Raw genomic sequence first — 72,089 nt, 5'->3', positions numbered from 1 at the left:
ATGCTGAGTATCTCATTAAAGAACTCTCAATTATGGTTGGCTTTCTGCCTGTAATTTGCCTGTGAGAGGTGATTGCTAGCTTCAAGGAACTACTTTTTTCTTTTACCTTGAAAAATGACAGTCTGAAGAGAGAACTTTGCAAACTGTCCACGCTTATAGTAGGCCAAACTCTTCTCTTAAGTGTTCAATTTTAATATTTAGAGGAGTACTTATAGCCAGAGGATGAGGAGAAGGGAATGTAGGAGAAAGTAATTCCAATGCCCATAGGGCTGAAAATGGATCATTGCAATCATTGTTACCAACTTGGCCCCAGGCTTATTCTCCAGCAAAGGAAAGCAAAATTCACCAGAACCCTTCCAAACTGCAAAAAACCATGAGCCACCTCACAGCAAAGTGTTATAATTTCTTTGGCTCAGCAGGCCCAAACTGTACTCACTGTTCTTACAAACAACACTGTGCTTCTGCTGAGCACAGAATGGGATCTGTCAACTCCTGTTGGCAAACATGAGTGGGATGCAGGGAGTCTGCAGTACTCATGTCAGCATGCCCACTGATTTCACTGGTACCCCTTACAGGAGGAAGGTGACCATTGATTCAGACCACAATTTTCCCTGTATTTTTCACATTCCTCTTTTGTGGAAGAACAAAATAGTTTAATTTCAAAATTTTCTTCATCTTTTTCTTTCATTATATTACATAAACACATTTGATATGAGCACAATCTCATGTGAGGGGGCAAATAGTAACAGACTACAGTTACTATTCCTCTTAGTAAAAAGAAATTGCTAGTGTCAGATCTCTTTCTAGTAAAATAACTGCACCAGTGCATCTGGCAGGAGAATATGGAGAGAATGTCAATGGGTGTAGTTTTTTCCTCTGCTTATGCACAAGAATGATGTTAATTCATTGTAAAATGGATAAAACACATAGTCTTGAAAATTCACAGTGTTTTAATGGAAAACAAAATGGACTGAACATTATTTAATTTTAGTACTACATTAATGTTGCATTGGCACTAAACAGTGTAAAAGTTATACAACATCAAAGGAGAAGTAAGGAATTGTATTTTTTTATTTGCTTTTACCAGCACCTTTTCTACTGTAAATACTAAAATTTAAATCACATACATGAATCGCAATGAGAATGTAAAACTAGATTTGCAGATACTACAGCTGCATTAAGCATTAAAATAAAACTGGTTTACTACCAGTAGAAGTATTTTTAACATTGAAAATAATTTTAATTTCAAGATTACTTGTACTTTAAAGTTCAGTGAATTAAAGCTGAGACATCTACATGAAAACTGAATTCTGTTTCACATATTTTTGACTTAAAATATACTATATTTGTCACAAAAGTATGTGTAACAAGACATTGGAGTACTTTAAATATTTATTAGATATATTATGACTTTGTCCAATATAAACTGTGTCTATTTTGTCTCTGGCAATATAAATGTTTTTTCTTCTTTCCCTTCAATAAATAAAAATATCCCTTTTCGAGGGAATTGAATTGAGCTCTTTTGAATGTAACTGAGCATTTAAAAGGATATATTTAACAGTTTTCATACACTACAAACCACAAACTGGATTAAGGACAAAACAGTCCATTTGGTGCATTTGCTATGTACCCATCTTTCCAGTAATTTCAAAATAAATTTATGAGAGGAGTTTGGTACTGGGGTTTTGTCATTTTTTTTTGTTGTCTTATTTTTACTCTGAAGTAGTTTAAAACACAGCGTATTTGAATGTTAAAGAGATTTTGAGAAGATTAATAATGTGGAGAAGATGCTTCTTCCTTCGATTTGCAGAAAAAATCTATTCCATAAAAACTGATTGCTTTTCTTTTGGAATGCCCTTGACTTTTTTTGTTTTTTTAATGGCTTCTGATAATAATCTGTAAGACATTGTTAGGAAAAAAATCCACCTCATCAGATATTCTGTGCAGAATGCAAAACCCTCCTTCTGATAAATCAGCTCTATTCTTAAAGTGACAATTCTTACTTTGAGTTACAGGTTGAACTGCAGCTTAATATATTTGGGGAACAAAAGAAAAAGCAGGAAAACACTCCAGAATGCAATCTTTAGGAAAAAGAAAAAAGTGATATATATTCTCTATGTTGTTTAAGGATGAAGAGTTTTGTTCTAACATTTAGTTTCTTCTACTTCAGTTTTTGCCTGTGTTCTTGCTTCTTCAAGTCCTTAGTAGCTATGTTATTGAGTTTAATGAAACTGGTCAGAATGAAATGAAAAACACAGAAACATCTCCTCCTGCTGAGCTCAACCCAGCCAGCAAGCAGCCTATGCCTTTAGCAGATAGTTCTGCTTTAAACTTAAGACAGTTAAGACTTTAGGTATCTGTTTTAAGTACTGCTCTGGGTGCAAACATCAACACAGAACAACATAAGAATTTGTTACCTGATACCCACAACAAACTACTGACTTTCGTGGCAATATCACAACAGGAATTTTGGACTGCAGACAACCAAACAGGTTTATAAAGGCATGGTGTTAGTGTCTGACCACTGCACAAAGAAGGGTCTCTGTCAGGCCAACCCTGAGAGCTGCCACATGCCTTTTTGGTCCATGTGGACCACCGAGAGCAGGGGCACTCCCCATGCACATTGCTTGAGCAACTCGGATATTTACAGGGATCCAGCACAGCATCGTGGTCTGGGATGGTCTGTGCTTCTGCCCCTGCCTCTGATGCTGACTTGTCAGAGTATCATCTTCAGCAGTTAATTTTATTCCACACGTTGACCATCATTAGGTGCTTTGGATCAGCGTTTATCAAATGGAGTTGGGTGGCTAAATGCCACTGAGGACCTTGGGCTTCATCTCCCTGTGTCTGTGTTTCACCTGTATAATTGGAAAAAATACTTTTTGAGGAAAAACAGTTGCTGTTGACTAAGAGACACAAGATAAGAACAATGAACTACCATGGCACAATCAAGCTCAAACAGCTGATTTTCCCCTCTTACCAATAACAGAAGCTCTTCCCTTTTCTTTCTCATAAAGTTTCACAATGTGAGAAGCACTTCCCTCCCCCGCCCTTTATTTAAGATACAGTTCTTTTGGTTTCACCATTAACATGAGTATGTATGTACCATTTGCCCTGTTCAGCTCAGTAACACAGCAAGACAACACTTGGCCATTTTTTATTAGAAATAAATCATTGATCTATTTGTTTCTATGATCTCTGAGGGCATAGAGGAATTTTCATTTGTTATTTCACATAAGGAGCAGAGATTTGTCTCTAATGATTTCGTTGGGAGAGACAAGACAAAAGAAGTAAGGTTTGTGTCTGACAAAGAGCTTACAGAATTGTTTAATTTTAGTGGGATTCTTTTAAAAATCAAAAATATTAATGATGACTTTTCTGTATTGGGTCTGTATTTTATTTTTTAGGAAGTGAAAGAAAAGAGGATCCAATGGGCAGAGCACCCTGTATAAAAGATACTGGGTTAAATGCCTAGATTTTTGGTCACCTTGTTTTAAAATTCTGTCTTGAGTTAACACCAACAGGCGTGTTTTAGGAAAGGTCCCTCATTCCTTTCCTCTTGTCATTTGGTCTTCAGTAGATAACAAATCCTTTTGGATCACAGCGAGTTCTTGGGCATCATTTAAAACAGTTAAAAACAGGAAGAATTTTATTATGAAACCTACCAGCACCTGAATGACATACAAAATGCAGAAACTATGTAGTAAATAAAGTTTGGATATTTCCTTAGTGAAAAGTAAGGGTAGCAAAGCTCCCAACACATGATAACTGCTTATCGTATAATTATCACAACAGGTAAATTTTTGCCTAGTGAAGCATCCATTTATTTGGCTTTAGATTTTATGCCATGCTTTCATGTCCTGTTTCTAACCAGGTATGTTTCTTTCCTCCATTCTTCTCCCACTGCCTTGTAATTCAGTGAAAAATTTCATTAAATTGTGCTACAAATACAAAAATACCTTTAAAGAGTCTTGAAAGAGCAGTTCTTTTTAACAGCAGTAACATTCCCCCAATAAAAAAAGATGCGTAGGTTAGAGAAAGGGGTCAACCTGAAAGTATGGTTTACAGTCTATTTTCATTCTTTATCACAGCATGATTGTACAACAACAACATAGTCATTTTATCTTTCATAAAAGAGCACCATATGTTAATTCTGGGCTAATTATTTCTTGTTAATCCTTTTTTTTTTTTTTTAATCGTTATTAAAAAAGGAAGTGGATTTTCCTGTCTTTTGTTTCTCAGAGGATTGTTTAGTAGACAGGACCTGGCTGAGAAAGACACTAATTGGGTCATAATATTAGACACAACCTTAATCCAGTTCCTATCAAGCCAAGGAACTGATATGCATTTAAATACAACTGAAAATGAATGTGTCTTTAGGTGAGTTTAGGGATACAATTATTCATATCCTTAGAGTTAGATACATACTCAGTGTTTTCCTGAGTTAAGACATACAAGTCACAAAAATTTGTGAACAGTATTTTTCAATGCACTAATACTTTTTACTGTTTTATTCTGTGTAGAGCTTGCTTGCTATTTCCTTCACAGCTGTGAATAATCCAAGCAGCAGTAGCAGCGGCAGCAGCAGCAGCACACAAACAAAGCAGCATCTTGGTAATTCTGTCGGTTCTTAATTGCTGATGGGGAAATGCAACAAGAAGTAGCTAACAGACTTTTCTATCTGACTCACACAGGGCAAATATTTCTTGCCACAGTAGTTGCTCAAGGGCTGAATAGGTAATGAAATACTTAGGACACTACTTTTTACTGATTATTTTAATATAGTGTTAGTTTGAAAGCTTATGCATAGCAACAAGTAAAACACAACAATATTCTCTTATTTAGAGCTTTGACAGCACAATGTAATCACATCACTTACATACCAAATTCCAAGCAGTTAAAATGATCTGCAGCTTTGTTAGAGACAGGATGGAATATGCCAAATAAGGCAATATTTACATTTAAGCATTTTAAAAGGATGCTGAATTTTCTAAACTATTCACCAAATCAGTTGCATGAAATACCAAGGCTAACCTCACATCTTGGATTCAGATCTCAAATTCATCAAGCTATCATGGGCGTAAGTCATATGTAAAATTTTGTGGTAAGTTACAGATAAGAAAAAAATCTTTTTTCTTTCACCACTGTTGAGATTATGGAGTATGTGTGTGTATAGTTGCGAGTGTTTTAAGAGAATTTTTCAGATCTCATTCACGTATTATTTTAGTACCACTGTGGGATCCTTCTGTTCCTCCCCCCCCCCCCACCGCCACCCCCCCTTCCCTCTATGAAGAACTGGAAAGAAAATTTCAGTTATTCCTTTAAATCATCTGAGTACTAAGTATTTCCCTAGATGATTAGAAGTTACACAAAAATAGAAACAAAGCAAAAGTGTATGGGAGGTGGAGTAAATGAAGAAGTTATTACCATAAAAGAACATAGCAGCTTTCATACAAAGTTTGAATCTTCATTTTTTTCAGTTGTTTTAGGATATAATCACTGGAAACATTTTTGCCATATGCACTTTGTCATACTTTAAATGTTGAAAACAATTCCTTTGTATTAAACTCATTTTAAGGCACTGCCAAAGGCCTCATTCTGGATTTAAACAGTATTGTCAAGCACAGATCTGTGTCTTTCCCATGGTTTTCTAGTAACTCTAACAGTTTTAACATGAATAGTGAAATTAAAAAGAATCTAAAAATTTGTGGAAGTAGTATTCAATGGGTGGATATACTACAGAATAATAGTCTATGGGGATGGAATGATAATATAGTACAGAATAGTACAGAATAGTACAGAAAGCATGGAATGACAGCTCATAGTACTAAACCTGCTCCCCCCCCCCCCCCCAAATACCTTTCAAATAAAGATTATGTGTCTGTTAATAGTTCAGTTTAATACAGAATTTTTAAAATTAAGAAAAAAACCAAACCTCTTTTGTCCATGTCCATTAATTGTAACAGTAGTATCACAGCATTTTGTTTGCTTTCACTCTAAGCACTTCTGCAATCGTCCCATGAACTGGAAGCAAATTTAATTATACAGTAGAAGGAGCTACAGTTGCACTTAAAAGTGTTGTTCTGAATGGTGGGTAGCCCCACCTGTAAGGTTGGTCTAAATCTTCTTTCCCCAAAATGAGCCAGACATTGCTTATGCCCTTTTTTCATAAAGTTAGACTCTGAGTTATTTTCACTCAGACTAACACATTTTTTCTTCTAATACATCAAAATCAGTGGGAATAGAAAAAACAGCTGGCTGATCAGGCAAGGACTTATCCCCAGTCTGCCCTGTCCTACATTTGAAACTCACAGGTGCCTCTCGGGACCAGCAGCTTTTCTAGTCTGAAATATTTGAAGGGCTTGTTGGTCCTTAGAAGGTAGTACTGAATTTTCTTTTTCTCTTGGCAGTTGCTTCACTACTGGCGGCTTTACAGCTATGTAGACACAATCTTCGAGGGGTGCAGAAGAGCCTAAAATTAAGCAAGAATTACGCTTATCCCTGCTTCTAAATTCACACAACTTTTTTCTTTTCTTTTCTTTTTTACCCTGTTGGGCAACCCCTTCCTAACTTAAATAACTGCAACCTTTGGCTTTCTGTCTTGCTTTGATGCCATGGCATGTTTATACAGCTAACCCCTTGAAGAAAGCCCCCAGATGGGTATCCCAATAAATTTTTTACTCCCTAACAATAGTATAGATGTGAAGATAGATAGGGCTTGAAAGGCTGTAGTAGACATCTTAGATCTGCCAAAAAGTAAATACTGCAGTTACTGCAAAATAGGTCCTTTGATCAGGAGAGGAAATTTCAGTTCAAAGAATAAGAGCTTCATATCTAGTTTAAGTGTGTGTGAACAGCTACCTGGCACTATTAGTTAGAATCAATGGATCTCCTTTACTTTTTCTTTTTTCCTGTAAAGTGCAACCAGTTTTCTTTGATAGCTCCACCTTCCAGATGAGGAAAAAAATGTATTTTTTTTTCTGTAAAACTTTTTTTTTTAAACAAGTAACAGGCTTCCACTCTATTCTCTGTTTTTATTGCCCAGAAAGCACATGGATTATTCTGCATATAGTTATCAGTGTAATCAGATTTATCCTAAACACAGCCTGGGTTACCCCCCAGACCTATCATGCGAAAATAATTTCCTACAGAAATGTTTCTAGACCATTAAATCCACTTCTTTGACACTTTGTCATAGAAGGGCTCAGAAATCAGGCTGTTTGTTCTGTTTGGGTGTTGGGGTTTTTTGTTTGTTTGTTTGTTTTCTAAGGACAAAGGAAAAAAATATCTAGTCACATTCCAACAGGTTAGTAATACCAGTGGAAAAATGTTACTTTTCCTATCTATCTCCTGCACCAAGTTAATTACTTGTAACTGTCTTTATTTTATTTTATTTTATTTTATTTTATTTTATTTTATTTTATTTTATTTTATTTTATTTGGGGGTTTTTTTGCTTGTTTTATTTTTATGTGACATATATAACTTGCCTAAACTGCTGTTCTGTTCTCATAGGGCTTAGAATCATGTGTGAAAGAGTCTTAGGTATATAATATCAGCTTTATACCTGACAAACAGCACCAACCACGGGGATGAAAGCAAAAAGAAATTGCATGAACCTATTACTTCTGAAACTATTCTATTGTATCAGAAATAAAAATAGTAAGAATCTCCTCCAAACACTGTGACTTTTAGTCACAGGAGTAGGAATGCATTTTTAACCTATTGTTTAACCTTTATGTTCTCTTTATTTAATGCACGAAGACTTTTTTTATTACATGTCCTTACCTAAGTGCATTTATGAAAGAAGACATATTGGGTCCTCAGTCTTGTTCTGTAATTTGAACTCATACATTTCAATCATCAGCTTTGTACCCTAAAGCAAAATTTAAACCCCTGGTTATACTCAGCTATAAATATATCTTTCTGTCCTCTGAAGCTGGAATGCCTTCTGTGGGTCACAAGGCTTGGGTTTGAAGTTTAAAGAGTTCAGTTCGGGCTGAAAGCTCCAGACAGGTTTTCTGGAGGGCTCAGGGAGGTGGGACTCTTGGAAACCTGCAGTACCTTTCCTAAGAGTTGCCCCGTAAAAGCCCAGTAAAATGCAAAACTTTTATCTGCTTTCCAACACCCTCCTGGGGAGGACTGGAGGATCTCAGTAAGATTCTAGAAACTAAATTAAGACTGTAAAATAGTTCACAATTATTGATGACATAACCTGTTGCCCTCTGTATATTATTTTTTCCTCTAAAATTTAATCACTGAGCCTGTCTGTTTAATTTCCTAACATATTTTTAGGCCTTCTGTGTTTCCAGATTTCTTTCCTAAAGTGTGTGAATGCTGCTGTAAGCTCACCTGCTTGCAGAAATGTCTGAAGAGGCAAAACCTTTTCACTATTCTCAATCATCTGTTCTAGCCTGCCTTCAAAAGGTAATCTTTCTCCCTTTTCTTTTATCAGATTACTGTCTTCTTTTTTTCATTTTCCAAATCCCAAAGAAGTTTTCCTTTAGAGGTACTTCCATCTGAAATTCATTTTTTTAAACTGTCAATCTCATCAGCTGTCATTTGTTATCTCAATCCAAGGCACATTGCTCCTATACTCATGCAGCCTAGTACTTCTTTTCCTTAGTTACTGGTTTTGATCTCAAATTTTGCATGCACTAACATTGTCACTCTATTGTTTGAATGATGCCATTGATTAGCTTTGCAGATTTGTATCATACGTGCGGTGAAAAAATATTTGCTTTGTGAAGACTGTAATCATGAATGAAACTCTCACTAAACCCCAGGAAGTTTATTTTACAATATATTAATTTACATAACATAGGGTTTTAGAATGCTTTATTGGAATACTGAAATGGAATAATTTTATCTTCCAGTTTTGATGTAGCTTTCTTACACATGAAGATTTACTATGTCTGTAACACAGAGACAGTAGCTAGAAACATTTAGAGTTGCTAAATGGGGATTAGAGAAATGGACTGAGGTAGAGTAGAACTACCCTGCACTGCCAGTGGTGCTACTACTCAGTAGGAAATAGATCATTAGTTGGTGTAAATCAGCATAGCTCCAGAAGCCACTGGAGCTGCACGAATTTTTGCAAACTGAAGTTGCAGTCCTGGAAAACAACAAGCTAGTAAAGATAGAAATAATGGAAAGTGAAATTAACATCTTTAAAAAAACAAAACAAAACAAAACAGATTGCCTTTTGCTATTTATTATTCTTGTTTCAGTGAAGTGAAACAGTAGTAGCAGGCAGCTGGACTGAAAAGACAGAAGGCAATTCTGACCAGCAGGAAAAAGTGTCCTGGATCACAGACCCAGAGTAAAACCACAGCCTGACTCTGCTGGTGAAAGAGGTTTTATTTCTTCTATTCATGAGAACATATACAGTGAATAGTCATAATAACCAGACACAGCAAAGTTAATCCATCTTCTGTAGCAGAAACAGGTATACTGGATCAAGCTATAGCTGTAGTAGGTGTAATTCAGTGTGTCTTTGAATCTGGCTGTTACTGTATATTATGAAATAGAATATAAGAAGATCATGCTTTCTCTGATTTTTGGGACTTCTTGGCACAAAAGTTGCATTTACATCTTCAGAAGCCCTGCTAGACATTTCTTCCATTAATTCTTCTGATTATTGTTGGCATTGTACTAGACATAATAGCAATAACTTCTGTGGCTGCATTGGTCATTCAGTTTTAAAAATCATTCTTTGAAAGATTAAACTAAGCAAAACCCTGTATCTGATCATAATAATTTTGACTGAATTCTATGCCATAAAATATACTAAAAAAAGCATGCATGATCAGTATTTTAAAGAAAATAACAGTCATCTCTCAAATAAGGAAGTTTAGCCAATCATCTCCATCTGCTTCAGTCTAGGAAATCAGTCTTGGGAAATTAGTAGCACTGAGGAATAGCTACCTTGATATGTACATGTTTATAAACTGTTGTTTCTGTGCTCTGGCTATTTGTCTACTTCTGTACATTTATGGAGATGTAGTAACCCAAACTCACCAATAACAGACTTGTTCAAGAGTAAATGTTACTGCCACAAAATGCAACAGGCTGGGATAATCTCCTAAACCAGTCAGTTAACAATAGTTATTGCTGCTGTTGGCAACAGCTTTCAACTTCTTTTTCTTCCTGATTCTAACTATAATAGTTATCCACACTGCACAAATCCTTGGCTGAAACTCTATCTCAGTACTGGCATAGCAACTGAAAATTGGTATTTTCTGCATCTCAGGGTCATCTTCACGTTATTTAAAACAATATACTGCATTGCACTGTCAATCTCTTTCCTTATTAATTTCATATATTTTCATACTATTTAAAATGAATGTATCCGTTAATAGCATTCTGGATAGATCTGAGTTATGCAGAGCCTTATTTTTCAGCACTGTTTCTAGGGAAAGTGCACTCAGAGGTCCACAGTTCTAGCATTAGAATTACTGGTGGACACTCAAAAGTCACTTTCACAGAAGGTGAAAACTACCTAGAAAAAAAAGTCAAGCTCTTTAAAACAGATGTGAACATAGTTTCTTACTTTACTTATCACAAACAGCCAATTCTTTGTGTGATATTTGAAAAAAATATTTATTTAAATTGATGAGTATTATGCAAGCTAGAAGATATAATTGGTCCCTGTTCACCAAATTCAGCTACTAGTAATGTACAACATTTATTTCTGTAAATTTGTCTATCATGACTTTGTGAATCAGAATTATTCAAATATAGACCAAGAGGTATATATAATGCATGAATTTGGCTCCCCAACTGTCTCCTAAAATCTGTTCTGTCCAACATATTCGCATCTGGCATTCTGGCTTCATCTTCTGTCTGTATTGAGCTTGTTCTCAAACAATGATGTCCTTAAGGCTAAGCAATGTTAAAATCTGGGCTTTAAACTCAGGATAGTCTTTGCTTATATTGTGAAACTATTGTGAATGCTGTCATACATAAGACATGTATTCTATGTCAAACCTGAAATATACCAGGCCAAAAATACTAAAAACCTAAAATACTTGTTTTCCCTAAGACACACTGGAATGGATAAGGAACATTACTTTCTGTTTCTCTGTGCTTCTGGTTCCAGGTTATTAGCTCAGGTTTGCAGAAGGAGTTTATTCTACATTATAACTGCAATAGCTCTGTTATGTATTACTGTATAGTGGAAAAATACCTGAAATTTCTGGTGGAAAATACCACATGACTCATCTTTCTAGTGCTTAGAAATTGAATTATTCACTGGAAAATAATCACACTGCTATCTCTTTTAAAACACATATTTTTCTGTTCTTCCCTACTTTTTTATGGACATTCTGCATAGTCTCTTTTGTATATATTTGATGAGCAGTTGAAAGTCATGCTGCTAAATACTCTTTCATCCCAATGAACCTTGCATTGCTCAGTAAAGCTTTTTATTTTAAGTTTCAGAATTTGTTCTTATAGGTAACTTGCTACCTTTAGTATAGTCAAGCTATTACCAGGCTTCTGTCCTCTGTTTTTCTTTAGAAGGATTTTCTTCATGGTACTTTTCTGGTCTTACATCCCATACTTTGGACTGTGGTTCAGAAATAAAAGCAAAATTAATTACCATCAAGCCTTCTTTTAGCCAGGCTTCCAAAATTAAACTGGTATTAGAATCAGGGCTATTCACCTATTTTAATTTCAAAACCCTGATCAGTGGTATGCACAGCTTTTTGAATCCGGCTCCTGGCTTCTCTCTGAGGAGCCTCCCTCAAACCCTGATTGTCAGCACTGGTAATGGAGAAGATCCTGGTGCTCTGTATTGGTGGTATATAAATACATATATATATTTATAACATATTATAAATATGAAATAACATATATAGAATATATCATATCATAGATGTTATAGATAATACATACCATTCTTTTCTTTTCCTTTTCTTTTCCTTTTCTTTCTTCCCACGGGTCCCCCCCTCCCCCCATATTGAAATTCTCCTGTTTGGTGTCTGCTCCCAAGGCTTTTTTTTTTGGTATGTCTTCTGCCTGTGCCTTAAGACCTGCCTTTGAACAGACACAATACCATCCTGCTGTTAAAATATTGCTTAGTCAAACTATGTAAGATCATGACATACATGATCCCATAAAAACAGTGGAGAAGTTGAATGCACCCTGCTGCCCCTGGGTGAAGGCTAGAGGCTTCTCTCTCCAGTCAGGGGACAGATGGCACTCTGCCCTGCGTGAAAGTGTGAAACGCCCTTTGAAATTAATCAGGAAAAGTGTTTAACATCCAATTAACAAATTGCTAAAAAAGGCAAGAGAGATAGAATTAAGGTTGTGGATAGAACTGACTGTCTTATTTTTTCTAGGTTTCATTTAGCTTAATGGGGGCTAAGCAGAAGCAGCAGATGTAGGCATTGCAGAGGTAAGTTTGTGCAACTGCAAAGGCAGTTGTGTAATATCTGTCAGGCGGATGAGAAACAAAAAAGAACATACCTATAAAACAAAAAGAATGTGAAGTTAGAGGCTTGCTGTGCTAAAGACTCCACAAACAGCTCACACACACTGCTGCCAGGTTTAATATATAAGTAAAGCACATTGGATATGATGTTGCAGTATTGCAACATGTTGCATCTCATCTTAATAATAGAGTCAATACATGCAATGCTGAGCTGAAAAAGTGCCAGTGCCCTAGTAGCTCTCCAGTTTTTCCTGCTACCCAACATTTGAAAACACCATGAGCATCAGTATTAGCAGTGTCAGCTTTTTTTTTTTTTTTTTAAAAAGGCAGCATCATGATTCAGTTTGTTTCCTAAGTCTTAGAGGAATTAGAATCCACTGAGTGGAACCTAAGGCTTTACCAGCCCTGTGTTTTTGTTGATTTAGTTGCAACCATGGTATCCTGAAGCTTTGCTATGCTAGACCATGACCTGCACTAGCTTAGGTCAGTGTGTCTAAGGTTACTTAGGAGAAAGGGAGAGCTGTAGTTGGCAGTAACTGTTGAATAGACAGTTTTTATTTAGACAATAAAGACTGTTTTTATTTAGAAGAACTGAAATTATACCAGTACAGGGGTTTAAGCAGTTATGTCTGTGGCAGAAGTAACTCTTCTACTTTTGAAAACTGGAATAGCATTTTAAATGTGCAAGTGTTACAAAAGGAAAAGCCTGGATGTTAACTCCTAAGAAGATTAAAAAAGTGAAGAGCAAGTTCTCAGAATCAGAGGAAATCTCTATATGAGACTGTGAGATAGTAGCACAGAGTGACTAATTCATGGACTGAGTTACATTTGACAAAGAGTCTAGTGCTGTTGTGTAATAGAAAGTACATAGCAGTCCTTCCTTGTTGTATTGGGTCTGGCTGAGATGGAGTTAATACTCCCCATAGCAGCCCTCATAGCGCTGTGCTCTGCATCAGTAGCTAGAAAGGTGTTGATAACACACCAGTGTTTTGGCTACTGCTGAGCAGTGCTGGCACAGCATCAAGGCTGTCTCTCCAACATTTTTGCCCTCCCCCCAATAACGTGTGATGAACTGACAGTAAACCCCATTCCCTGTCCCCCTGCACCGCTGGGCGGGGGTTGGTAGAGAATCTGGGAGTGAAGTTGTGCCTGGGAAGAAGGGAGGGGTGGGGGGAAGGTGTTCTGAGATTTGGTTTTATTTCTCATTGCCCTACTCTGGTTGATTGGTAATAAATTGAGTTAATTTTCCCCAAGCTGAGTCTGTTTTGCCCGTGATGGTAATTGATGAGTGATCTCTCCTGTCCTTATCTCGACCCACAAGCTCTTTGTTGTATTTTCTCTCCCCTGTCCAGCTGAGGAGGGGAGTGATAGAACGGCTTTGGTGGGCACCTGGTGTTCAGCCAGGGTCAACCCACCACACTTGTACAACAAAGTTCTTACTTATGGGATAGCTCATCTTGTGCCGTACAGGCCTGTGAAATCGGAGTCTGAAAGCATAACCATTAGGTACTACCCATGCTGCACCACAGATGACTTGCTAGATTGCTGTGAAGGGTATTTACCGGTGGTATTAATGCATTCAAAGGTACTGGATCCCAGATTTCAGAAATTTGAGTGTCAGATCACTTCTAATGTAAGACCACTTACTTCCATGGAATTATAGCGGGAATGGCATTGTTTCATTGTAACTTTACAGAATTAGAGAATAACCACATTTTCTAGAGTAGATAAAAAGTTTATCTTCAGCTGCTTTGTCATGTGTAGCTCATGCACAGGACTAGGGGGTCTAACACTGTAATGCTCTATGAGAATACACACAGCACAAGAGCAAGAGAACACTCTCCCTCAGCCTGATGCAATATTTCAAGTATGTTGTAAAAAGGTATAAAATTACACTGAATTGAGTTCACGTTTTATTAAGATTAGCATATGAAATTTCATTTTTCAGACAAGTAAGAACATAGACATGCTTACATTTACATACACAGAGACTGCTTTGTGCAGCTGATTCCTCACAGTAACTCCAAATGCAAAAGGTAAAAGACATGGGAAACAGTCCTGCTATCACAAAAGCCTGCATCCTGGTAAGCAGATATTTACTGATTTTCACTGAGCTATGTACCTGAGCTTTAGTGGAAGATGCCACTAACTCTTCTGACATGATATTCCAGTTTTACCTGTGTGAATATGCATTCTGAATAAGAATCTACATGGCAAAAGGTTTTCACAAGAGTATAACCTGGCTGAAACAACAGTTTCCCCATTCAGCTAGCTTCACAACTGGCTTCTTATATTCTAAGATGTTACTCAAAAAGTCAGCAATTACTTCCGGTAGCAGATATGCCTTTTAAAAGAACTGGAGAGAGTCTGTTGCCAAATGCTAACTCCAAAACTGCAACTTAGTGTGCCTGAGCAAGACACACAATATTTGTCTTCTTAACAATGCAATGGTATGCTACAGGGAAATTGAGGTGCTTGTTTTTGTTTGCCAACCAGTGAAATTATAGAATAGAACAGAAGAGCTTGGCATGGCTTCAAATATGATCTGATGGCATTATTTCTTTCAATACGTACCTTCGACTAACTTTTTGTGTTTGATGACCCTTCATTCACTTTTATCTACATCCTTGTTCTCTCTTTTTGTTAAAAGGTGAAAAGTCCTTTTGAAAATCAGTCTTCTGTAGTGAGTGAGAAGTAATTGGTTTCTTTTATGTCAACCTTTTAACCAAAAAAAATGGTATAGGGCACTGTGAAATTATCAAGGCAATTGAACCTTCCTGTTTCACACAGAGAATTAACATTGTTAGGTGAAGCTGTGAAGATAAAATCTCTAGCCCTGAGAAATTTTTATTGTGAAATGGTTTTCTTATCAGTGAGGTTAATGAAGATGTCAGCAAATGGGATGAAGTTTTGCCAAATGGAATTGCTTTCACCTCCAAGCCAACTTGGAAAAAGTGTTAATCAGTACATTAATCTTATCAGCAGCTGTGAAGACAGCTTTGAAACTGGCCATTTCTGTTTTTCATTAAGAAAAACTGAAAAGATAATTATTCTCAAAATCCATATTACCAATATTATTCTTCTTTCTCACTCTACTTCAAGTGCACACTTTTGCAAAGATACGACAAGGATGGATGTGTCGGCAGTGGAAGGGTAGGTAAAAGATTACTTGCAAATGGAACTGAACTTTCTCTGGAGATTTCAAGACATGCTTGAACAGTCTTTTTCATGAACAGCTATGAAAATACTTGGGTAATCTTTGCATGTATAGCCATCCCTAAAACATCAACATCTCTTGTAGTATATAGTATGACTTCTTAAAATTATAATGATAGCATGACATGAAACAAGATTTACAGGATCACACATGCCAACTAGTATATTGATTGATTAGCAAGGGAAACAGAATTATGTTAATTGATGCCGTGTTTGTGTGATTCTGTTATCCTTGTGAAAGACCTTTGTCACGCAAAGTGCTTATTTCTAAGTATTTAGGAAAAACTTTGCAGAGAGCACTGGCATATATTGTGCTTGGATTATGTGATACTTTCAGATAACCTTGCTACAGAAATAAGATATTGCCATTTACATCTGTGCATCTCCTTCATCTCTTACTCTGTGCTATGAATGTTTTTTGATAGTGAGATGATATGAATTTACTAGTGCTAATCAAATCTTGCTGCAGCTGAAGGAGGTATAAGAATCATTTAAATCATAGAGCACAAGAAGTATGATATTATATTTATTTTGTTTATTTTCATAAACCTTTTTTTTTTAATTAGAACATGTGAATAAATTATCAGTTTTAAAATGTTTGTTTGGTTTGTTTTGTCATAAATAAAATACAGGGAGAAAAAAAAGAAAACTATTTGAAGATCTTAGTGTGAGGGCCAATAAATCAGGGTCAAACCTCTACCTCTGTCACTAGTTTTCTGGCCCTGAACAAAAGAGAAAATGTTTTTAAAGTCTTTGAAATGGCTGGCAGTAGAGTGGGAAAGGGTTGTTCTAAGGCTTCTGCTTGAAAGAGACTTTGGCATATAAAGGAGGACTCAGTAGGAAACAAACTCCTAAATAATGCAGCTTGAAACTCTGACCTTAATCTCCACCTCAGTTCCTTATCTGAATAAAAGATAACAACAGATCTCACCCAGACAGGTATCCTTCACGGTCAAATTTCTTCAGGATTGTAAGGTACATAGGCATGTTGATCTAAGTGAAAAGAGAATTTTCCATCTCAGAGGAAAGATGAAATTCAAACTGCTTAGTATTATTTATGATTTCTAGAAATAGTTATACTCCTTTACTCAAGGGCCAAAATAGAGCAGTTACATATGGATGTTCTTTTCTGTGCTTCCAGATTTTTAAAAAAAAAAAAATGATTGAAATTCCTAGTTAAAAACAGTGGTCTTGGCAAGAAATGACGTTATGTTTTGTCCTCTTTGAAATACCAAAACTCCCAATTACCAAGATTATTCTGCAGTTGGGGAAAAGAAACAACAAGAGTCAGAGAAAAGAAGAATATTATTATTCATTACTAATGGCTCCTCAGTGGAAAAGGAGACAATTTAATCTCATTTCTTCTTGCACAGCACAGGCATTGCTATTACTAAATTATCTGCTTTTCAATCTTGTACAGAATTTATTCTAAGTTGCCACCAAGATGACATTCAGTTTTGGCGATTCATGCAGAAAGACTCCAACTCCTCAAAATAATGTTTACCTTTCATTAGGGATATCAGAGCTCTGAGGCTTTAATAACAATCTACAGTATCAGTGTGGTGGGTTGACCCTGTCTGGTTCCCACTAAAGCCACTCTGTCACTCCCCTCCTCAGATGGACACGGGAGAGAAAATATAATGAAAGGCTCGTGGGTCAAGATAAGGACAGGGAGAGATCACTCATCAATTACTGTCACGGATGAAACAGACTCGACTTGGCAAAAATTAACTTAATTTATTGCCAATCAAACCAGAGTAGGGTAATGACAAATAAAACCAAATCTTACAAACACCTTCCCCCCCCCCCTCCCTACTTCCCAGGCACAACTCCACTCCTGATTTCTCTACCTGTTCTGCACCCGCAGTGGCACAGGGAATGGGGGTTGGGGTCAGTTCATCACACGTTATGTCTGCCACTTCATCCTCTTCAGGGGGAGGACTCATCACACTCTTGCCCTGCTCCAGCATTGGGTCGCTCCCACAGGAGACAGTTCTCCATGAACTTCTCCAACATAGGTCCTTCCTACAGGTTGCAGTTCTTCACGAACTGCTCCAGAGTGGGTCCTTTCCATGGGCTGCAGTCCTTCAGGAGCACACTGCTCCAGTGTGGGTCCCCTGTGGGGTCACAAGTCCTGCCAGAAAACCTGCTCCAGCATGGGATCCTCTCTCCACAGGGCCGCACGTCCATTTTATATGCAATATTTCTTGTATTAGAGGAGGAGGTAGATAATACATTTCTGTTTATTCTTCTTGTTACTCATGATTTTAAAGACCTCTACACTATCCTTCTTCCTGCACACATAAGCACAACTGGAATCACAAGGTTTCATCATTCCACCTCTGGAATCTGTTCCACACAATTAAACATCCTTTACCTTTTCACCTTCTTTATATGCTTTTGAAATAGATACCAGAACTGACCTGATCTTAGAGATGCAGGTACTGTGTGTGGTGCTATGGTTGGATTCTTTTGCTAAAAATACTTAGTATTCTATTTTCTTTAACTGCTACTAAATATTTTCGTAAAACTGTATGTCATCACTCAAAGATTTTAACCCTACATATAATAGTCAATTCTGAACTCATCACCATCCAGGAAAGGTAGGGTTGTGTTTGCTTGGATGTGAGTGACATCACGCTTCTCTACATTGAGTGTCATCCCTTACTTTGTCACATAGCCATTTGGTAATAACCTTCTTCTGTAACTCCTCACAGTTAGCCCATATGCTTGCACTCCTAAATAGCTAAGCAAATTCTGTCTGCTTATTATTTATTCTTCTTACATTCTTGAACTAAGGATCTTAAACATATTTTAATTCTGCAAAATTTCTCTTTAATTAATTCCTTTCAGTTTCCAGCATCCACCTCTTGCCACTTGTAACAAACCACTTTAAATCAGAATATCTCAACAGAAATGAACTGCCTAGGAACCCAGCCGATACTCTGTCTTTGCCAATGAGTTGGTTTGCAGCTGTGTTAATTCACCTTAATCTTGGAAGTGACGGATTCTTGATATTTTTTGAAAACCAGACCCTAACTAATTTCAATTTCAACACTCATCACTTAAACCTGAAAATTAAAATGTGCAGAATTAAATTAATTTTTAAAAGTTTCCATAATTATTTGCCTGAGATATCAAAGCAAATCAGTAATAAAGTCAGGAACAAAGCATGGGCCTCCTGAAGTCAGGAGCATTGGCATAATGCGGTAGTTGCCAACGCTCCTGACTTGAGCTTCTACTCAGCAGGGCAAAACTTGTCCAATAAAGCAAGTCCTTCCACTAGGCAGTGAAATTCCTCCTACTTCAAAGCAGGTACTCTTGACAACCCCATCTCACACAAACTTCACGGTTATCATCCATGTATGCAAGTCCATAGCATGGAAAGGAATGGAAAGGAAGCATTTAGCTGCCTGCCTGACACAGGACTTGTAGAGGACATGTGATCTTTGGGCCCAGACTCTGTTCCAGGACTGAAGAACAGACAAAAAGCATTAGGGACCCTATGGGCTGTGAGTGCCTGTAGGTCCTGCTTACAATCTTACTGACATTCAGAGAAAAAAGAACATTTGCTGGCTTCACTGAATCATGAGGTGGCTTGCAAAAGTACAGAGAGTTACAAGCAAAATTCTGGTCCTGTAAATGCATTATGAAAAATTACTGAAAACTAGGATTAAATTTATTTTTAAAAATAATACAATTAAAACATTTTTACAGAAATTAAGGCAGATTTTATTTCATTGGTATAATTTTAAATTGAGCAGGTGGAATAACGAAAATGTAACACTGTAGGAGCTGTCAGTTACACAATGATATAATGGACACTATGCAGAAAAATTAGAGAGTTGGGACTGTTCTAGCCATGGAATGATTTGATTTCTTAACATAATTAGAGTGCTCTATAATTAGATTTTGGATACTCTCACCTAAATTCTATTCTAATTTTTTGTACCACTTGTGTCAAACAAGTCATCCTGGTGTAATCTGGGGCAGAATCAGACCCTGTTCCTTACTATTCCATTTTCATTGGAACAATGCTTTCACCTTCCATACTATTCTGTCTTCGTTGGGCAATATTAGCTAACAGTGTAATAGCGTTTTTCTAAAATGAAAGCTGCCTTCGTGATATGTACAACTCAGGCAGATAAATGTGGAGATATTCTTACTCGGTATCAACAGGGACTGCAAAATTTGTGAACATAAGACACCTACTTATGATATTCACAAAAATGTAGAGTTTTGCAGTAATGGCCCATAAATACAGTTGGCATGAGACAGTGAAACTATCACTTTTTTTTCTTTCTGTGTTTTGGTGGACTTTTCAGAATAATGAGATGAAGGGAAAAGAGGGCCTTCACAATCTCTGATTCTTATGGTCAATTCAGGAACTATGTTGTTCAAGTCCAAAGGAGTTCTGTCAGGTTCCTTGCACCAAGATAAGTAGCTGGGGGAAATCTCCTAGGACATGTATCTGCAGTGTGATAAAGTAGAGGCTTTCTGAGGGCTTTGATAGTAGACTAGAAGAGGCCAGGAAAAAAAAATACTTGAAGAAGAAATTTGATTTTCATTGTCTGAAACATGGGGAGCAATTTTGATCCAAGTATGCAGTAATAATAATTATTTCTAATGAAAGCATCAAGTGCTTAAGACTTTTTTCTTCAGTAATTAAAAAATATCATCCTAAAAAAACAATTTAGGAAAAGATCAATCTGTAATATTCACATTACAGGCTAGTCACTTTGGTCATTATGTTGTTTTCTGAACAATTGAGTTATTTCATTTAATAATAATCTTTCAAACATATTCAATACTTTTTATTTTGTTGCATTAGAGAAGCTGTGATCTACTGAGGCAGTGATCTGCCAACTGAAAAACTCAATAGCTCAGCCTTGTTATGATAGGCCATATTGTGCATTAGAAGGACAATTACATTTCACCATATCAATGGCACTGACATTGATCTGACGGTTTATGACACTTCAGAATAAGCTGGCAATGTTGAGTAATATTATATGTATTTTTAAAACAATGGAGGAAAAGCAACATATTAAATATTTATATGATGGTCAAAAGAGCTGTCTAATCACCCATATATCTCAGAAATCCCCAGTTCTACATATAGCAAGAAAAAATAAAAATTAAGAAGCTCAAGAAGTTCTTTAAGACAGTTACTGTACTTATATGACAGGTTTTACATTTTGATAAGGAAAGTTTCTTCCACTTTGAATGAAGGAAGTGTCACTAAAGCCTGGTATTCATCCACACGAAGTCATCATCATCAATGCTTTCATTATGGAAAGCATAACTACAAATCATAGTGCCAGACTCACAGAACCATTCAGGCTGGAAAGGACCTTTGCAGAGCTCCTGTGCAGCTTCCTGCTCAATGAAGGATGAGGGTGCTCAGGTCTTCTTCCAGCCAGGTCTTGAAGATATCCAAAGATAGAGATGCTACAAACTCTCTAGGCAACATGCTCCAGTGTTTAATTATCCTAAATCCACCCCATTCCCCCCTTCTATCCAGTAGGAACCTCTCTCACTTTAGACTCTCACCAACGCCTATTGTGGTGCCACAGTGCACCTCAGTAAAGAGCCTCCCTTTGTCATCTTGACAATGTCCTCGCAGGTATGGGTAGGCTGCTAATAAGTTTTTCCCTCCATAACCCCACACACCAAAGCCCTCTCTGCTTCAAGGTGATTCAGCCCCAGCCCCTCATTTTTTCCTCACAGGGCCTGTGCTCTAGCCCCCAGCCATCTTGGTGACTGCCACTAGGTTTGACCTGTTTTATCAATAGTTTTCTTAGACAGAGTGCATTATTCTAGATGCCAGTTGCTTGCGTAATAGAGAATAATTCTCTCCAATGGCTCCTGGTCTGTACCCTGTGTTGCATTAAAGGGTAAAGTAGTTTGGCAGAAAATAGAAAATAAACCCCCTTGCATTCCAGCTTTTACTCAGATATCAGAGGGGCTGAGGGCGGCTAGGTTTAGATTCTGAGTGATGCCCAATTCAGCGCTGTAAATCCGGTCACGTTCAATATATATTGAACTATCATGATTACAGATACACTAGTAGTATAATATACATTCAGTCTAGTCGTGTTCAACAAACTATCATGGCTGGATGTAAGAAGTGTGGTCACATTCAATGAACTATCATGGCTAGATTTTAATGAACTGTACTTTCAATCTAGTTGTGTTCAATGTACTATCACAGCCAGACTTAAGGAGTGTAGTCATGTTCAACGAACTATCATGGCTAGACTTTAATGAACAGTACAGTTTATTAAAGCAACAGAAGTATAGATTCTTTTGGATTTCCAGTGATAAATACACTGTCTGCAAAGCACGTGCAAATAATAATACAGTCGACTACAAAGACACTAGGTTATAGAAAAACTCTATAGAGATTTCTAAGTTTTCCGGGGAAGCACTCTGTATAACCAAGTGTTCAAATCTTACCCAATAGGCATCCCTATGGGGCAGAAAAGAAGTTCAGCTGGTTGACTGATCCCAGAAGTCAATGATGTCCTCCCAACTTGTCTATGATGGTATCCTCCCTAGCATTCCTCCTCTCTTAAGCCCTTTTATACTATTTTCTTATTTTTAGGTGAAGCTTGAGTGACTCTAGTCATACATATCTTTATTATGATTGTTATAAAATCTTCTTGCTTTACTTTTAAAGGTATATGCTAGAGAAAATTCAGAGCGCATGCTCAATGAGGGGTAGTTGCACCTTGAAGGTGCATAGCTTTTGGGATGAAGGAGTGCTTTGGAATTGTGATGAGATTATAACGAGCAAAGTTCACCCAAAAGACATGTTTTAGCGTGTCACTACTCCAGAACTGGTATCTTATGATATAAAACAGAATTAAGGCAATAGAGTTGACAGAACACCATTGTTTCACCTCCTGGCTTCAGTGGATTCAATGCAGGGACATTCCATTCTTGTTCCAGTATTTCCAGTTCCCTGTCCCTGCGTTGATATCACAGAGCCTGGCCATGGTCATTCCACTCCACTCCACTGTCCGTATTGTTTTACAGAGTCAGCATACCAGGCTCACCTGGTGTTGCTAACATCTAAGGTTGCAGGTCATGTTGCTTAGGGAATTATTATAGAACAGATTTCTGGTGTATCCACCACATTCCACCCTGGAGGTTTACCTTCCCTTAAGAGGAGTCATATGAATAAGTCACCTCCAGCAATCATTCCACATAATCCACCCCATGACTATAGTCACTCAAGCTTCACAATATTTAAAAAGAATTGGGTATGTCAATCATATATATATCTTGGGGGAGTAACAGGTGAGTTAAGCATTTTTCCATAACCCAAAGCATAACATGTGGGGTGACTATCAAAACAAAACACAATACAGTGAATACCAATAAGATAATGACAGGATGAAACATCTTGTTGAAGATTCCTGTGGCAGGTGCTGACCATCCGAAAAAGGAGTCCCACCATTTATGTTCTCCATCTTTCTTCACTCTTTCCAACACCTGATGTATCCTCTCTGCATCATGATGGACAGTAATCAGAGGTTTTTGTCCATTTTCTCAAACTTGCTTCAACAGACGTTTCAGGTCTTCATGTTGTAGGAGTTCTTTCACCAAAGTGAGGTTCATTCCAATCAGGGTAGGCAGCAGGTTGTGAATCAGTCTGTAGTCAGATTGTAGCAATTAATAAGAGGTAACAGGAGGTGAATAATCAAAGTCACATCCCATCATTTTAGTAAAGTTACAAACACAAATATTTGAGTAATTACTTGTATCTACAATAATGTTATCTACGAATATAAAATCACAAAGTGTTCTCATACAAATACATCCTTTTTCAATATATACAAGTACAGTTTCACTGGTTTCATTGAGGTGTATTTCAAAATGGCAAACATTCTCTTCAGTGCGAAGACAAATGTCTTGGGCCTTAATGGTATTACTTTCAGAAATGAATCCCTGTTGTTTCTGTACAATGCATACATCAACATCAATAGTTTGCCATTTGTTTCCATTTTGTTGGGCCCATACTCTATGTTCCAATGGATAGAGTACAGCTCCATCATGATTTAATCCCAGCGCAATGACTGAATTTATAGTGCATACCGAAGCATTGTGTATTGTGAGGATAAAGGCAATAACCTTATCACTTTCTGCATGATAGGTAAAGTTGACTAATTGCCACCATGATTGAAACTCCTTTTCAAATTCTGAGGCATTGTCCCAAATAATTTTTTGAATTTTAGTGGGTAAGTTTTTTCTCTAATGATAGCTGCTGCTATAGACTGTATCCATAACTGTGCTTAGATGCAGCTCAAGGCAAAGGAAATATCACCTTGGGTTGCTCCAAGGGCTTTTACAATTAATTGATGATCATTTTCTTCAATTCATTCCCAATGGGGTAAAATGTCTGATAGGAGTCATTGACTTGCTCCTAAGGACAATAGGGATGATTTTAATGGATATTCCAATTTCCTTAGGTCATCTGTAGTAGCAGTTATTTTGTTCATTAGGATCTCAGCATCTATGCTATTTACTATTCCTAATCCTGTTCCCAGTAACCCTGTGGCATCTCATAGTATGCATCGAGACTGCTTCAGAGATCATCCTTGTAACCATGTCAACCAGCCAGTGTGAGCAGTTCCCCAAAAGGTGGAACAGTTTGATTTAGTTTCTGAGATATCAATGTGTAGCGCTAGCTCTAACCTTTTTAGAGACCAGCTAGGGTTAAAGAGAACTTGTTGTTGTCATCCCATGTTTCTAATTATGTAAGGGCCTGTGCTGAAGATGTGGGGAGTTGGCTCAATAGGAGGCCAAGTTGGTACAAATCTTAATCTTCAATCTTAAACTGGAGTGTCATGCTGGAATTGATTTTGAAATTGGCCCAGAAACACGTTATGAGCTTTGAGAGAAACAGGGTAAAAGTATACCAACATTCATGTCCATAGGGACAGGCATGTATGTGATCAAAGTTGTGTTTGAGCTTACTTCCAGCATATTCTATGGTAATGCGTGAGGCTGTTGCACATTCCATGCTGTTTTCAATTCAGCATCTTATTGAGATGGTGTCTTTGCCTTTCTCCATCAGAGACAGAATCTGTTCATCTCTGTCTTCATCTTCTATAACCCATTTTTGCTTGGAAAAGGTAAAATTGTTTTGTAACGCCACTGCAGACAAACTTGGTGTGGATCTATTATAGTCGGTGTAGGCATGGATACATGGACACCCTGTTGTATATGTATTCCATATATTTTGTGTATTAATTATAAATTCAAATAGCACTCCACCTTGGGTGTTGCTGGCCTTCACTGCCTGGGTGTAAAGCTGACCCCTGCTCAGCTCACTGCCTGCCTGAGCCCAGGTTCTTCTCCCCAGAGCTGTTCCCAGTCCCACCACCATTTCTGCTGGGGTCTACCTGACATGGGCAGGGCTGCCCTTTGCTTCTGCTCCAATTGCATGGGTCTCCTGTCAGTCCCTTCCTCTCAAGAGACCTACTCTCTTTAGATGGACACCTTCTCTTGCATGGTTTGACTGGTTCACCAACACTTGGTATCATCTGTTAACTTGGTAAATGCATACTCCACCGCTTCCTTCACAATTGATAAAGATATTGAACATGAAAAGTCCCATGATGGATGCTGAGAACTTCTACTCGTAACCAGCCTTCAAGCAGAAGCAATGAACAATTAACCACTATTCTTCAGCCTGATGATCCAAACAGTTTTTTCAGCCATCCATTACTGACTATAAGAATGCTGTCAGAGATCATATTGAAAGTTTTACCAAAGTCAAGGTAGGTGACATCCACTGAACTGCCCACATCCATGGACCTAGTCATTTCATAATGGAAGTAAATTAGGTTGGTCAGATTGCCATTCACAAACACGTTCTTCTTCATGTGCCCAGAAATTACTTCAAAGGGGAATTGCATCATGGTTTTCCCAGGAACCGAACTAATGGCGACTACTCTAGAGTTCCTCAATTGTTCATCTTGACATTCTGGAAGATTGTGCAATATTTGTCTTTCTCTGGTGATTGGAGACCTTCTCCAGCTTCTATGACCTCTCAAAGAGATTTCTTACAAGCTCTTTCTGTGCCCTGGATGCATTTCATCTGGTCTTATGGACCTGTAAGTGTTGAGATTTCTCAATACATCCATGATTCAAGCTTTCCTACTCAGTAATTTCTTTCCTCCTCAAAACCCCTCTGGACACAAAGGTCTGTGAGACTTTCATAAAGACTCAGAGAAGCAAAACATTGGTTATCCCACCCTTATGTGCATTCACTGTCACTACATCACCTACCTATTTAGCAGAGCACACACACTTTTCTTGTTTATTCTTTTACTGTTAAGTTACTGGCTGAAGCCCTTCTTATTGCACTTGAAGTCTGTTGCCAGTTCTGGCTCTAGTTGAGCTTTAGCTCCCTTAACATCCTTGCATACTTGGGCAATGTTTCTAAATTCCTTCTTTGTAGCCTGTCTCTGCTTCAGCCTCCTGCTTATTGTTTTTTGCACTGCAGCTCTGTTACAAGTTCTGTGCTTAGCAAAAGTGTCTCTTGTTAGGTCACTCATTTTCATAAGGATCAAGATGGGCTGTTCTTGTGCTTGCAAGAGGTTGTTCTTCAAGATGTGACAACTCTCTTGAGCTCTTTTGCACCAAACAAGGTCTGCTCTCTTCAAGTCCAGGGTCTGTACTCTTCTACCCCCTTTCCTCACTCCCCTCAGGATTTTAAACTCCTCTGTTGTATAGCCACTGTATCCCAGCGTGTCCTTGGTTATCCGATTCCTGACCATTTTTTTTTCATTCCTAAGCAGCAGATCCAAGACAACATCAGCCCAACTGGCCCATCTTACATAGTGGTTAAGAAGCTGTCACCTGACATCCTCCTCAAACTCCTGGACTGCTTGTGACCCACCCTTCCAGGAGATGTCAGGAACATTAAATTTTCCCATGAGAACCAGTCCTCACCAAACAGCATAAAGGAGATTTAGTCCACCTCCTCACTGTGATCACTGTCACCCTTACCAACCTCTCATCCTGACTCATCCAGGCAGTTGCCCACTCACTGGCAGAGCTCCACATATCTAAGCTGCTCCTCCAGATTAAGGACAGACCCCTTCTTCCCTCTCCTTCCAAGAGGATCTATATCCCTCCATCACAAGACAGCTGCATGTCTTTTTTTGTTCATAAACATAAGTAATAACAAAGGAAGAACATGGGAGAAAACCTGTAATGTATTTTGGAAGACCTCTAACTGAACACACAAACATATCTGTGACATTATAAACCAGACCTTAGATAGCTCTTTGGAAACACTTTGATCAGAATACATGGACTGATATGAAGTAGCAATATTTTTAAGGTTTATCAGTGAATAATATGTTTCTCCATTTCCTAGAATGTTGAACAATTGTGTAATACATAAACACATATACGCATACATGCACATAAGTTTATATGAAAGTGAATTGGTATATAGTGTGTCAGCAAATAAATCAAATCACCACTACTAGGCCATTCCATGACTATTTATTTGCAAGCTGTATAATGACATGGTTTGATAAAGGTTTATTTCCCTCTATATTCTTCAAGTTTCTTACCCTTTTTCTCACAACTTTTGTTTTCTGAACAAGTTATTAATTATTCAGCAAAAACAAATAGGACATGATTAAGTGTATGTGTCTTGCAAGAGGACTTCAGGAGTGTTATGTTGAATAGTGGCTGTACTTCAGCTGTATTTACAGCTGGCATTGCACCACTGTAGTCAGCCCAAGAAGATGCACTTGCAAGTCCATCACATATTGTGTTAAATTAAGACCTGAGAGTTACATTGAACATAGACCTTTCAATTGCATGTTTTGGTGTGCAACTTGAAACATGTTATGCCCACACCAAATGTCTGGAAAGTATTGTACAGTGTTTAAGTGCAGAAGGCAGTATTATCAGAATTTAATCAAACCTAAATTATACAGCTCTTACTGTTTTTTTCAGTAATCCATGCATTAGGTGTATAAGTATGATATAATATGACATTATAGAAAGGCAAGCAGCCTTGTTTAAAGACATTAGTTAACAGAAAACCCATCATAACTGTGAAGACAAATTAATTCAGAACTGGATACTTGAAAGAAGTTCAAAAACTGCAGCAAGGAAGTTGACAATACATATGTGTGCTTTGGGCTGCACAGGGCAGGAGTGATAGTGAACTTCAGCATAGATTGCAACAGTTAGTGCAACAGGCTTACTGTGATTACAGAAAATGAATATGCACAGACTCCTCAAAAAGAACTTGAACTGTAGCTATCCTAGCAAAGGATGCCTTAAAGTTACCTAGTCATCATCTCTAAAAAGTTAAATTTATCCTGGAATAATCTAGGGTTCAGAGGGAACAGGCCATCCCCTAAAACACAGGCTAAAAGTCCATTTGGAAATTAAGCAGTAGTCTCAGACTGACTCCTTCAAGACAGATGCAGCTTGTTGATTAGGGTGAGTGCAGTTAACTCCAGTCTGTAAAAGAAAGTAGGAAGAAAGAGAAACATAGGAAAGAATTTATAAACTTGAACAATTTTTCTTTTGTCGGATAATGTGTAACATCCTGAAAGCTGCATAGGCAGTCTTTTATTCCTCTTGTTGCTGCACAGGCAGTGAAGGGTGAGAGGGAAGTGCAGAACAGTCCTCTCATGCTCCCGGATACAGACCGTTCAGATCACGTTAGTTAAGAGCTTGCATGGGTGGCTGACAATACTTCAGATATCCAGGCTAGCTTTCTGCTTTTCCACTCTGCTCATCTTCTCTAGTAGCATGAGTTTCGTAAAGCTCTTCTGTCTCCCTCTTCAGTTATGCATATTCCTCTGTATAAAACTGGATGTTCCTCTGTAGACGGTTTGGAGTTTTCTTTAATTCTGTAATAAAAAAGAAAGCTATACAGCTTGGCTATATTATGCAATTGTCATAAGGTGGTATAAAAAGCTCTTCCTTTCTATTTGTTCCCATTTCTGTCTTTATTTGCATGTATCCCTGTCCTGGTTTTTGCTGTAATAGAGTTAATTTTCTTTCTAGTAGCTGGTATAGTGTTATGTTTTGGATTTAGTGTGAGAACAATGTTGATAACACACTGATGTTTTCAGTTGTTGCTAAGCAGTTGTTTATACTAAGTTAAGGAGTTTTCAGCTTCTCATGTCCAGCCAGCAAGAAGGCTGGAGGGGGACAAGAAGCTGGGAGGGGACACTGCCAGGACAGCTGACCCAAACTGGCCAAAAGGATATTCTGTACCATGTGACATCATACCCAGTATATAAACTGGAGGGAGCTGGCCAGTTGGATTGGGTGTTGGGTGGATTACTACTCAGGAGCTGACTGGGCATTGCTTGGCGAGTGGTGAGCAATTGCATTGTGCATCATTTCTTTTTTACATTCCAACTCTTTTATTATTATTATTATTATTATTATTATTATTATTATTGTCTTCTTCTTATTATTATTATTATTTTATTATTATTATTATAATCATTGCCATCATCACCATCATTATTTTCTTCCTTTCTGTGCTATTAAACTGTTCTTATCTCAACCCACAAGTTTTGGGTTTTTTGTTCCGATTCTCTCCCCCATCCCACTGGGTGGGGGGGAAGTGAGTGAGCAGCTGCGTGGTGCTTAGTTGCTGGTGGGGGTTAAACCACGACAATCCCCCAGTTCTGTTTTTGTGTAACTACATAGCACTATTCATAGAATCAAAGAATCATAGAATGATTTGGGTTGGAAGACACCTTAAAGATAGTCCGATTCCAACCCCCCTGCCATGGGCAGGGACACCTTCCAGTAGAACAAGTTGCTCAAAGCCCCATCCAACCTGGCCTTGAACACTTCCAGGGAAGGGGCATCTACAACCTCTGGGCAACCTGTTCCAGTGCCTCACTACCCTCACAGTAAAGAACTTCTTTCTTACATCTAATCTAAATCCACCCGCTTTCAGTTTAAAGCCATTACACCTCCTCCTGTCACTACATGCCCTTGTAAATTGTTCCTCTCCAGCTTTCCTGTAGGCCCCCTTTAAGTACTGGAAGGCTGCTATAAGGTCTCCCTGGAGCCTTCTCTTCTCCAGGCTGAACAACCTCAAATCTCTCAGCCTGTCTTCATAGGGGAGGTGCTCTAGCCCTCTGATCATGTTCGTGGCCCTCCTCTGGACTCGATCCAAGAGGTCCATCTCCCTCTTATGTTGGGGGACCCAGAGCTGAACGCAGTACTCCAGGTGGGGTGTCACGAGAGCTGAGTAGAGGGAGACAATCAACCCTGCTAGTTACACTTCTTTTGATACACCCCAGGATACGGTTGCAAACGCATGTTGCCGGGTCATGTTGAACTTTTTGTCAACCAACATCCCCAAGTCCCTCTCCACAGGGCTGCTCTCAACCAACTCACTCATCACCCTGCCTGTGTTTGTGCTTGGGATTGCCCCGACCCATGTGAAGGACCTTGCACTTGGCCTTGTTGAACTTCATGAGGTTCAGATGGGCCCACCTCTCAAGCCTGTCAAGGTCCCTCTGGATGGCATCCCTTCCCTCCAGTGTGTCGACCACACCACGCAGCTTGGTGTCATTGGCAAACTTGCTGAGGGTGCACTCAATGCCACTGTCCAAGTTGCTGACAAAGATGTTAAACAGCGCTGGTCCCAATACCAAACCCTGAGGAATGCCACTCATCACTGGTCTCCACCTGGACATCGAGCTGTTGATCGCAACTCTTTGAGTGTGACCATCTAGCCAATGCCTTATCCACCGAGTGGTCCATGCATCAAATCCATGTCTCTCCAATCTAGAGACAAGGATGTCATGCAGGACAGTGTCAAATGCTTTGCACAAGTCCAGGTAGATGACATCAGCTGCTCTTCCCTTATCCACTAATGCTGTAACCCTGTTGTAAAAGGCCACTGAATTTGTCAGGCACAATTGATGTAGAGTTTCTGCCTACGTTTGATTTTCCACATAGTTTTCAGAATTGTATCATAAAAATCAGCAAGTTCAAGACTAATTTTTCTTCAGAGCTTAGACTAGAAATTGGAGCTTATTTTTCAAGGGAGCATATCTGTACCATGATACCCTTGCTGGTACATTCATTAAGCAACTGAGGTATATACTTGCCACAAATAAATGAAATATGCAACAGTGTATGTTTGAACAGTGGCCCAACTCCTATCGTGGAGAGATACATCAGCTACAGAACTCAGCATGTTGAAGTGACATAAATACGTGAAGTGGTAATACTGACTACAAAACACTGGCCATGTGTTTTCAGGGGTCCTTCTGCCGCACTGGTGAATACTGGGCAGAACAGTCGCACAGTCTTGCTGGCTTCCATTTTGTTTTTTAGGACAGTTGGTAATGTACTGTACTCATTGCAAAAATTGTCTCTCTCGCACACTTCTGCTTTGTTTGTATCAGTAGTATGAACCCTTGCATTGTTCTAATGAAATGTCTTAGTGTATTACTTCCCCAAATATGCTGCTACCAAGATCTTAACACAACCAGCTCCTATTCTGTGTTTTTCAGAATAGATAGTCATATTTACCTTGCTATAGTAAGCAAGAAATTTTTAGAGTAATTCAAGAATAATATAGTATTGGACTGAAACCCCTTGAAACCATTGGATCTAGCTGCCACCCATTATCTGAAATGGCTGTGAAGAGAAGCAGGCAGCTACAATAATCACAATGTCTAACATATTTCATCATAAATGTCTAAGCAGAGGTGTGTGTTTGTTTTCAAAGCAAAGGCTGTGTGAGCCCACTTGGGATTTCAACGATTCAGAAAGAAGACTTTTGCATTGCTAGTATTTTAGAACATGAATATTTGCCTGTGCAGGAGAAAAACTAGTATAAACAGGTGCTAGATTTTTTTTTTAATGGCTGAGGTCTCTGTTAAGCATGTCATTAGTTACCTGACAACTAAGGTGCTATGGGACTCTATCTAAACCCACTTCATACATTGGACGTAAGTGTCCTAAGCACCAGAATACCAGCAAGGGAAATGGGGCAGCAGTGCAATCATATTGTCATTTTTCACCTTCTTCATGAAGAAGTTTGACATTTAAACAAACAATTTCAGGTAAAGGCAAGTTGAAATTGTATTTCATCCTTTTTTTCTATTTACCTCTGTGTTCATGTTCTTAATTGTTCTTTACTTTCAGATGTGCTCTAAGAGTAATTGTCATTATTTACAATACTAACTAAAGATCAATAAAAGTACCTCTTTCAAGCTTCTCAGACTACTTGATTTCTAGTAATTGGCTTCAGAGTATCATAAGAATTGTTAATAGTGTCACATTCCTAAGAGTTGCATCTTGAACTCTCTTCATACTAAGTTAGATGCTGAGAACAGTATTGTAGTATAGCCATAATCTTCCATGCAAAGTTCCAGTTCATTTCAATAGGGAAATAAGATCTACACAGATAGGACTGATTGACAGCAATGCCTCTGGAGTATCAGACAAAATTAGAGAAAAGTTTGGCCAAATGGCCTGCCAATAAAGGACCACAGCAGCAAATGGTAAGTGTGGAACTGAGGTGCTTTAGGCAATTAGCTAAATTAACATGTCAGCACATGGCTCATGCCAAATTCTCTTATGTATGTCATGTAAGTACATGTTTCCTATGAAGGCAAACTAGGGGAGATCGACCTTTCTTTGGGCACGTCTACTCAGACCTCTCTCATCGTCAAGATATTCCCATCTCCAAAGCCCTCTTCTCTTCTTAATTAGCTTCTGCCATCCAGGAACAACAGAGTGTTGCTATGGGTGGCAAATACTGTCTTGTTGAAAAGCCATTTTATTATCCCTGATTGACAAGTATGATAATCTGACATCTTCTCTACAGTGAAGGTGAAGAAGGTCTTGCTGCCAGCGTCAGCCATGCAGTTCTGATTGGGAGAACTATTCCAGGTGTTTTGCAGTCTGGTTAAGTTCTCTGCATCCAATGAAAGAATAAATGGACTTCTCCTGGAGGACTTTTGGAGGGTTATTTGCTTGATACAAAGGTGGAATTGCATTCTTTTTGGTGCATAGATACACAGATTCTCTGTTTACCAATAATGTTTGCTGCAGGATGTGCGGCTCACAAACACGGGTTTGAACACCATTCCAGACTCTATTTTTTCCAGGCAGTGCAGTTCAAGGAAACAAATTCACAGCTTTTAAATAATCCTTCTGCATGGATGATAATAAGCCCTGGCTGTCCCTGTGGTCTGTTCCCTGATTCTTAAGCTTCTTTCTCCTCACTCTTCAATGCCCAATGTGAGACTCAACATGGGATGTTGCGGGCTGCTAATGGGGAAAAAGTATTGTATTTGCCTGTGAACAAAATCTGTTAGTTCCTAGACAATTCTGGCTGAATGTTTGGGCCATGAAATTACGTAGAGGAAATGGTGTGGATATCTCCTTGGTAATTGTTAGAGTAATTTTATGGCAAGAACTTCTGATACCTCCACTGATTTATATCTAGATGGGTATGGCTCCATGAAGGTATAAATCAAGGCACATTTTCTTGACCAGGTACCAAATATATGCAATTTGCAACCTCTGTTCCCTTGGAAATCAGCTGCAATACCAAACGGCATTTAAATCCAGTCATTGCCAATCAATACAAGTCCCTAATTCAGTGGATGAAGCTTTTGCAAATTTAGTCTTTAATCTAGAGGTATGTCAGTACTTCACATTCTGAACTACATATATACAACAGGATAAATTAGCCAATGAAAGGCTTTTGTACTGCCAGAGCTAACATAATTTTAGCACTTACTGTAACTGGCTCAGAAGTCTAGTAACACTGGATCACATCACGGTCTACAGTCATCAAACCTGCATACTCTCTGGTGGAAATTGTAACTAATTACCCTGTAATACAGCATTGCCACTGCTTGTAACAGGTCATAACCTTTGTAGCAAATTTGGAAGACTTCAGAAGGGAGGGTTTTTTTCTTGCTCTGTGTCCCGATCTAATGTCGGGGAAGGTTTCTATATGATCCCAAGAGCGAGATTAAGACACAAACGAGGTCAAATGCCGTATACCCAAAAGAGTTTTTATTATCAAAAGTATCAAAAGTAGAAAATAGTAGCGATGGGATAGAATGGAAGAAAAGGCAGAAATCAAGCAAGTAGTCAGGGTAGAGTTGCAAGGATAGTCACCACCACGGATCCAGCGGCCTCCCGTTGGTCCTCAGTCTTCAATTCTTTGGTGGTGAGTGCACACCACGGCTTGTCTCCACCGTTTTTTATAGGGCATATTTCGATGATGTATGCACATACAAATTGTTCATGCACTGTTCACGCACTGCAGGTTTCGTCTATCACACGACCTTCGGGTGATCAACACCAGAAACCAGTGTCTTATCTCAAAGACTACAGTTTCCATGGTAGTCTCCACATTCTTGCATGCTTCGTCGTCGGCTCCAGACCCGTTTCCTCCCCTGGATGCCTCAGTGGCCTGGTAATCGTCCTTATGGACAGAGGAGTGTCCTGCTTAAACAGGCCATCTCAGAGACAAAGGGCTCGAGATAAACAGTTCACAGTTCCTTGAGATGAATGGCTTGAGATGACAGTCCAGTCCCTCACACCTAACAACCTTTGAGACAAAGGGCTCGAGATAACAATTCAGTCTCTTACACTCTGTCTAAACTTTTCTTGACCTGCCTCCAGATTTGTTTTTATTTGGTTTAGCTGTGACAGCAATTTCTGTAGGGGACTAGGTGTCTATGGTTGATTTGTTTTACTTTTGTGTATCTTTGTGTGGTGCAACTGTATTTTTACACAGATAGCAGCAACAAGCAGTGAGTCTGTGAAGAATGAGGTATTTATAACTTTAACCACACAGTGCAGAGAAAGGCCTGGTATGACAGCAGAAGTGGACGAACAGGGTGGGGCATAGAGGAGCACAGGCATGCAATGACAAGAGATGGGGCACAGGCTTGCCACTGGTGACCCCACAGCTATAAACAACTCACCCATGGTCACATAAAGAAATACATACCTGGAGCTGGATAAAACTGGTGTTAAGGGCTACAAAGAGAAAAAAGAAATTTTTCTAGGTCTAACAGAGGTAAAAGCCACCTTATACAGCAAATTCACATGTGACCTGGAGCCATGACAGCAAAGAAAGAGGTATGTGTAAAACATCAAAGAAAGAGGTATGCATAAATGTATGTTAGTAAACATATAAAAATAACTTCGTGTGGATCTTAGAGTGAGGAAGAAGAAACCATCAACACAGACATCATATTCTTCCCAGCAAAGGACTCCAGACGCTGAAATCCACTCGCACTGCCACCATCAGCATGAAACCATCAACCTTAGGACCCAGACAAACACCAGAAGGGTTACCATAACTTGAAAAAAAAGGGTAGAAAAAAAGAGTGTATAATAATTTTAACTGCATTATTATTCTTTATTTTTTGTAATGTAGACTAACAATGATTCTTGAATTATGACTATTAAGATTTCAATTATACTATCAATAAATTCTTGGCTTCATACATAAATATATACAGATATATATGGCATGCTTCCACTCTGTCCTTGAACATAATAAAACACAATAGTTGAAGCAAACACAAAAAGTGGAAAAGGCATATTACTTTTCAGTCTGTGGGGTTACTTTATTTTTAAAACCATGTTTGTCACTATTTAGCAAAAGGGATCCTAATTCAGATAAAAACATTTTCGCTTAAAGTAGTTGGGCAATAAGTGATAGAAAAAAAAATCTAGTATAGATAATTCTAAATGGCATAATATCTTATTCTGGAGCTGTTCAAAGATTAACTGCTATGCAATGGCATTAAATTACATCTTTGGCTGAGTCTTTGTGACAATTACTCAAAATAAATAGCTTCATCTGAAAACCTGAGCCACAGCTGGAAGCCAAATTAGGCTGAAGGACAGCTTGCCAGCATGCCAGTGTTTCCAGTTATATATTATTCCCAGCTTATTACCAAAATTGCCTTTATCAATTTAATCCACATAATATTTTCTACTATTTGTTAAGCAAATTATTATACATTGGTGTGACATGCATAATTTTAAGTAATTTGCTGAGAGCTTGTTTTGCTGCTTGTCTTAACATGGACATGTTTTGAACAAAATAGGAAAAAAAAAATCCCCAGCTAAATACATTGAAATCTTTCTCAGATTGCCAAAGCAAGACCTAATCCTCTCAGCATAGAGTAGATATTTAGCACCCTAACCTTACACTGGTCTGAAATTTCCTAACACTACCATAGATCATGCAAAGATTTCTCTTTATTTTTAAAAAGCTGGAAACAAAGTCACACTTTAATTGTTCAAAGAATCCTCCTGACTCATAAACAGGAAAAAAGGCTTAACCAAACATTAAAGGACCACAGATTTCTCACTTTGCCAAAGAATTTAGTCTGACCATATTTATAACAAGGTTTCCCTTTCACTAAAATGTAATGGTGAGAACCCAAACGTCTTTTAAACAACCAATTTTTGTCTTCTATGCTCTCCGCTTCTCTCTGAAAAGTTAATGTTGAAACCAGTAATTATGAAAGGAGCCCTATATCCTAAAGAAAACAGTAGGGAAGCTCTTTGATTATTTACTGAAGATACTTTTAAAGAGGGTAGTACTTTGATCATGAATGCCCATTTTCAAAGGCTCTCCAACCATCCACAAGAAGAACTGAGGACTGCATTGTGATATTAAGCAACAGTTCTTTTCCCTAACAGTAGTGGGATATTCCGTACCTGTATGTGAATTGGAGAATGGTAGATATTGCTGTAGTTCCAGCAATTCCTGGCTGTCACTTTTAATATTCATTTGCTTGACAACTTTTATATGAAACTGTTTACATTTAAACATCTGTAGAGAAAACACTTGTCTTATTAATGCATACCACGCATTAGGATTTTCAGGAAAGTTCCACACAACTGTCAATGGTCTTTAGGGTTTATGCAGTATCACAGCATATACATCTATCTTTATGAGCTTTCCTTTTCTTTACCAGAATGAATTTGGTGCTATGCTAAGTATTTTGTCAGTGGCAAATTGCTAAATTAAGAGTTACAGAGAAAAGAGGTAAGAACAAATCTCAGTAAAAGAAGGATGTCCCTTCTTCAGCAACATAGGAAGGGCAATGAGGGCAAACAATTATAATTTATATCTGTTCCAGCCATTTAGGGAATTTCATGTTCCCTAAACCATCTGACTGCTTCTTGTCTGTTATTAGCTCTGAGAAATATTTCTTCTGAGATGCAGCAGCTGCTTCTGCACCTTACACAATATCTGATAATTGAACTGCAACTTCAAATGGGTTGCGGCTAACTTGAATAGCAGTTTCCATATAAGAACTTCGTAACTTCTCTGAAACAGTGTTTATACGTGTGTGTGTCTGGGCATGGGGGTATCTCCTTTAATGCTGTGAGTTTTTACATTTTGCTGATGCCAGGAGAAGGAGCACACAGTGAACATGGAACATACCCCCTATCTTTGTCTGGTGACTCCAGAACAGGTGTAAGGAGCTTCAATAACCTCTAATCTGTTTAAAAATCCACATGAATCAAGGAAATCAAAGAGGTGTAGTGGAAAACTTAAGTGATATTCAAACAGACTTCTAGAAGCGCAAAATGACATTGGGTTATGAAAGTATTCCTTGCGCAAGTTTGTTCAAAAATCACAGCACCTTATTAGTCAGACATCTTGCTTCATAGTCTGTCCTGCAGTGAGCCTATTTTTCAACTTTTTGTTTAAATGAAACTTCTTACAGACATATTTGAAATGTTTATGGATCTAGAATGGTAAGGTCTAATCTCTATTGATGTTAACTTTATGTCAACACATAAATACTTTTAATAAAAACAATAATTACATTGTGTATGTCAGATATTTGAGTGTACAAGAAGATTTGTTTTGAAATCAGAGTGAAGGATAAGCTATCTGGTATAAAATATTCACCACATATCTCCTCTACCATTTCAAAATTTCCTTAAGCTTTCTCTCCTTAGCTATCTTCAGCTTGTTTTTCTGATTCTTCTAAAATATTTATAAATTTAAGTGAGCTATGAAATTTTGTTTATAACAAATGCAGTTTAAAACATGGTCTCTGCTGTTGTATCATGTTTCAATGCACCAAACTAAGTCACTGTTCACAAATTTCAGAAAACAAAGTGCAGAGCATGCCAGTAAGGACAGAATTTTTCTTGAAAAATAAATTGTTGCTATGATGGAGCCTGAGCATGTTTGTTTACTTATAAAACACCAAAAAGCAGAAAAGGATTAAAAATGAAGAGGTTTTGTTAAAATTGTTGAAAATTAGAGGGTTTTATTACATTCAATAACTAGATTTTTCTTTTCTTTCCTCTCTCTCAAACAGCTGCACAATGAAGATGAAGAGCTAAAAAGAATAGGTCTAAGGCACAAATGAAGAAAGTTGAACTAACAGGAACATCTGATACCCACTTTACCTAATGTTAGTCTAATCCTGCCAGTTATTAAGGAAGGTCTTATAAGGTACTCAACTACCTCTCCTGATGCTGTATTCTGGAATGAAGATTTCTTATTTGCATGCTTAAGTATGTTTAATAAAAGAAGAAAAGTGTGGACATTACATAACTTAGTGTAACCTCTCTTAAATGCCTAACTGTGACTACTTAAAAAAATGTCATGCAACTTTTGTTCATCTTGTTAAAGAAGTATAATTTTTACTTTACTTTAGAGTATGAACAATACAAGATATGAAATACATTTAACAAAATGTAATATACTTAAAATATACTGCATATTGCCATAATGAATAATGGCTAGTTCTGGTAAACTTAAAGTATTGCAATAAAGAAGGCTTAGGTATGGTATTACAGGACTTCAACTTCTAAATTAGACTTTTATGCATGATGAAGTTAACAATGGGAAGCAGTAACTAATACTGTCACTGCAGGGCAGCTTCCATAAAGTTCATATGTTTGTAATTAGTGAAGCCAAAGTTGCTAACTCTGAAGTGTTTGTGCTTCAGTGATTTGGCTGCTTGACTGCTCAGATATCAAAATAAATCTCAGCAATATTTTAATAGCTGATGAAGAAGAGGAGAAGTATCTCAATATGTTGACATATTAAGTGTGTCCAAAGAAATTTAATGAATACATAGTAAAAAGACCAGATTTTCTGGGTAAAATTTTATCTGTCATTTAACATTCTTGAAAAACCATCGGCTGTATTGAGATGTTATAGTTTGGTGAAAAAATGATTATTTTTATCATTTTGGAAGAGTAAAGAATTTATGCCAGGTTAAAATCAGTGACGTAGTGGGAGCTTTTGACATTAGCTTGTAGGAAGAAATGTGATTATCTCACTAGAAAGTTCCATGAATCCTTTCCAACCCAGCAGGAGGACAGTCCTGAATAAACAGAACTTCTTGGTAAAGATGACCTAAAAAAAAAAAAAATAAGGCAGGAACTGGGGGGGTAAGCTCTTAGGCAACCCCAGTTCACACTAAGTTTGGCAAAGAAACAACTTTTCCATATACTATATTTCTTAGACACAATTCCACATTTAGAGCAGAGGCAAGTCCTAAGGAAGATCAGACTCTGTCCCTAGTGAATAAATGTCACTTATGAAACATCATTCCACACTATAAATCTTCCATAATTTTTTTTTCAGTCCTGCTTATGTTACCAATCTGATCCATTGATATAAATGAAAACAGGTCTGATGAATACTCATCAGAAAAAGTTGATGAAAACCAAAGTGTAGACTCTTGTCATTTTTCCAGTATATCAGAGTCTGAGAGATAAAAGTTGCAGAGTAAGTCATTAAAAATGCCTGGTAACATCATTCATGATGGAGAATAGGAATGAGGGGATCCTGAATGTTTATTTGGCTGAATAGTGGTAACAGTTTATCAGTGAAATCAAAGAGATAAAGGCAATAGTGAGGCACAGTGGTGGTCTTATAGTTACCCAATGTAGCTTTAAATTAACTTAAACTAAACGGAATACTATGAACTTTTAAGAGCAACTGTTATCTGATAGGTTTATTCTTTCTCTGTTAGAACATTTTTTTTCTGCAAGAATGCTTTCCTGCTGAAATGGAAAAAAAAAAAATTAAAAAAAAAATCAGTGAAGGAAAGGACTCCAACTTTAAGAATAAAATTAAATAAATTCAAGATAACACAGATCCTTGTGTTAGTAAGTGAATTTAAACTGGTATTTAAATAAAAGTTTCCTAGAAACTGAATATTGTACTATAAATACATCTAACACAGCAACATGTTAACTAAAAACATTAAAGAACTTCCAGTATGTTCCTAGATTACTGAGATCCCCTTTTACTCCATGCCACTGGTTTTTACTTTTTAATTTTCTTTAAATTTCTCCCTGCAAGAACCTTTGTAACTCTGTTGATTTCAGTGTTGTGCAAACATTTAATTTCACTGTTAAAAATGGAAGAATATATTCTCAGATCTTTGAATGATCATTAGTCTGTTATTGTAAATTCTCGTCCTTCATTTATAATCTATGCATTGTCAGTTTTCGGGAATGTGATCCCTCCAGTCTATGCCCTTGGCTCAGCATAACCCTTTTTTCAAGCTTCTGTCTAACTAACAATAGCTAGCTATTGTTTACATTTGCACTTAAACTGTTTTTTTTAGATTTGATAGAAAAATCTTTACTATGAAACTAGAACTGTAACTTTGGTCTGCTAGTAATTTTCTAGGTTATGATATTGCAATAGCAACAAAGATGTAATTTTTTTCCCCACTTTTTTATACTAAGATTCTATAAAAAATCCCATCTTTTGCTATAGAAATTTAAAGTCAGAGAAGAATTATTATTCTTTTGAACAATAGAATAAATAAATATTCTTTCAAGCCAGCCATTGTTTTAGGCCTGTCGGAACTAAGCTAGACATGGTGAAATGAAGTTGCACATCAAGTGATTACTCTTGAACATGTTGCCATGTTCTGTCAGAAACAATCCATTCAAAGTGACAATGACTGGTGTACACTTCCCTATGCTATCTAAATAGAGTGTCATGGTGAGAGGTGCATCACCATTTTTTGCGTTGCTGTTAGTAGAAGTAAGCATGTTTATTAGGAGAAAAAGTGGACTGGTGTGAACCAAAGTATGGTAGGTATGCTGTGTGCATACTTAAGATAAAACATATGCAGCCAGAATCAATCACATGGCTATTTCATGGCCGTTCTTTGAGGAAGCTGAGCCTTGGGCTAATACTGCAACCATATTGATTCATCTTGTACTCCAAGAACAGCTGAAAAGGCAGTCCTTCTGGACATCCTTTTGCTTGATGCTTTCCAAGTCATATTAGAAGCATTTAGTGCTAGATTTACCAACTACTACCACTCTTTTATATTATGACCACATATATATTTTTTTTTCCCAACAAGCCATTTGCCTCAATCCAAACCTGTGGTCTGTCCATGCAACAGTTTCCTTCATGCTGTGCATATCAGGAATTTTTCAGTGGAGCTGTTTTATATAATGTCATTTTTTAAATGGAGACAGACAGCTGTCTAATATTTTACTGATATATGTAATTTCTGAGAATTGTTCCTCTGTGAAAAAATGTACACCTACGCTCTATCCATTTTATCAGTTCAGCATCCCAGTATCAGCAATTCAACCACTTAGGGATCAATAACAGAATGTCCAAATACATGTTTGCACCTCAATCCACATCTACATTTCACCAGAGTTATTACCCTATTTTTTTCTCTTCTGTCTGCAAGGTGGCTTCTGTCACAACAGAGTGAGATATGTATTGTTTGCAGAGAGAGGAAGTCTGGGTCCAAATTAGTAGAGCAATATGTCATTCTGTTGTCACTGTTTACTTCATATTTCTTCCACTTCATGTTTCTTCCATTTTCCATTCTAAATGCAGTAAGAATTTGAGACGAAGTTTGCATGTGACTTCAAATGTGCATGCATTATGTGTCCAGAGTATTATAATGCAAAAAAAGAGTACATGAAATACTAGCTCATACACAAGCAGTGGCATAGTAAGTTACTAACTGCTCAGTCAGCAAGTGTAATGAATGGTCATTATGGTTGATAGTTCCTGATTGCCTTCTGAGCCCCAATTCAATGCCATGTCAAGCAAAATTATTGTAGCAATGTAGCAAAACTGATTAGACAGGGGTAACCACATTGGTGGACAGATACAGTTAAAGTCTGCTAGCTTGAACATGCTTGAGTTTTTAAAAAAAGATGACGAAGTGCAGATTTACTTACACTTGCAAAAATCTTAAGGCAATTATATTTTATTTAAATGGATGTTTGCATAATTAGTATATTTATCAAAGAGTCCATTCCTGGCAGGGAAAAACTGTAATGCAGTTTTGTCACATAACGATTTTGTCAAATGAAATAAATGTGCTCATCTGTAAATTCAGTTTTGACTCTTATTTTCTTCTAATTTTCATAAGAATGTAAACCCATTGTTATTTACACAGTCATTCCTGTTTCACATAAATACAAGTTAGTGAAGAACTAAACCCACTCCATAAGTCAAGTTTTCTGAATGGTGGTGACCTTTTTATATTTGCAGTTTATATAGCAAATTTTTATATTTGTACAGTTAACATCTGTATTATATGTACCTCCTCCCCTCGTCCCCCAATCCATTGCAAGTGAAAGTCAGCTTCCACCCCACCACCACCCAGTTTCTTCTTTCCTCACCTGGAAAAACGTCCAGCTAACATGTGTGAAAACAAAAACATAATTAAAAAATTAGGGAAAACAGTAAAAATAGGTGTAACTAAAATGCATACAAAGACTAAAATAGGAATTTACCTCTGCAGTTAAAAAACCTTCTTAAAGTAAGCAATTTAGTTCACTTCAGATAAGCATAGATAAATTCAAATAAATTCCTGTTGTTTTTCACAAACAGGAAATCACTTCAAATATTTTGTGAAATTGCCAAGTGACTTTCTGTACTTTTGGTTTTACCATTGGCTATAATACCATCCTCACTGCTTGTATAACTGATAAGAGGTTTAGACAAGAATGAAATTCTAAATTAAACCTTTTTACTTAACTCTAAGTATTTTGAGTTTTCAGCAAGAAATCTTAATATTTTTTATCTCCATTTAGCTCTCTTTAACACTAGCAGCTTATACTATAATACAAGATAAATAGCCTATAAAAATGTTATCTTTTTGCTCAGAGTTTAAATTAGTAGCTATATCTAAAGAAAATACTTTAGCTGAATTTGAGTAGGGTAGCAAAAAGGTGAAATCAATGGAACATTAAAAGTTGCAATCTCTTTATGTCACATTTTATGACCTCATCACACAGATCCCCAGGCTCATCATTCTCTGCATTTCTTTGTTAATGGAATGGGCTTGATCAGCCTCTTTTCTGCATTAGCATTTGAACTGGTGTATTTTACAGTATAGCTTTGTAATGATCTCTACTTGTTGTTATGGTTATAGTAGTAATGAAATCCATGATATGATGCAATTAGCAATCTATATAAAATCTATGCATTCAAGGTCAGTTCAGAGTCTTCAAAAAATGATAATTCAACTGGTTGATTTGTAGGAACTTTGATTTTTTTGTAGCCAAAAGTCACAGAAGAATGTTGCACATTGCCAACAACACACAGAGGAACAGGTTCATCAATTTATGGGTTCATTTATCAGGCAAATGCCTAGAAGACCTTCTAACAGGTCTGGATCCTGATGAGAACTGCGAGCTGGTTTTGAGCATGGCTGAGCATTCTTGGCAGAAAAAGATGTCATTCAGTTTTCCTTGCTTTTGTGCAAAATTATGTTTACTATGGCTTTTCTTTTTTTATCTACCACAGCACTGCAGATGATACTTAGACTTTTTTATCAAGTAAAGATACTCTGCTTATGGCTTGTTAACTCAATTTAGAAGTACTACAGTCTTTCACATGGCAAAATATATATTTGACATGGGCTTGACTGTTTTTTTTCCTCACAAAATAAGCTCACGCTGATAGTGTTAGGATACCCCAGAATTGGTAGTAATTTCTCTAATGGCTGCAGTGGACCAATGGAGCTATCTATAGCTGTAGTTAAAATCTCTGAGAATTTGAAGTAATGCTATTATGGAAGCATATAATTGTCCAATGGATTGGTAACCAAACTGGACTTTTCACTTTTCCTCTCCTTTACATTGCTTTGCATGATATAGGTGTAGCGATATCTTGCCTGAATAAGTTTTAAACATGCCTCTAAAACTGCTGAGGTGTCTGAATTATAGTTGTGTGACTTTCATTGTCTTCAACAGGAAATATGTTAGTAGCCCCTGTGCAGCACTTAGTAATGTATGGGCAAAGGATTTAAATCTTAATATATTGGAAAAGAAATACATACGGGCAGAGGGATTCTCATTCCAGACTTTTTTCCTTCACTGAATTTAATGTAGGTTTTCCCATTAATTTCAATATCTGGGAAAGCAGATGTTCATGAGTCTGCGACAGTCCTAAACAAAGAGCCTGAGGAATACACATCAGCTACTCCCACGACAACTGGGGCTTATTAGTAGGTTACATAAGCCATGCTGATACTGTTTCATATCTGGGTATGTTTGTACCCAAGGTGGGATTCTTTGTTTGGTTTGGGGTTTTTTGGGAAGGAGGGAAGAGAGGGGCAAGTAAATTTTCTTAGGGTAGACACTAACAAAAATGTAATTCTCTAGCTAAAGCCTACTGTAAGTCTGTGTAATGAATCGATTTTCTTCTGTGGAAGTGTTAAAGTCATTAAAAAGAATGACATTCCTTTTCTTTCTATCACCAGGAAAGCCTATATATATCATTACTCTATGTGTGGTGGTCTGATGTTTTCAGAAAGTTAGTACTTGACATAAAGAAACCAAAAAAAAGAAGTATTGTCCATAACAGTGAATACTTCCGAAGTAAAGGAATTTCTTAGAATACAATGTCAGCATTGTCCTGATGACACATTGCAATCCTCCCATTTGGATTTCTTTAAACCAGACTCAGACTATGCCATAAGTTAGAGAAACGTGTGCATCACCACTGGAGAAAAACCGTAAACCACACATGACATACCTACACTTTGACGGCATATTCTGATGCAATTGAAAGTTGTTAGCTTACAACCTCCCTGACCATAACTGGGCAGTTATGATAATTTTTCAAAACATGTCTGGGGAAAAAAAAGAAAAGGAATAATGTGCAATTATTACCTCCTTTTTGTCTCAGGCATCCAGGTTTTCTGTAGCCTCCAGCAGCTTCCTAGTAACATATTTGGCCATCAGAAGTTTGGCTGCTCTCCTCTCCCCGCAAATTACATTAATCAAATTCAGGACATTTACTTGACTGTCTGAAACTATTACATGATGTGATTATGAAGAAATCTTCTAATGGCTCTAGCACATCTTGTGAGGCTTGGGAATTGTTAATTGTCTTTTAAGTGAATATCAGAACAGAACATACAAACATTGGAGTGGCAATCTGAAGAAAGCAAGCTAAATACAAGAAGACACTGAGAAATACAGGGAATTAAGAAGTTATATAAAGAGATTAAAACATTCATCTGGTGTCCCAGGACAAACAGTCCCTTACCAATAATCCTCCCCTTCAGAAGCCTGCTAGCCATTAACTACTGAAGTTCATCTTCCAGAAGGGAGTTCTGCAGGAAATGATGTTGATAATGCAGAAATCCACTAGAGGTAAAGAACTTCACAAACTCACTTCACAAGTGTAAATGGAGCAAGTATCCAAGGATCAAATTAACTCTGGCTGTGACTATACTAAGCACCCACCTTATTTCTCAAATAAACATATTAAGACCACCAATAGTTTTAAGAACAACATACATCTGTCAAACAATACTCTTCAGTTGTTCTCAATACGAGTTTTGTTCAAACCCAAAACTTTTCAGTGAACAGAACATCCCTGGATTCATTCAGTCCCATAACTAAAAGCATTGAAAAACAGTTAGATGAAAAAATATTTGTTGGTGGTTATATGAAGGGTTAACAATTGCATTTCTTAGTGCTGCACAGAAAGTACTTGTCAAGCATCACTACATGAAAGACACCTTAGTTAAGCAGCAATGCCAATGAGAAAATAGTGATATTATGTGGTGTTCCTATGTATTTGGTTCTCTGGCAGTACTGTTATTTTCAATTCAATATCCCAAGTATGAATACTACTCCAGTTGCCTCAAACTTAATGTCAGTAAATGTGACAAAACAAATTAAACAGTGCCCTCTTCTCTTAAGTGAGGAACCTTACCCATTGTAATCTAAACTCATGTATTTTTTGTATTGGGGTAACTCAGAATAAACTGAGATATCAGTGGAAACTTTATATTAAAATTAGCCTCCTCACAAAAATTTGTAAAGTAGGCTGTGCAAGGCACTGGGAATTTTTGTAGGTTATTAAGAATGCCATAGTGTAACAAGGTGACCAGTGGTTCTCAGGACAGAGAGGGCACTTGAAGAGGAGACAAAGGGATCTTATGCAGCCCCAAAGAAAAGTAAAGCACATGGATCTGATGATAAGGTCTGAACATGGCAGTCTTGGGAGAGTTTTAAGGCCACTGCAGAGCTTCACCAAAGCTGTGACAAGACTAACAAAATGTACTTTCAATCTTTATGGGACACATGGCATCACTTAGTTGACATTTAATGACACCACATGTATCCCCGTCATTGATTTTTATATCCAGCTTCCTTAACTGGAATATAGGGAAAAAAATTCTACAGGTAGAAACCAGTCTGAGGCATTAGATTTCAGCTAGGTTCCTCACCTCACACCATCTTCAGTAAAAGATGTGACCAAAACTGAGTCAACAATGTTGCTGTTGACCCTTGATGCATAACAGCAACATGAGACTGGAATTACTTGGTAACTGCCTTGTGTAGTTCATATTCCTAATGTAGAGTTTTCAGTAAGTTGTATGTAGCAAAATTACAATTTTTCAACAACTACAGTGGAATGAATTATATATGAAATGATGGATTATATATGAAGCAGTAAGGCCAATAAAAATTCATTGAGTCTTATAAATATCTTTCAGCTTTTGGAGTTAGTGATACTGTTACAAAAAGCATTTACAATTATGAAAGAAGAAATTATACCCTCTCAGCAAGGTCACCCACGGCCATACGCTGATGACCTCCAGTTTTCTGTAGATCTCATTTCTCCTACCCCTTTTGGACTTCCAGTTCTACTGCCAGTTTGATATCTTCTCTTTGGTACTCTACTCTCAGGTGATATAGAAGAATTTTATTAATGATTTTCTGGTCAATCTTTCTTTACATATATTTCTTATTTCACTTCTATTGTTCACTAGATTGCATCACCTCACTTCTGGTCTTCCTGCCTCACAATTCACTCATTGTGTTGTCCTGCCAGCTAAATATTATTCAAGAATATCAGATACTTTGAAATGAAGAAACACTAGTGAAATGATGGCTACTGACCTTGGTTAAGGATCTCGCTTGCTTTAACTCTGTTCAGACTGTATGAATTCCCTCCTCCTACATATCTATCTGCAAATCTGAGAGTCTTTAACTCTCATAATGGGCCTGTAAGGTAAGGCATTTGCATCACAATCACAATAAACCATACAAGTAACCCTCAAAAAACCATGTGAGTAGCCTAGATGCACGAGAATTAAAATTCTAGCTGTAAAGGAGAAGCACACCATGCTTCTTGATTTCTGTGAACTTTTAAGACCCCTAACCTTAGTTCTTTAAAATATGAACACTGAAGTTTCTTTTCATGTTTCTCTTATTTCTTCTAACCTTTTTTTCTATTTCAGGCTGAACATATGTACATATGTATATTTTGAAAACTCGGTAATTCTAGTCTGGTCAAGATACCATGTTTGTTTCAACTTCTGAAATTTTATTTTTGATTAACTAAGTAGACGTGGCTAAAAACTTGTCATTAATAATGGTTCAAGACGAGAATGGAGCATTTAAAGTACAAACTGAAAAAAATTGCTCTCTGTATGTACTCATCCTTCTGACTTCTATCTTACAAGCTACTGTTATGCTCCCAATACAAGCAAACACCTGTCTTTTGTTACTCTTAAATTTCTGCTTCTAAGATAGGAAACCTTCAGCTATGAATTTATTCAATGACGGACAGCAGTTAATTCACGAGACACATCCCAGCAACAGTATCAGAAAAGCTCTTATTTTCTTTTTCATTTTTCTCCTGTAGATGCATCCATACTCAGAAGAGCACATCACAGGCTTGGCCAAGCACCTCACATGGGTGGGGAAGGACACCTGGGCACTGTTCATCAGGGACATGAGTCCTCATGGATGTCACTTAGTTCTGCCAGGTAATGAAGATTTGAATGTTCCAGAAGAAAATTCTAGAGTGTATTTCAACGGTTTGCTATTCACCAAAATGTCAATAGCTTAAAGATGGCTTAAAGGAAACTTTTTTCTCTGCTTCTCCAGATATAAACCATTTAACTATGGGTCTCCCCCAGTGGGTACTAAGTATCTTTTACTCACATGTACAAAATAAAAGAAAAATATCTTGGAAGACAGTACAACAGATGCAAGAAGCATCTTTTGTACTGTTTACAAACACTGGAGGGGGCTTACTAGAGAGGTGGTAGATGCCCCATGCCTATCAATGTTTAAAAGGCATTTGGACAATGCCCTTAACAATTTGCTGTAACTTTTGGTCATCCCTGAAGTGATCAGACAGTTGGACTAGATGATTGTTGTAGGTTCCTTCCAACTGAAATATTCTATTCTATTCTATTCTGTTCTGTTCTATTCTATTCTATTCCTCTCATTCTGAATGGCACAAACAAAATGCTGGCTTCCCCAGACACTGTTTGCAAGGAGACTTCCCTTATGCTCTTTACCTCCTAATAAGCAGGGACCAACTTTGAATGTCTCAGTTTTACTGCCTACCTAGACAACATAGGACTCAAGTCCCTTCTCCAGCATCCAGTTTTTTTTTAGGATCTTGAACTGTATAGTAACTACAGTAAAACATAATACTATAATATCCAGTATGAAGACACCAAGTCTTTGACATGATGGGAAATAAGACACAGCTTGCCTCCTTCCAATAGACATGAAATAATGTCTTCCTTCTCTCTTGGTGTACAGATACATACAAATAGATGGACAAAAGGGTCTTTTAGAACAACACACACACACAAAAAAAAGATATCTCTAAGTTGATTTTCTAGACTTTCTCCATTTTTTTTGTGTTTATTTGACATCCATAGAGTTGGTTCCTTATCTTCACTTACATCTCAAGGGCTTCTAGTACCCCATAAAAGACAACCAGCTAGGCATCTGTGGCATCTTACTTGAAAAGAAAAATGCATACTTCTCTTCAGCTTTAGGCTGTAGCAGTTTTTCTGTCTAGAGATTTTTATCTTGGGCTGTAGTATGTGGAGGTGCAGAAGGGACAGAGAGCTCCTCTCCAAAGCCTGCACTGCTCTTCTATATTACTACCTACTCCTGTTACCTTTTAGTTCATATGACCAACCCAAACTTACCCAAAAGTCACTTCTGAATTGCTATACAGCACAGAAAGCTCTTGGGGTAATATCTGCACATGTAAGCCTGCCATGTGTGATAAGGCGATATACAAAGCAATTTTCACAGTGTTTCTGCTTCCTGTTTCTCATCACAGCTTCTCTGGACTGCATCGATTCAAGTAGTGCCTCCCATTACCTCACAGCCCATTATCTTGTCTCTACAAATGAAAGACCCTTTTTGCTCCTTTTGTTGCTCCACTCTGCCTTGACTCACAATGGAAAAAGAACCTTGAACCTAAAATATCAAAACATACTTTTCCCTATTTAAATTTTACACAGTATTTTTCTAGAAGTCTTTAATATAAAGACAACTCGGACCTGAGTGAAGAGTTAATAATAATACAAATGATGTAGCACTCAAATAAAATCCTGGAAAACCATAAAACAGTCTACTTCATACAGTTATGGGAATGGAATAGAAATCTGAGAAAGGTTTTATAGAACAACATGGGAAAAAAGTCCAATCTCCAATACATATTTTGAAAGAGTAAATCTCATCAAGAGAATTTAACATGGAGATGCAGAGTTTAATTTCAGGACAATCAGAGGTGCCTGTACATTGAGTACATTATTTTGACCTGTTACAAAATGTTTATTTCAACTAGACATAAGAAAAAGAAATCACTTGCATGTTATGAATTATGCATCCATGATGTTGTTCCTCAAGTACAAATGTCTAATCTTACAATGCACTGTGTGAGTCCCAAGTTGGCCTATTACTAACTGCTTCTGTATTGAGAAAGACTAAGAAGGAACAAGATCCTGTTGTAACTAAACAAGGACAAAAAATGCAATTGGCAATGCTATTAAAGATTAGAGTCTCACTAGAATTTAAGAGACAAAATAATGCTATGGGAGCAAGGATCACCATTCAAATATCAGCAATATATACAGTTAGAGATGCCTACAGATACACAGTTTTTGGAAGTAATGATATTATAAGTTCTCCATGGGGATCTAAAAGTCAGTCTTTATTCTATTTCTAGGTAACAGGTAAGTATCAAAGACTCCAGTACTTCAAGGAAACTATTTAAAGGTAGCACCTGAGAATTTTATTAAATACTGTGTGATAGATAGGAAAATTCTTATAGGTATAAAATTGAGCTGGGGCTTTATGTCACCTAAGTATGCATGAGCTGGTATCTCTTAACAAATTTTAAAGGAGATGATTGCCTCACTGCTTGTACTGTACTTACACTGCATTAGTCCCATGCCTGAGGTGGCCAGGAAGGAACTTCTGTTCCTAGGTACACAGCTTCTGGAAATCTCCTTCTTTTGAAGCATTACATGTTGGTTAGAAGTAGACCTTGGAATAAGGTGTGATAAGCCAGTGCTCCTGCTACTCTGAAATCTCTCAGACATCTGGCAAATAATATTTTGTAATTCCACAAAATCAAATTAGCTGACGGGTCTGATGTCAGGAAGGAGTTTTAGACTGGAGTTTTGCCTCTTAAGGCTGTGTACAGACATTACCAAATGATTTCTCTCTTGCTCTGAAATCTCAGATACTGGAAGAGTCTCTGATTTCTCCTCAGGTTTTTCACTGGTATTTCATAATTGTAGCTTTTAGTCTTTTACCATACTTTTTGGAAGGTTGGGATGTGATATTTAGAGGTGGTGGGATGGGTGGTCCGTACATCTACAGGTCTATTATTTCATCACATTGAATTGCAGAGGACTGGGCTTAATAACTCATGTAATCACTGTCCTAACCCATTCTGCCAGTGTGGGTGGTTCTGCTTTCCTCAGCCAACCTGTTGGACTAGGCTAAAAATTAGATGGCCTGCAAGCCTTTCTAAAGTCAGGGATATCAGCACTTTAAAAAATTCTCTGAAGTGAAATACACTTCAGTAGACACGCTTAAAGATATTCTGTCCCCAGTCTATGGCAGCCAACAAAAATATCTCCCAAATAGAAGAAAGGAGAAAGATTATGTTTCCAAGAGTATGTACATATATATATATAGGTATGTGGCCAGGTGAACCTAGAGACCTGTTAAGAGATTATTTACTCTCAGCCTGTATAGCCTCCTTCCTCTGATGATACAAAAAGTATCCAGCACAGTGCGGTTGGAAAGAGAAGTCTCTAAACAGATTTCCCGAGCAGAGTCATCTGCTTTGTAAATGCCTTGCACAGACTCAGCAATGGGTGGTCTAAAATGTCTGAGAAAACTCACAGCCCTTCTTTGCTATTCAATAAATATAATCTGTTTCTTCTTTGGGGGAAAAACAAAATATATATATGTGTGCAACACACACCATATTAAGTATAACATTTTATTACATAACAATAAAATTATATTATATAGTTATATTCAATATTATACTTTATATATGCACGTAACTTTGCATCTGTCTCTGCCTATATATATATATATATTTATTTACTGTAAGTATGAAGAATTGCTAGTCAATTCCAAAGGACAGAACTTTCTGTAAGATTCTTTTTGTTAGCGCTGTTTTCTCACTAAGGAAAATTAAAGAAAATGTACAAAACAAGCATAATTATTAGTTCCCAGGCCTGGTACTAGAGTTGCTCCAGTATTACTCACCACTTTATTTTCTGTATCTGTCTCTTGTTACAGACATATATTTGGAAAAAAAAAAAAAAATTCTAATTTTTCTGTGTAGGTTGCATTCTTTTTTTTATTCTTTCATGAACAGACCAACAAAAATCCTAGCTGTAACAACGTATTTTAAGGAAATATCCACAAAAAGGCACCCCAGAATTTCAAACTTGCAAACATATACAGTTATACCTATGGTGTTACAGAGAGTTACCTTAAGCAACCAAAATGTACTCAACAGATTAGAGTATTTTTATACTAAATCAAACAAGATCAAAAGTTCACATGTGTTCAATATGCATAAGTAAGAACTTCTGCAAAAATTCTCAACCTACAGATTATGTAGGTCTTTTTTTCCAGCAGAAAAATAAGCCAGAAATACATTAGGAACCATCTGTTTGACACTAGGAAAGAAAAAAAGAGATGGAAAAAGGAAAAAACACTGCAATAGATCATTTCCTTCTTCAGTTTCTTGTTTTAATTAAATAAAAAAGAAGTCCAGCCTGAAGAAACAGAACGCAGAAATCCAATATTTTTTGTGGGATATTTGAAAAGGAAAAAATTATTCCAAATATTACACTCAATAAGGGTCACCAAAGGAGAGTTGTGGGGGAATATTTCACAAAATATCTATTCAGACCTAAAGTATGCCAGTGAATTCTCATTTGGTCATGCATGTTTCTCTAACTTCTGTGAATGAAGAGGTGATCCTTGGATGAAATAATGGCATTTCCCGATTTGAGTAAACTCTGTGACTTAGTGAATGCACCTTTCTTGTAATCCTCTTTGGAACAGAGCATTCTATTCATTCCATTTTATCACGTGTTGCAGGCACCTCAGTGGGAAACCCCATCTTCCACAGCATGGTTTCTCTACATGAAAAAGATTGTTTAAGTCTAAGAGGATTTAAATTGAATTAGGGAACCTGAAGGGGAGTGCATGCAAGCGTGTGACATAGTTCAGCTTTTCAGAATGCATAACATATGAATGAATCTGAAACGTTTTCAGTGAAGTGCATTATTAAAAGTATATTGCAAATGGATGTACACAGTATTTGCTATCTGAAAAAAGAAGTGAGACACAACTTCACACACAAACACTTGGTTTACACATGCAATATTTCAAATTGTAACAAGAAATAAGAATGTGTAATCTCAAGAAAGGAATTAAAAAGCTTTCAGAAAAAAAAACCAAACCCTAATCATACACCTTTCTCAATGAAAAAGAGTTCTAAATCTTATTTTCCAAGCCCTTTGCTATGCTTAACTACACATAACCTAACTTTGTTCCTGTCCTTTTAAGTCCAATCACCAAAACACTGAAAAGATATTAGGAATACATCATCAGCAAAGGTTTTTGTGAAAGGCACATGTTCAAGAAAAGTAATGAGGAAGATGAGTTTTTTTTTCACATAAGAAAGATCAGGAAGTTAGAACGCATAAAAATCTTGAAATGAGAAGAAAGGGTATTATCGTGACTACTCTCAGGCAAATCAGTCCACCACACAAAAATTTTGCTGTGTGGTCCCAAAAAAGCTTCAGTGACATCAGAATGCTGTGGTAGTCATCTGTGGTTGGTTGAAAGCTGACTCAAGATCAGCAATAATTATTCTTCCCATGGCTAATTAATTACAGAGTTTTCACGCTGGATGGAAGTAAATTTGTCTTGAAGTAGCAAGTCAAGAGCTACAGCCTTTTCTTTTGTTGTTTTACTAGAGATATTTTAAATTAAAAAATTAAATTGGATTTCAGTTTTCAATCTTTTCTCTCTTTTCTAACTTTCAAAGACATTAGTACAGTGTACTCTCATCACAAAGATATAAAAAAAAATAGCATTTATACAGCTCATTTGCCATGGATCTAACATAATTATTCTACAAACATGAATAAGCTTTTTCAGATCACTCATCCTGTGCTATAAGAATAGGACAATCAACTTCAGCATGGTCAGGAGCAAGTGCAAGGTTTTCAAAAGGAAGGTTCAAATGTCAGTTGAATGACATTTAAATTTTTCTGAGGAATTTAAGATTCTGAGTTGATTTTCAAAGTGACTAAGGTACAAAGGCCAGCCTTTGAAAACTCTTTATTTGACCAAAGCTCTCCTAAACCTGTAGGCTTTACTAGTTCCTTAGTCTTTTAAGAGTCAACAGAACTTAAACTTCATTTACTTGGCCACTTTTGAAAATTGTGCTACAAATATTATGAAAATGAAACATGAATATTGGAGTCAGGAATAATTTCCATACATTTCAAGTAGTGAAAGTGTCAAAAGACTACTCAGTATTTAATGATAAATGTATATGTAAGTCTTCACACAACTGACTGAACACACTTCCAGACTGGTGACATTTCTACTGTTCCACTAATAAATTGTAAAAAAAAATTTTGTCCTACATAATGAAATACCTTTCTTCCTCCATTCTGCTCTCCAGAGGATTAAGTACTTTCCAAAACATTTTCCTCCACAAAGGGGTAGAATTTATTTCTGTGCCTATTGAACTAAGGATGTGTTCGTAACATCAAAAAACAGAAAGCATGTTACGGATATTTTTAGTTTCTTGTACAAAAGCTAAGTATTTGTCTACAGTAAAATAAAGATTTTTTTTAAATTTAACTTTACCATCTCATATTCACATACACTACAGCTGCATGTGTATCATCTACTGTTTGCTAGACAGAAAGATCTTGGCAGAAGAAGTTACATCTTTAAAACAGGTTAGAAATTAGACCCAAGCAAATGTTAGGAAAAAAATGTGAAAACCATTTGCATTTGCAAAGAAAATCTACCATATTCTGGAATACTTTGATGCCAGTTTACTTTACTTCAGCTTTTAACTTAACATGAAACCATGAAAAATCATGCAAATTTAGGGAAATTACTATTTCTTAATGTATATTTTTTCCCCTGGAATGTGATAATTAGTGTTCTTTAGAAGAGATGATATATCAAAGTCATTAGCAGCATTGGTGCTTTATATTACAGACAAATATGCAAGGGTAAATTTGTTGTCAGCCAGTAACAGAAGGAATTTGCAAGCATTACTAATTAAACCAGTTAGCTGTATAAGCCAAAATTGTAATTGTAGAATGTATACTTATAGCTTAAATGATTTGAAGAACAGTTGAAAATCAGGACTAATTTAGAATAATTAACATGCTTGAGAATTTTGAGAGATGCTTACAGCCAATTTGCTCAGTAAAAAAAGTGATAATCAATTATTTGTTGTCTATTCTTACTTGAACTCTGTAATTTGCTGAACTTTGTTATATCTGTGAGGTAAAGAGTAAGCAATTAATAGGACAGGGTACAGTGAAATGACAGGAAATGAGAACAAGAAGATATAAACCCACCTTCTACCAACCTATGCAAAGATGTTATGCTTCAGTATAAAAGCAGTACTTCACATCCATAACCCTGGATACAGGTAATGCCTGGCACTATCATATAGCACAAGTAGTGTTGAGTTACAATGAGAGAAAAAATATTTCTTTCCAAACACTACTAAATGAAAACTTTACAGTTCTGTCAGTTCTATAATTTTGTAAGAGTGGCTTTGCTCAGTTAGGTTTTTAAAAGTGAATAATAGTGAATAATATTTCAATTTTGTACTCTGTAGAATTCAGAGTGAATTTTACATGATGACATTTTGAAATTAGATCAGCTTTAATTTGAAGACCAGCATTAGGCACCTACAGAGATAAACTTGCTCATTCAAATGCTCACAGCAAAAACCAAACAGGAGATAGAGATTCAAATGAGTGCGGGTCAGGCCACCCATTTTGCTTCCTTAGTAAATAATCTGGAACAGAGTTTTTGTTATTTGGGCAATATATAACCATGAAGAGCTCTGAATAAACCTGAAATTGGAAATGGTTGAGTACTTTATAAAACAGATGGAAGCGTAAAAGGCTCTATAGAAATTAATATATAATTAAATTTTATTTATAACTATATATTCTAGAAAATGTATAGTCTAGCTCAGACCCATGGTCATGTTTATTGTTTAGTTTGAATTGACTAAATATTTGCATATAATTAGATGGCTTTCATGTCTTTTTGTCACTTTTTTCTTAAGTCTTTCTGTATTTATGTCCAGTTTCATTGAATTTTACAGAGTGAACATCAGCAGTTTGGGATTTTACTTCCTCTATAGAAGCTTTTTACTTGTATTAATGTAATTTTCATGTTTCATTCATGTTTCATTTTCTATCTGGTAAAAGGTATTTATTACAATTAATTTCATTGTAATTTTTTGTCTGAATTCTGTCATGTCTATTGTTCAGAGGTAATGCTCTAGAGTTTTGTCACACTGGTGATTTGAATGCAGAAATTTTCTGCTCTCTTTTTTCCTTAATTGTAAATTCTTATGCTTTTTGAAAGAAAACAACAAACTATGTCTGCTTAAGAAAGTTGTTAACAGTAGAGAAATTATTGATTATTCACAAATATTCATATATTCATATTTTTGGGGGAAGTCATATATGAACCGTGTGCAAAGATGACTTTGTATGGCAACCTTTAAAATTCATTAAAATATTAAACTCATAACATACGCTAATCACAACCTTCATTTTTTCTCTCTTTTAAGTTTGTGCCAAATCCACTTGGTTTATTTTCATTTCCAAGGTAGTCTAAAACTAAAAAAATAAAACAGCAAACACTGGCATAATGAAAAGTAGTTTTAGGAGGACCATGTTGTGAAGAGGTGTTTTGGAAAATAATCTATTTATTTCTACTTTCTTTGAGTCTTGTAAGAGCAACATATGTACTACATAACTAGCCAATCCTCATGAATGTTACAGAGATTACCTGATGAAGTAGACAGAGGCAAGATTCTGCTGTCTTGCTGGTCTTTCCGAGACTACAGAACACACAACATATCCACATGTTGTTTTTGTACATGACTCTTACTGGGAGCTTCATGGACAGAAATAATTAGAATTTTTAATGTCTCTGTCATGAGATTGTTTTTTTAAGATCAATGAATTAAAGTTCAGTACAGACATCTAAGTTTATCACTGATATCATAAATCTCACCTGCTGAAATAAGCATGCCATTCATGACTATTTGTACAAATTATGACAGTGTGAATAAACATTTTTTGTTTGAATTCCAGGACTTCAAGGACAATTTTAAAGGAATGTTTATGTCAAAGAAACAGCATGAACAATTTGCCCTTATTTTGTACTGTGGCAAACTAGCCCAATGCAAGTTTCAATTAGTTCTAAACAACACACAAAAGGGCTTACAATGTCACTATAGGTGACAGGAATTTGTAACATTCTTGAATATATAAACAGAAATTGGGGGAATTCTGTGTTCTTCAAATACATGACTGACAAGATAACTGTTTGTGTACAAAGTGACCTTCAGGGATCTACATACAAAAATATACTGAAAATTATGAAGGACTCAGAGAATTGTAAGAATATTTCAAAGACCCATCTATGAGAAATGGTAGACCTATCTTCTTGGTCTACTGGCAAAAAATCCCAAACCAAAATTGTCTCCATATAATCAATATTAATAGAGGAGATCAATTCCTCTGTAAAATTGTTTAAAATTGTTGTGATTGATACAATGTTCAAAGTTATTCTCATCAGAATGCTTGCCTGCAGAAACAACTTACTGAGGTGAATTAAGAATTATACATAATTTGAAATATCTGAAAAATTTTGAATATTCTCCAGAATACTTTTTTTAATATACTATGTGTATATATATATATATATATATATATAAAGTATACTCTTTTTTTTTAATACTCTTCAGAAAGATAATGTCATGAAAAGATATGGTTCTGATGGTGGAATACATGTCAAAATTTTATGTCCTATGTTAAGCAGATTAAATCTCCTAATAACAGCATTCTTCTGCCATTAAAATCTATGAATCCATTAGTATAACCCACAAACTACAAATCATAGCCAGAAATTTTACATAGTAACATAATGATTGTCACATTCCTCAAAAATACACCAAAGCTTTTTAACTTTTAAACAGGAAGACTTTATTAATTCAAATCTTACATGAGTTGTCGGAACTCTGTTGTTGGAACAGCACTGAAATATTTTCTTTGTTGTAATATTGACTATTTCAGCTTGCCCAAATTAATTGCATTGAACATCATCAGACAATGCTATTAGCCATACCTTTTTTGCAAGACATTGGATGATTATAAATGTACCTTACTGCTCTGTAAAGAGAAAGCTCTCAGGTTAAAATTACAGCTATTCTTATGTTCAGAAAGAAGAAATCCTACACACAGCTCTTTTTGTCTGCCTTCCATGATTTCTGAGAAAGCAGGAACTTAGTGGTTATTAGACAATTGAAAGTGATTGTGATTAAGATTTCTCCTCTCCTAGAAAAAGAAAATAATCTTAATTCACTTGCAAGCTCACTATTTCCAGTTATCGCATATCTTTTTATGCATTTTTTGTGATATGTTCCAGTGAAAACATGGAAAAAATATGCAATAACTTATCAACAATTCCGTTATCTTTATGAGCTAGCAAGAATAACCAGATGTTGTGGTTTGATCCCAGCCAGCAACAAAGCAACACGAAGCTGCTTGCTCACTCCTCCCTCCCTCTGGCCCCAGTGGGATGAGGAGGAGAAAATATAAAGAAAAGCTCATGGGTCGAGACAAGGCAGTCACCACTTATGGTCACGGGTGCAAAACAGGCTCAACTTGGGGAAAAACAAAATCAATTTAATTTACTACCAACCAAATCAAAATAAGGATAATGAGAATCTTAAAAACACCTTCCCTCACCCCTCCCTCCTTCCCAGCTCAACTCCACTCCTGGTTTTCTCTACGTCCTCCCCCTGAGCTGCACAGGGGGATGTGGAATGGGGGTTGTGGTCAGTTTGTCACACCTTGTCTCTGCCGCTCCTTCCTCCTCAGGGGGAGAACTCCTCACTCTTCTGCTCTGGCATGGGGTCCCTCCATGGGAGACAGCTCTCCATGAACTTCTCCAATGTGAGTCCTTCCCACTGGTGGCAGTCCTTCAGGCAAAGACTGCTCCAGTGCGGGCTTTCCCATGGAGTCACAGCCATCTTTGGGGACATCCACCTGCTCCAGCGTGGGGTCATCCCCGGGCTGCAGGTGGGCATCTGCTCCCCCGCTCCCCTCCATGGGCTGGGGGGGGACAGCCTGCCACCTCACCATGGACTGGAGGGGCATCCCCGCCTCTGGCACACCTCCTCCTCCTCCTTCTTCACTGACCTCGGTGTCTGCATCGGTGTTCCTCTCACATTCCAATCCCCCTACACGCTGCAGTTTTCCCCTCTTAAATCTGTTATCCCAGAGGGCTACCACTGTCGCTGACGGGCTCGGCCTTGGCCAGCGGTGGGTCCAACTGCTTGCTCGGGAAGCTTCTAGCAGCTTCTCACAGGAGCCCCCCCTGTAGCCACCTGCCCCACTACTAACCCCCCCCCCCAAGCAAACCCAAAACACCAGAGAGTAAAGTGGTTTAATTCATAAAAACCACAAAAATCTCCACACATTTATATGTAAAGAGGTCAGATAAGTAATAACTGACAATAAAAATGCACTATCTAAAAGAAAAAAAAAAAAAAAAAAAAAAGAGTGTTTGCATCCTTCAGGATAAATACAACCTTCACAGAACTTGCTTTAAAGGTCAGGAAAGGATCACCAGGGACTGATATCATCATAGGCTTTTAAAGTCTATTATCTCAGTCTCACTCTACCAGTTCTTTTCCCTGCTTTGGGAAGGAGAAACACAACTACTGCAAGATTAACACTAGATAAGTTTCTTACTTAATTCAAAACCACTTACTTATACAACCTTCAAATCCAGAAAACATCCCTCAGTCATATCAGGTCTGTTTATCCCTGCTTCTAAAATCTGAAACAGATAGAAAACACAGTAAGTTATCTACTGAGTAACACAAAATATTTTATTATGTTAGTGTATTCTCTTGATTTCTAGGCTTCTCATAGCCCTGCTCTCCAGAAATCCCCAGGGCTGCCGTACTTCTGCAATTCTGTGTTAAGGGATAATGCAATACCAGCTGCAGACACTACAATTTGCTACCTTACAAGGGAAAAACTGTCTGTTTCCAGTTTCAGAATTAAGGTCTTTTAGCCAAAATACTGAAAACTAGGCACAGGTTTAAGAATTTTGCTGAACTGAGCCATGTTTACAATTTGGCTCTACAAAAGATCAGTATTCATAAATATCTTTAATGAAGAAATACATACCTGCCCATGGCAGGGAGGTTGGAACTAGATGATCTTTAAGGTCCCTTCCAACCCAAATCATTCTATGATTCTATGACTCTACGACAAGCAAAACGAGTGAAAATCTATTCTTTCAAAATGGGCTGAAGAAAGCCAGCAATTTCATTTAGTAAAGAACAAAATGTATCCTTCATAGTATCATGATGTAACTGATATAAAACCTTTGTCTGTGAAGACTACCAAAATCTTTCTGAGATCTACCTTATCTACATGTATACCCAAATCTTTCATTTATAAAAGTATATCTAAATCTACACTTGTTTCCCTTATAGTTAGTATTTTCCAATGTAACAGTGGAAGCAGTTTTAACCAATTATTGAACCTAAAACCTCATGAAGTTCTTGTTGATAACACTAAAATTTGCACTCAGTAAATTATATTTATACCAGCAAAGGTATTTACTGTATTTGGTCAGTGTCTTCTGTAGTGTCATCTTCTACTTAAACATTTTAAAGTTCAAATCAAGAATGATCCCTCTTCATGCTGATATAAACCTTTCAGTAAATAAAGGTTCCATGCAACATAAAGGGTCATTTATGAAACTATTTATAGTGAATGACATTTACAATTTAGTTCTCAGAAATTAATGGGCATTGTTTCTATGACTGTGTACCATTACATGATAAAGCGTGTACAGAAATGTCACATTACTGCATAATCTTGTTTCTGGGATAATTGGTGTCTCAGATTATTATTTTTTTTCACCTTAGAGAAAACTGAAAGTATCTTGACTTGAAACAGGGAATTCAACTGGTTGTTATTTTGTCTGATACTCAGACACAAGTTTCAAAAAAACACCCGTAGGAAATATTTTCCTTCTTCCTGAGGCCTGCATCTGCTGAATAAATTCAAAAAGAGAGGTATATCAAGGTCTGGGCAGTATTTAATATGTAAATGTCCACTTATTGAACCAGAGATGTCTTTCCATTTATCTTTAGTTTTCACTACTTGGAATAAGACATTTATTTCTTCCAGAATTTCTTCAATACATGAAAAATACTGTTTCTATTTCAAATAAAAATGATACGTCTTTGCCATTATTGCTATCACAGCGGCTCCTACCATGAAGATTAGGACTCTAACAGACCACTTTCTTCTCCAGCTAGCCCCAAGACCTTTTATTAGGTTCAGTTTCAGAGGGATGGGGGAAAAAAATGTCAATGAACTGTGCTTTTATAATTTTTTGGTTTTCTGCAATGAACTGAGGGTATAATAAAGGAATCTTTTATCTTAACCATTGGGAAAGCAATATGTAATGGACCTGGGGCAGAATTTGTGAAATTCCATGCCCAGGACCTAGTTAGAGAGGAATTTATCTCCTCAAGGTTTTTAAGTTAATGTTATAGCATTGTGTCACAAAATTACTCATATTCTTGGTATGCAGCACTGTAGCAAGTTCAGTAAATATTTTCTTGATTTATCAAAGAGTTCTTTCATTCAATCCTTCCCCTCTCTTATATTTAGATACAGCAGCATATGTCAGACACCATACCTTCATTTGCCTAAGAGAAAACAGTATTCTACATAAGAAAAGCTGGTTCTGGCACGTTTGTAGTTTGTTGATATGAATCTCCCCTGCAACCCAACGCCAAGATTTAAAAATGCCCTGTATAATAAATGTTTCTCCCTGAACCTACATAATAGACAAATCCAATCAATATGGAGCAAGAATATCCTGAGGTGATACAAATAGGAAGATGGCACAAGGAAATATAGAATGTAACAGAACATCTTTTGGGAAATAAAAAGGGAGACTGAGAAAAGTTGAAGATTATCTCAGAAGCGGGGCAGAACTGCAGATACAAATAATGAATATGTACATACATTTATAACACAAAACGTTTTATTCCGCTCTTCCAAATAATGACCTACCAGAATAGGCAATATGACCTACAAGGTAGAAAACATATATAGACAACATGACTTCTTGGGGGGGTGGTTTTCTATGGATGTTTGTGGTCTAGTGAAAATCATTTTTCTAGCTGTAAGTTTTCCTTTTCTTGACAGGGTTGATCAGCACAAGTAAGTTACTTACTGTATGACAAGACAGCTATAGACTGTCACAAACCATTTGTGCCCTCTAAGTTTTGGGTCAAATTCTGAGCTGTAAGCCATGAACACTTGTTTCAGCACCAGAATAGCTGTAAATATTTTGGCATCCACAGATTTTCCAAGTATTTTGTACTGGAGTAATCAGGAAACAGAATAGTGCATTTGGAAAATGGGTGGTTTTCAGAAAGTCCCTTTCACCAAGGGAATTCTTGCTGGTGACTAAGTAGGCTGCACTGAAGTCAGTTTTTGTTAAGTCCATTAATATAGCTACAATTCCAACAGAATAACTGCCAAATCCCTACTGTATTGGTAGTTCATGTTATGCATTTTATATTATTGTGGAGAAATAAACTAACAGTAGAATTACAAGGGGGCAACCAGTTATTTCAGCTCGTGTCTTAGAAATGTCTCGCAGATGTTTCGTATCTTGCTGCATGGCAGGTAGCTATTAATAGCAGAACCATTAGGCTAGGACTAAGGATGCCTACTTTTTATTTAAGGTCTGCTGTTGAACTTTTATATAAGCTTGGACAAGTTATTTCATTGCTTCTCATTTCACATTCTCCCAATAATAAAATTCATAGTGTAGAATTAAAAAGGCTATAAAAGACTGAAGTGTTATTTTTTCATCGGTAAGGGTAGTAATTTTACATGTGCTTAATTAACAAGTATTGCTGTTCTGTCAGTATGATATCATCTTGCTAACAGATTTTTAAAGTAAAGAGATATAGCTCTACATATAGAACTTACCAGCTACTTGAAAATTCCCTTGGTATCTAATACGAAGATGAATTTGAACAATCAGTTCTCTGTTTTGATTTTAATCTTTACAGTATATGGAAGAGAGTAAAAAGAGTTTGACAGAGCATAGACAAAACACAGGGATGCCCACTTCCTGTGTGCTTTTCATGCGGTGTGGAGAAGACATACAAACCATTGGATCCCTGGTGAACCATTGATTTTTAAGAGTTTTTCAGGTCACTCACCTCAGGAGGACTCACAGAGTAGAGGATAAAGGATGTCAACACTTTGCTTTTCAGAACAGAACCATGGAATGACAGAATCACAGAATCACAAAATGGTTGAGGCTGGAAGGGACCTCTGGAGGTCATCTGGTCCAACTCCCGAGCTCAAGCAAGGCCACCTAAAGTCAGGTCCCCAGGACTGTGTCCAGATGACTTTTGGATAACTCCAAGGGTGGAGACTCCACAATCTCCCTGGGCAACCTATTCTAGTGCTCAGCCACCCTTACAGTAAAAAAGTGTTACCTGATGTTCAAAGGGAACCTTCTGTGTTTCAGTTTGTGCCCATTGTCTCTGGTCCTGTCACTAGACATCTCTGAAAAGAGCCTGGGTCTGTCTGCTTTGTAGTCTCCCTGAAGGTGTTTACATATATATATATATGTATGTGAAGCCACACTCACTGCTTCTGATGATTTTCTTGTCCTTAATGTGCCTGAAAATGGTTTCCAGGCTTAGCTGCTCCAGCAAAATAAAAAGATTATTTCTTTGTGCTACTTGGACTGTCTCCACTTCTTATCACAGACTCATACTTTTCTTCTATGTTAATAAGATCCTTACAAAGTGAGGTCTAGGTGGCTATGACTACTTGGACTGCAATATAAATACCCATGTCCTTTAATTAAAACTTCTAGCCTAGGGTACCGGATTTCTGAAGAGGCTGAAACACCCCAATAAGTTTGTTCTTGCTCTTTCAGACTTAGGGAAACCCTGGGTTTTTTTATTCCTGAGATAGTTATTTTGCACCAAAAATTGTTCTTAAAAAAAAAAAAAGAAAAGAAAAAAGAAAAGAAAGCAATTGTGTCTTGCTGGAAAAATACTGGAAATTAAGTTTTTCACATTATTTACTTCCCAAAAATGTGAGTTATATCTTATCTCTAATATTAACAGCACTTCTTGCCTGTTTGTTTGCTATTTTTCCTTTCCTTTTTGAAATAAATCTATTTTCTTTGCATTTTGTGAAGGTGATTGTTGCTACTGCATGTCTCTTTCTTGCTTACTATATTACAGCTAAGGAAGACAGGTAAAGTGGGGAGTTGCTAAGATTGCTCTTCATCATCTAGAAAGCTCTGCACATAGGTAGCCAACAAATTCCTTTGCTTCAAGGGCAGGAATGAGCTGCACATGATGAAATATTTCATGCATTAGTCATACCAATAGCAGGTTGCATCTCCTTACTGCTCTTCTGTTGCTCTTCAGTGCTCTTCAGCCTAAGGTATGGACCTTTCCTACCTGTTTCTGCAAATATAAGGCATAGTTATTTTAATAATATTCTTCTAAAAATCAGTATTTGTTAAATTAGATTTTTTTTTCTCTCCTTCCTCTCCCCCCACCTGGGGGGAGAAAGGCCAAGATAGAATTGTTAAAAACAGTAATTCTGAGATGCACCTTCCATTGCATCAGGTCAGTTTATAATTTGCTTTCCACTTACTACACTAGCATCAGGCTCCCAAAAATTCACACCCTATTCAGCAACAGCATGAGGAGAAAATAAGCAAGCTCAGAGATGAACAATTTTGGATGGAAATTAAAAGAGATGAGCAGGAAAAATATATATGCCTGGAGATAAAAAAAAAAAGTGAGCAAATTCTTCCTGTCAATCCGCTTTCAAGCTGCCGACAGATATCTGCCAAGTTTGTATGAGGTAAACATGAAAGAAAAAAAAATCAGACTGTATTGCTAAAACATACTCTCAGGCTAACACTAGATATTACACGTCCAGTCACTTTTTGTTATTGAGAAGGTCCTGCAAAGGAAGGACAGTGTATGTACTCTCAAAACTACTCTAGCTTTCACCTTGGAAATATAATTGTCTCCTACACTGCATCTTCCATACACTTGAACTCTGGATATTATGTATGTCAGATTTTCAGCATAGGGCTTGTTTGGGGTTTTTTTTCCAATATATTACATGACTAATTCATTTTTTTTCCTTGCAATCATTTGTTAAAATCATAGGTGCATGAAAAAAATGTATCAAACATTTCAGAAAAGCACCATTTTTTACAGCAACTATTCAATAATATTGTAGGCAGCAATGAAAACTAATATAAACTTTGAGATCTACATGGTAATGAAGGCATCAAATTATTTTAACAGTAGAAATTATATGGCCTATATTTCCCTTAAAAGGAAGAAGAAGAGGTAGTATAACTATGCTGTGTTAAAAAAAACCACAAAAGGTATCCCAGCATAAACAGCATTAAGTGCAACAGGAAAACATCCTTAAGCCTCTATGAATAAGCGCTACGAGTCCTTGTAATCAAGCTGCTGAAAACAGAACTTCTTTTAAATGCCTTGACCTTAGGAGTATTGAGCAGGGGAGGCTTCAGTGACGAATAAAGGAGTGAGGCATTTAACAGATTAACATCTCATAAGCTTTTACTTTTCATTATGCTGAATTTTGACCCTGAACTAGATTTGAAAGAAACTTGAAATGGATCCAAAAATCTTTATTCTCTCTGGTCTGTGCTTCTGGAACTAATGGCAGAAAGTGAGAGACAAGACTTTGTTTAACAATGCTAAAGGGAAGAATTTTAACTTAGGAGAAGGCTAAGGAAAAATCTCTTGCTGATTATCATGACCATGGAGAAAGTAGTTTCGCCTTTTGTTCCCTAGATAGGCATGGGACAGACATGGAACCAAGTTCAGGAAGAAGGTTCTATTACCACCATTTGCTCTTCACACACAAAGGAAGTATTACTGTGCCCTCTCAGATTCCTGTCAAATGAAGTTAACAATGTTTAAGAATTTCTCTTCACTTATTTGACAGCCTAGAATTTTTGTATGAGAGGCTCAGCAGGATCACCAGAAAATCATGTTCCAGTGCAGAAAAGGACCAGTCAGAGAAATTTCTTCCAGCGTACCAGCTGAAGCAGTGAGCTCTCACTTTTTTTTCCAAAAGATTTTAACTTTAGTCACTGTTAATTTTTTTTTATTTGTTTAAAAAAAAAACCCACAACACAATTATGAGAAGGGGACTCATCCTTTCTCTTATTCTGGTCCTTCCTTGTTCACCTGCAAGGTGAAAGTCTCTCTAAATGTCTCTGTTTTTTCTTCCACAAGGCAGAGGCAGTTTACTGTTTGTTGTAAATGGGTCCATTCAAAATACACAATCATGGAAAGAAATGAGCCTATAATCTTATCTGTGCTACTGCTTCAGTTCAGTTCTGGCATGTGCTTTTGAAATTAATCTCCCGCTTGTTACTATGTCTTGTGCTTTAGTTCTCAGCACAGAGCAACTTCTTTCAGAGGCACAAAATGGATTTCTTTTGGTTAAAAGTGAAGTAGAAGGTGTGCTCTAACTGCTCAGCTGTGTTCTCAGACTTCCAAAGTATCACAAATTTCTGTGAAGGTGCACCAAATCTCAGAAAAGAACCCTACTTATTTGGAAATCATCTCAGAAATGATGATATTCTTCTCCTGGAAAGAAGCATAGTCATCTTGCTGGGAAGTAACCATCACTACTTCAAGGACCATTGAAACTCTGTGAATTGGAAAGAGTGAAGAAGCCATGAATACAAGTTGAACAATGTCTAAAGACTAGCTTAATACATAATTTATCTTTGACAAGCACTTTTTAAAAGGAGGCATATATTTTAAACACATTCTATCTTCCACGAACAAAATATTGTTTATCATTTTAGAAAAATATGAAGTTTTCATTAATAACCATAAAACCTGTTTGTCATCTCAAAATGTGGAAGAAATTAATAGAAAGACTACAGCAGGAGGTTTTGTGGGCCCCATAAAAACATTCTCACAGAGGGTAGCATATCATACCTACATACAGTGAAAGTAAACTGGGTTCTTTGAATAGTTAGTTAAAAGAAAGTGTATATCCTCTGAAAGGACAAATATTTTAAATTAATACTGGCATACATTTTGCCAAATCACTATGATATTTACAATATACTGCTACAGCATATTAGACCAGCACCTAATAGTACTTCAGACTGGATTAGGACAGTTACATGGGAAATGACACCATCTACTGCTATATCAGATAAAGCTGAAAACAACAAAGACCAGTAGCAGACAGTGTGTGGGAAGAAAATACTTCGATTCTGTTCAAATATTCTGGGTTTAGTTCAACATTTTCATCTTTCTTTCAACAAGTTTTCTAATTTTCTTAGTCTACCCTTATCCCTGTGCCGTTACAGCAAACAGTGGTGGGCCTGTGCCAGCAGCGCCTACTAACAGACAGAGCTCAACTGTTTTGGAGCTTGATAAAGCTTTCTTAATCAAAGGAGGATTCACCCAGAATTAATCTGTATGTGAGTTTATTGAGACCTGCAGATCTAAAAAAACTAGGATGAGTGTGAATTAAACTCAGTTCAGAGAGAAGATGGTAAAATTATTACTATGCTTTTAATTGGTGTGATAATCTTTTTTCAAGTGCTTTTGCTGCATCTAATCAAAGGCAATTAACATTTCACATTACTAATTTTGAAAACAGACAAGTAATGATTATCCAATATGATTCCAACATTAAATACTACCCAGAGTCACCAAGTATTGGTCTTTGGTATGGCAAAAAATTATTGGATGAAATTTCTGCAGCAAATTTCAAAATGCCTTAAAAGGACTAATGTTCTAAAATTCAGTGAAAAACCTGTGCATTATTATCACCTTTATGCAGACAGACTAGCTATTGGACTCCCTGTAGGATGAAATAACTGGATGAAAGTAGCTGGCTTGAGCTAAGCAGGGGAACAGACTACATGATTCAATAGTTCTGTTTGGCTCTGAGATGTATGAATGTATAAACAGAGAAACTGAAGCATGGATTCGTATAAGTCAAAATCTTCAAAATTATTTATGCATTCAGGCATGCACAGAAAAGAAAAGCTGCCTTAGTGGAGCAGAAGGGTGACTGATTATGTTTTAACGGAAAAAAACGAAGTGCTAAGGCAGATTTTTTTAAGGTAGTTCCCTGCTGTTGATAGTTTAACATCAGGGGCTTGGAGAGATTGAAAGAACAACTGATTTTCTCCCCTATCAAATGTGAACCAGGAAATACCAAAAATGAACACATTTCTCCAGAGGACAAAGCTGAAGATGTTAAAAGAATATATACTGTTTGACTTAGCTCAGTGACTGCATACATCAAGTCCAGGCAAGCTAAGGGTAAGAGATCCTTGAGACAGTTCAGAGCTTTGATCTTATTTTACAGAGACTAATTGATTTAAAATACATGCCTTAGCTGCAGAATGAGTCAGATTCTATTTCATCATGATTTTGAAGGGCAAATCAGATATATTCATATAATATTCTCTACCAGTAGAACTAGCATTTTCATCTCATTACTGTACAAGTTAATTTTAAAGTTAAATGTATTTAGCCAGTACAAAGAGGGAGAGGCATTTGTGACAATTGCAGTAATAGGAAGAATGAAATTTTCAAGCCGTTTGGGAAAGCATTCATGGGTTTGTAGCCTTAACTCAGCTCCCAAAGGGCAGACTCCTTAGATCACATCATTTAGAGTATGTAGAGAAGACAACAAAACCAACAAATGAATTATGGCTAGAGCAAAAGGTGGTTACTATATTATTTATTAGAATGGAGCAAGTAATTCACAGCAAATACTCTCTGCTCAATAGATTTTACACCTCTGGAATTACTGAACCAAATATTTCCTTGACAGCTTCTGTTGATTTAAAGTATGTTGCTTTTTTTTTCTCAGTGAACTAATCCTAAACACTTCACTGTTTCCATAGCTAGTTTGTTTAAAGATAGTTCATTCACCTCTCCAGCACCCAGCACAGTATATAAGAAACACACAACAAAAAACTTTCCAGGTAAAATTGAAAAAATTCTTAAAAGAAATCACTCAAATAAACATTTTTAATTTTACCTGAGACAATAAAAAATGGGGTGTGCTTTTCCTTACAGCCCATAGGATGCTTACCTGTTTCTTGATATTTGGTGATATAGTACATACTATACCTTTTTTAACTTTTGCACTTATGATGTAATGCCTAAACGTTCCAGTTTACTTCTTCTGAAACCAATGGCCTGTACGGGCTTATGGACGGAGACAAAAGAATTACAAAGCCAAGAAGCCTTTACCAATAACACCTCCTGCCAGCTCTCTTTCATTCAAACGGACTCTGAGCTAGTTTATGTCAAGTGAGATAAAATGCTGGAGGGCTATACAGAAAAAAGACAGTTTTCTTAAGTAGCTAGTTATAAAACATTCAAACTCCAGGACATAGTGGGAAAGGAATCTTAGAAACCTACAAAATTTTGAGAATATGGGCCTTCCTTTTTTCTCACTGGGCAGTTGCAAAGCCTTAAATAAAATTTTAAGCAGCTTCTAGAATTGATCGAAAGTATTGCAAAGAATGTATGGACCAGCACGTTCATTGAAGGAAATGTTGCTGAAGTAGAAGAACATGCTTAGTTAGTGGACTTCAGTGTCATTGTGAGATTTTTGCCCCAAAGAGTATTAGACTGATATATGAGGGCTGTGATGTATAGAAGTAATACATCCACATCATAGATTAAAATTACTATGTATTTACTATCATACTTGTTGAAAATAAGCAATGTTGTGTATACTTCCCCAAATAAAACATATGGCTTTAATTTAAAAAAAGAACTTCAGAAGCAATTTTTTTCATCCAATTCTATGTTTTGTACTTTAACACTAGTAGCCTAAACTGAAGTGACATCTAATTCCACATGCCTTCTCTAAGTTAGATAAATAACAGCTCTCGTGCAGAGTTAGGAAATACTCCCATTTTTTCTTCACTATATTTTTTTAATAACAGGAGGAATTTCTTCATTTATAAAAAGCAACAGTGGAGCTGTGGATTTGGTGGGAAAATTAAGAAGGGGAAATTTTGTCTTATTTTTAATGTAAAAGTGGTTAAGTTCAAAGATACATTTGCAATCCATAAATGCATAAAATACTTAAATCTCTTTAGCAGCTTTGCAACTAAATTGTAAAGGGCTCATTAAAAATACAGCAAATAGCAGACAAGCACAGAAAATTAAGTATTTCATAAATACCATTGCAATACTCCTTTTTTTAACCATTGCAACTCTTACATGTGCAAACCCGTTACATAAAAATAAGCATCTTTCTTTATTTTCTAAACCAAATTTATTTACTTACCATGAGTGATCTTCCCCTTCCTCTTCCCCTTCCCCTTCCCCTTCCCCTTCCCCTTCTTAAGCTAAGCAAGACATTACCCTACTTGTGTAGCAATTCTTCCATTATTCCAGAGATGATAATGATGAATTATGCAACATGTCATAATGGTGTCATCTGCTTTCACCATCCTTCCCTTCTTCTGATCAAATCAACTTAACTTTTGGTAATGAGATGACCTTATTTCATAGAACATTTTAAACGTAAATATTAGAGAAGGATACATGTGTGCATGAACACCCATGTATTTGCATGTTTGCTATCTGAGGAAGAGCAGACTTTATTCTAGTAGCTGAGTGAGGCTAATACTCCTTTCCTTTAATGTAGCCACTGAAGTCTCAATTCAGCAAGAAGGAAAAGAATACTGAGCAGTTAAAAAAAAAAACCACCAAACAAACAAACAAAAAAACCACCAAAAAAAAAAAAAAACAAAGCCCCCCTCATATCCAGGCAGCAGCTGCAGGAGATAATGGATGGACTTACTTTTTACATTTTTAACCACATGGACTGGATTAATTATTTAGAAACCTTAAATATATAATGCTTTCAAATCAGGGAAATGGACCAGCTTTCTAAAGATATTGACTTCCAAAGTGCTATATGGAGAGGCAAAGTATTAAATTTTTAAATATTCTGATCTTAATCTTTACATTACAATCAGGATATTGATTAGAACAGCGTGCTTTCTTTCTTCTAGTGAAGGCCATTTGAAGATATCACTAGCTGCCATTCTAGGAAATGCATTATCATGTCTTCTTTATCTTCCCACATAATCAGAAGCTCCCAGAGTTTGTTTTGTCAAGGTTGGTGTTTTGTGGGCCTTTTTTAAAGCATGATGTGTGGTTCTAATTTTCATGAAGAATAGCCATTTTGTCCAATTGTTAAAGGAATATGGAGGTGTCTGTTTAACTGCAGCTTTGGATTTTACAAAGTCAGAGATGCTATTCCAGCTTTTCTCTGCACAACCCAGAAACTGCGTTCACATGTTAATTAAATAAAGAGAACAGAGAAACTGTGTTAAATTAGTAAGTTGTCCTATAAATAAATGAAGCGAATAGTAAAAGAGAGAGAAGGAATTATCCTACTTAGGCAGACATTAAGAAATTTAGGATTTCGTAGATATTGTAAAAAAAAGGTTTACTGATTTCTGGTAGAAACACTATATCAGCATAGGCCTTAAATTATTAATGCAAACCTACAAATCTCCAACGTATGATTCATTTTCAAGTCATCTCCAACCCCATGATGTAATTTGTCAAAAAGATCTAAGAGAATGTCAAGATGTCCACTTACACTCTACATCCCTAGGTCAAAGTGCATAAAAACAAGAGTTCTGAAAAAGTTTTATTTTTTTCATTTCGTAGAGGTAAGGTATTATTTATAAAGAAGGTATTTAATAGCCTTTACTGTGATATAAAAACAGCGAAATTAATTTAGAACTATACTGTATCTTCTATACAACACTGTAATTTTTTGTTTTCTCCTGCACTTTTAAAAGTGGTTCAGCCATTGAAAGTTGTAGATTCAGGTTAGAAATTAGAAAAACTTTCCCACAGTGAGTGAAGCACTGGAACAGACTTATTGAGGCCTCCAGCACTGGAGGTCTTCAAAAGCAGCCTAGACCACCCCTGTCAGGAGTAACAAAACTGTAGTTGTTTCTGCTCTGGGTTAGAAGAACAGAAAAGCTGATCTCCTGAGTCTTTTCTAGCCCTATCAAGCTATTCTGGGACAAAGCCTCAATAAGACATATTCTTCAGTACATTCTTAAATGTTTAATGTACCACAAAATGAATGGTATAGGTTTCAAGAGGAAAGGAAAAAATCTGAAGTAATGTATTTT

Source organism: Harpia harpyja, chromosome Z (assembly GCF_026419915.1).
Source record: "Harpia harpyja isolate bHarHar1 chromosome Z, bHarHar1 primary haplotype, whole genome shotgun sequence".
NCBI lineage: Eukaryota > Metazoa > Chordata > Aves > Accipitriformes > Accipitridae > Harpia > Harpia harpyja.
Note: the sequence above shows the minus strand (reverse complement) of the source record.